This window comes from Thalassophryne amazonica, chromosome 13 (assembly GCF_902500255.1).
Source record: "Thalassophryne amazonica chromosome 13, fThaAma1.1, whole genome shotgun sequence".
NCBI lineage: Eukaryota > Metazoa > Chordata > Actinopteri > Batrachoidiformes > Batrachoididae > Thalassophryne > Thalassophryne amazonica.
In genome coordinates, this window is record NC_047115.1 from 13,134,902 (window position 1) to 13,206,990 (window position 72,089).

The window sequence follows — 72,089 nt, forward strand, 5'->3', positions numbered from 1 at the left end:
TTTTAATGGCTTTCAACAAGTGAGTAACTGAGAAATTGTTTTACAGCTTGGGCATGTTCCAACTTGCCCGTTAAGATTTCCAACGGAGGTGTTTTTCCTGCCGCGACCCCCCGCGGTTGGGTCCAGCCCGACATGCGACTCTGCCCGCACGTTCTTTCATTACAAAATGACCGTTAACAATGGAATCTCCGAATAAACTCCTCATGCCGACTTCTTCTGAAAGTTCTCTGTTCTCTGACGACTTACTACGTCAACAGAGCCTGAAATGTGGAAGTTTTCAACTTGAAACGGCGAGACGCTGCCGCCTCGAAGCGCAGATCGCCGTCAGGCGCCGTGGACCGTCCTTAAAGCGACACTACCAGACCAAAATCTCTCATCAGCCGTTAAAATTTTTACCGAAAACCAGCTGAATTTATTGAATGGTGTCCACTCAGTTGTGCCTTACAGTTTTGAAAAAAAATTTATCAAACAAAGCAGCAGTCTCTGAGCCATCCTAAACAATGAAAAAAATCGACGAGCGGGTGGACGACTCCTCACTCAAAGACTGCCCACAGGCGAATGACGTAACCGACAGGCGTGAAAAAACTCTCGCATGCCCATGAGGGTTCAAGCATGTCTGATGTAATCACACGTGATTCAAATCCATATGGTTTTTGAAAAAAATAATAAGGTCGGATACTTTTCTAATAGACCTCGTATATTTCCATATTCCATGCAAAATGTATAGATTTCAAAAATGTTTGGAATAACACCCCTCCCTAGTTTTACCATGAAGAGTCAAAATTCAATTCATTCAATGTCACATTTAGAAACTAGATGACTAGTGGATGACTAATGGTACCCGACTAGTCAACAAATGAAAACCATTAGTTGCCCCAACCCTAACAAAAACCTAAAGAGACAAGAGCAATCTGAAATTTCTGAAGTCTGCCAAGCCGAATAAGGATTACCTCCAAAATTCAGTGGTGTCTTCCATGGCCTAATATCTAACTGTGGTGCAAATTTGGTGAGAACAGGTGAAGTACTTTTGATGTAATATTTCAAAGCCTATATAAAGTAAAATTTTGATCCAGAATCCCGATCCGGATCTGGATCACCTCTAAAATTTAATGGAGTCTTCCATGTCCTACATATCTATTTGTGGCAAAAATTTGGTGAGAATCCATGAAGTAGTTTTGATGTAATATTTCAAAGCCTACATGAAGTGAAATCTTCCTCCAAAATTTAGTGGAGTCTTGCATGCCCTAATATCTATCTGTGATGCAAATTGGTTGAGAGTCCATGATGTAGGTTTTTTCTAATGTAATCCTTCAAAGTCTATATAAAGTGAAATCTTGATCTAGATTCCAGATCCAGATCTGGATTCTAGATCAACTCCAAAATTTAATGGAGTCTTCCATGGTCTAATATCTATCTGTGGTGAAAATTTCGTAAAAACCCATGCAGTAGTTTTGACGTAATCCTGCTAACAGACAGACAGACAGACAAATAAATAAACACTGATGACTTTATCACATCCTTGGTGATGTAATAACAGGCTGAAATCTATTCACACTTCAGGCTTCTTGTGTGCTGCACTTTCTGATCCGGTGTGCACCACTACCCCCAGTGGTGATGTGAAACCTGACCGGTTGGTAGACATACCACTGCCTGCACATGTTGGTCAAGATGTTGCTGCAATCCATCGAACCCATTAGAAAACTCAGAACCATGACTGTGTTATTTGCTTTACTACTTCATGACGGCTGAATGGAGACACATGGAGCGTACAGGTATATGAAAGTGATCCGAAGATCAGAAAAAGGTCAATTAACTCTGATGATAGACTATAAGCTGCTTGCTGAGTACATTTTGTCATTTTTAAGAGATATTAGTGGTGTTGCAGTCATTTGGGTCTGGAACACCACATGCATGTGGTCAAAACAAGCACAAGAAAGACCCTGGAGGTCAAGAATGTTCACATACCCAGGAGCAGAAATACCAGTAAAACTGTCGTTTTCAACATTATAGAGCATTAAATGTTTCATGCATTGGTTTTCATGATTCCACACATGTGGATGAGGGAAGCTTTGCACTTCTGGCAAATGATTTTCTCCACTATATCACTATGTAACTACCCGTGTTTATTTTTCAGCGGGGTGTCTCCAAAGTTATGGACAGATGTTATGTATTTTGGTGAGGCCTCTTAAAAGAGTAGAGTATGAGGTCCATTGGTATGTTGGTAGAGGAGACATTTTTGGTGTTACGGTTACAACAAAATGCAATTTCCAAAAGAGTTGGGGCAATTTTATGGTAACAGTATTGCCGTGACAGCAATATCTGGCCATGTTTAAGCCTGCCATTAAAACTTTGCTGTAATTATAATTCTATTACCCTAGAATTGCCCTTGATTCATAACATTTGGCGATACGAATACTTTTGTGTGCATGTCGCACTTTTCGCCCCATGGTTTCAACATGCTGCTTTGTTGGGTTGGCATATCTCAACTTGTTTGTATAGCTGCATCTTTTATTTGTTTTATAGGGTTATTGTGTGGATGTCTGTCTGTGTTTGAACAAAATAACTCATTTTGGTCCAATTTGGTCCAAACTTGGTGGACCAAGTTTGGACCAAATTGGACCAAAGATACAGCAAAGGTTACTATTATGATGTCACCTTTCTCTTTGCCACATGACAATTGACCTTTGATGACCTTGAAAGGTCATATTTAAAACAGCTATGCCAAGGAACTGGTTAAAGACACACATAGTATGCGAACAATTAAACACTATTTTGGAAATCAAAGCACATCACTTTTTAATTGGTCAAATGACCTTTGACTGCAGATGACCTTGAAAAGTCAAACTCAAGGTCATAACTGTTTAAATTAAGTACGCTGAGCCAATGTGGGTTCAGCACAGTGGAGAGGTTTTGTCTTCGTCAAGAATAAAACACCTCAGTTTTGGACAGATTTGACTGAGTCACACACAACAAAATAAATTTCACCACTTTGTTGTCTCACGCTTTATTTTGTCCACCCGTCACAAAAAGTGCCCCATTTTTGTGACGCCTTTTTTACTTTAATATTTATAATCTTCTATTTACATCCTCTATTTATAAACACACACACCCCGCCATCCCACATTTCTTGGCCCCATCACGAAAAGCACCCCATTTTTCATGATGGTATCACAAACCATAGACTAATTTACTTTTCATAATGCCATCGCAAACCAGCCCAGTGTAACTTTTTTCCGTGTTCCCGACAGGAAAAGTGCCCCATTTTCATGACACGTTTTTAAAATTTATTTTGCTAATTATAATTCTCCCCCTTCACCAAACTCTAACCAGAATGATAACGTAAGTGTCTACTCTCCCCTAACCCTAAACCTAACCCCCCAGACCCCTGTCACCCCACATTTCGTATCCCCGTCATGAAAAGCAGCCCATTTTTTGATGGTATCACAACCTATAGATTAATTTACTTTTCGTAATGCAATCACAAACCAGCCCAGTCTCACTTTTCTTGCCCCAGACACCAAAAGCACCCCACTTTCTTGACATGTTTTTTTAAATTTTGCTATTTATAATTCTCCCCCTTCTCCTAAGGCTAACCTCAACCATAACGTAAGTGTCTACCCTTCCCTAACCTTAATCATAACCTCCCCAGACCCCAGTCACCCTATATTTCATGCTCCCCATCACAAAAAGAATTTGTGTCTGACACAAAAAGCCCCCCATTTTTGTGACACTTTTTTATTTTGTGATTTAGAATTCTCCCCCTTCTCTGAACTCTATCCATAACCATAACGTAAGTGTCTACCTTCCCCTAACCCTAACCGTAATCCTCCCAGACACCCCCCATCACCCCACAATGAATTCATGCCCCTGTCATGAAAAGCCCCCATTTTCATGTCCCTGTCATGACCCAATACATTAATGTACTTTTCGTAATGTCATCACAAACTGCCGTGAGATTGAGTTGAATATTTTGGTAATATTTCTGTGATCAGATTGGTAGAACCTGAAAAGAAAAGGTGTTCAATGAGGCAAAAATCAATTGTCTTTCTATCCCAGAGACAGTCAATATCAAAGAGACGGGACACCGTGTCCTCTCAAAATGTATCATAATTAATGCAGTATCCCCTCAGGAGCAACTGATGTCAAAACTGTACCTGCAACTGTAACATTAATGGTTTCAATAAATCCAACGGTGACACTGATTCACTGTGGGCCGTACAACGAGAACATGCACGTGGTGACACCCTCTCTACTTTTAAGATTAGGCTTAAAACTCTCCTTTTTGCTAAAGCTTATAGTTAGGGCTGGATCAGGTGACCCTGAACCATCCCTTAGTTATGCTGCTATAGACTTAGACTGCTGGGGGGTTCCCATGATGCACTGAGTGTTTCTTTCTCTTTTTGCTCTGTATGCACCACTCTGCATTTAATCATTAGTGATTGATCTCTGCTCCCCTCCACAGCATGTCTTTTTCCTGGTTCTCTCCCTCAGCCCCAACCAGTCCCAGCAGAAGAATGTCCCTCCCTGGGCCTGGTTCTGCTGGAGGTTTCTTCCTGTTAAAAGGGAGTTTTTCCTTCCCACTGTCACCAAGTGCTTGCTCACAGGGGGTCGTTTTGACCTTTGGGGTTTTACGTAATTATTGTATGGCCTTGCCTTACAATATAAAGCGCCTTGGGGCAACTGTTTGTTGTGATTTGGCACTATATAAATAAAATTGATTGATTGATTGATTGGTGGTCTGAACGCTGTTGTTAATTTTTTTTTCTTTTTTTAGAAAAAAAGTCCTGATGAATTATGGCTGCAAAGGACCAAAAGAAGTCATCAGCATCCAGCCGTGATACCTTCATCCACAGATACCCTGTAGAACCGAATGTGTGTGGAGCTACCTCAGTCACAGATTGGGTTCTAGGGGAGTCTGTGGGCGAAGACAAAGCATCCATCAAATCCACACTCCATCAGTTCCCTGTGAGGGGATGACTCTGTCTTCTGTATATTTTGTGAGGTAAAAGCCTCTCTTGTTCCATCCCCCCTCCCCTTACTTTCTGCAATTACAAATGTTCCTAGAAGGTCTAAGAGACATTTCTGTAACAGCTGGCGGTTGTTGCACTGAAGGCAACTGAATGGTTTGCACATGTTGAAGTGCTTAAACAGGTTAAAGAGCAGATTGCGTCACTTCATTCTGTAAAACTGATACTCTGGTGACAGGGACAAACTTTAGGAGGTCAGTCAGAGAAGAACTGCTGGAAGAGATGCCTCCTGCATGGTTAGAATCCCCCCCACCAACATGCCTGCTTTTGGAGGCTTTCCAGGGAAGTCCAATTGGGAGGAGCATCCAGGATAAACCCAGAACATGCTGTAGGGATTACACTGTGTATTCCATCTGGACTCCCTCAGGAGGAGCTGGAGGAGGAGGAGGAGAGCCTGGGACACACAGCAGCTCATTACCATGAACTACTGTATCAGGGTTAAGTGGTGGAAAATGAATGTTTTCCCATTGGAGTCCAGGTCTGTTTGGTCTGCTGTGGTTTAAAAATTCCAATGAAAAACAGAAACGCAGTAAGATTCATGAGACAGTGCAGGAGTTGGAGGTCTGCGTGTCCACGGATTATGATAATGTCCACCTCTGCCATCCATAACAATTCAATCCAGTTAAATCCAATTTGATTAGATTAAATTCAATTCAGTCCAGTCTGACTTATTGTACAGTGAATGGAACATGTGCAGCAAAACATAAAACAAGTGCAACTCAAAAGAATGAATAAATAAGTAAATACAGCAGTAAATTGGCTTCAATAATTAAATAAATGAGGTGCCAATATGATCATGATTTAAGTAATTATGAATGTGTACACAGTTGAAAAACTTTTTTTTTTATTCACTTCAGTGTTTTATTGGTAAATGTTATGGGTATTTTAACATCTTGCTGTTTCCTTGGTGATTACTGACCTTCTGTAATGATCATGTTATGCACTGCTGCTTTCTTTCAATGATCTGCACTCCACTTGGACAAGGATAAGAACTTTTATAATAAGACTTATGATTATGTTTGGTTGGTTGCATAAGACTAACTAGAAGGCACTCAGACAGTGCATAAAACTTCTCCTGGATACCGGATCCAAAATATATTCTGGATCAAATTCATAAAAAAAAAATAAAAAATAAAAAAAAACGTGCAACACAGAAGTCAGTGCAAAAAAGTTTATTAAAGGTGCATAAAACAATGAAGAGACTAATTTTTAAATGTAAAGGTTGATGAAGATGTAACCTTTACATCGAAACATTAGTTACATCTTCATCAACCTTTACATTTAAAAATTAGTCTCTTCATTGTTTTATGCACCTTTAATAAACTTTTTGCACTGACTTCGTGGTCCTCCTTTTCTATACAAGTCTGTCTTGACCTGGTTGTATCGGATTTTTGTGCCTGGCACAACTTGCTCACCAACTTTCATCACCATCCTCTCAGGTTTTTGAGTTATATGCTGCTGTGTGCTCAGTATTCTTCTATAAGTCTTCTATAACCCATATTTTGTCTTTTTAATCGTATTTATTTCTACAGACACTAAAAGGTTATTGGCTGAGCGGTGAAGATTCCGAGAGCAGCTGCAAGCCTCGGAATTCTCATCATTCCCTCAATAAGATACATTTATCATCTCGCCTTTAAAATCCTGCAAAAGAAACAAACTAATTTGGGGGAAAGACGGAATCATTCAAATGCAATGTGCACGGAATACAATTAACCTCCTTCTTCTTGTGAGGCCTTAAATTTTGTATAAAACCCACTTATCACTTATTTGGACACTCACCTTCATTTTTTTTTAACCCTGTCACATTTCAGCTTGCTTTAGTATCATTTTTTACGTCGACCATTTGGGTTTTTTCTTCTTTAAAAGCAGAGTTGTTGGTGGTGAACGGGGCACCCCGGGCTGACCTCACGGCCTAACAAAGCCCACTACTAGTCACTGTCTGGGAACCTTTTATCCCATTCTTTATAGCGGGGCCCTTTGCCTTTGTTGTCTGTCCTTTGACTCCACACAAGGCCAAATATGGCCCCCGTGGCCCTCAATATGGACCAGATTAATTTTTTAGCTCCGACCATCTGTGTGGGTGTCAGCGAAAAGTCATAAATCTATAGTTTTCAGAAGGCGAGAGGGGGCGGGGCTATAGACAGATAGATAGATAGATAGATAGATAGATAGATAGATAGATAGATAGATAGATAGATAGATAGATAGATAGATAGATAGATAGATAGATAGATAGATAGATAGATAGATAGATAGATAGATAGATAGATAGATAGATAGATAGATAGATAGATAGATAGATAGATAGATAGATAGATAGATAGATAGATAGATAGATAGATAGATAGATAGATAGATAGATAGATAGAATCCTTGAACAGAGTCCTATTCAAAATCCATGTTTTATATCAACACAAATGAACAGGGTGTTAAAACAACTCTACTGGAGTGTTAAATCAACTTTATAGTGTAAATTGACTTGGTTGATGTTGATCATCAGTTGATTTAACACTCCAGTAGAGTTGATTCAATACTACAAAAGGGTTTATTTAAATTGTGGGGACCATACCCGCTCAGTGCAGTGTGAATTTAACACTTAAATATGCTGACTCGATAGATAGATAGATAGATAGATAGATAGATAGATAGATAGATAGATAGATAGATAGATAGATAGATAGATAGATAGATAGATAGATAGATAGATAGATAGATAGATAGATAGATAGATAGATAGATAGATAGATAGATAGATAGATAGATAGAGTCCTATTCAAAATCGATATGTTAAATCAACACAAACAGGGTGTTAAAACAACTCTACTGGAGTGTTAAATCAACTTTACAGTGTAAATTGACTCTGTTGGTGTTGGTGTAACATTCCAGTAAAGTTGATTCAATACTACAAAGGGGTTCATTTAAATTGTGCATGGGCACCATATGCACACAGTGCAGTGTTAATTTAACACTTAAATATGCTGACTCTATAGATAGATAGTTTTGCACTCTGGGGTTATTTTTTTTTCCACCACAGAAGTCTTCATTAGTCCCATGATAAACGCTTTGTTCCCTTTTTCAAATTATCTCATTACGTCTGACATAAACAACCCAACGTGACGCCTCCCATTGGTTGGCCGCGGGGTCACGTGGCCCACCCGGCCGTCTGTCTATTTGACAGCCGCAGGATGGCTCGATGCCAGAGGGGGAAAAGAGACAGAGAGAGGGGAGAGAAAGAAAAATTAGTATTCTCCTACCAGCCTCGCTATAAATCAATCATGGAGTCCTATGTGCTGAGCTGTAAATATGCTGAGCCGCAGTTCCCGCCTTGTGAGGAAGATTACAGTAATTTTAGTGACCATGGGGGGTACTACAACAGCCCCCAGGACAGTGGCTCTTACGGAGGGGACTACCCGTCCGTGCAGCAGCCCCCTCCGCCTCCGTACGCACCACAACAATGCTATGAACTGCCTCTGCAGGCGCGTCACACGGAGGACGGAGAGGCCCAGGGAGGCGCGCCCTACCCCGGCTACAGGGAGCCGGGCGGCCCCGGGAAGGAGCTGCAGCGCGAGGCCTGGATGACCTGCGCCAAGCGCGCTCAGGTGCAGCGGAGAGCGGCCTGCCAGGCCAGAGACAGGGCGCCGATCGTCGTCTACCCCTGGATGAAGAAAGTGCACGTCGCGCACGGTGAGACCAGCAAAACATTTACTTTGCCAACCTTACTTTTATTTTATTTTACTGGCATCACTCTTTCTTTCTTTCTTTCTTTCTTTCTTTCTTTCTTTCTTTCTTTCTCTCTCTCTCTCTAAGTCCATTTGTGTGCACCACTTTTTGTTGTTGAGTTATTTATGATCTCACAGAGAATTGCACCCCCCCCCCCCCCACCACCATAAAGTTTTATGGCTCTGTCACAATGTGTGTGTCTGTGTGTGTGTGTGTGTGTGTGTGTGTGTGTGTGTGTGTGTGTGTGTGTGTGCGTGCGTGCGCGGGGGCGGGGGCGGGGGGCGTACGCGTGCGTGCGAGTAGAAGAAGTAGGAGCTGCAGGTTAAAAGTAAAAATGGTTTGTCGGGTCTCTTTCCGGTAAACCACAAATTAGGATTTTTAACTTGCAATTAAAATGCGTTATTTAATGAGATTTTAAAACGGACTCCACGTACCATAATTCAACATGCATCTATTTGCTTCAGGAAATAAAGCTGAATTAAAGCTCAATTAAACATGAAGAAAATGTAGAATTTTATTAACGGTTACACATAAAGACACAAAACCCGTATTTGATATATTAGGAATTCGGATAAGAGCTGCCTGTAATTAAACTGGATGATATCTATGTGTTATATATATATATATATATATATATATATATATATATATATATATATATATATATATATATATATATATATATATATATATATATATATATATAATATCAGAATATACGATGATTATTTCCCAGAAAAGAAGGACATACCTTCACGTTACTTGTTCAAACTCCAAAGATAATTATTTGAACAAATCAAAAGGATTTTCTCAAATTGAACTATTTACAGTTTAAAACCGATTTCCCATCGGAAACGTTGTAACCGAGCCAGTATCTGTTTTACATTTTGTCATCTAAATATTTTATTGTTCTCAAATTCAGACAGATAAAAGGCAGTTTAACAATTTCGTTTTGAGAAAAGCCTAATGTTAATTATTTGATCAGTTTTGTTCATTTTATCCCTGTAGGGTCGCCACAGCGGATCCGGAATGGATCTGCGTATTGATTTGGCACAACTTTTACGCCAGATGCTCATCTTGACGCAACACCACATTGGTGCGTGAAGAATGGACACGGTTGGTCTTGAATCGATGCAAGTGCACGAACCACTGGTCTCCCACGCTGCCATCCGTTTATATACGGCTCAAAACCATTTGACCAAAACATAAATAAACCAAACAAACAAACAAAAAACTGTGATTTGGGGACACATTTTATTTATTTATTTATTTTTCTTTGTATTTTTGTGAACTTGTTTAAACTGATTGAATTGAATCGAAACGTAACTTAAAGTATTTTAGCATTTGTTTAGAACCACAAAATAGCTTTTAAAACAGCCAATATTAAATTCAAGCGCTTAAAATCCCTTTTAAATGGAACGAAAAGATTTTGAAAACCAAAAGAACTCCAATCATAATAATCCTATTTATCAGCAGTTTAGAGATATGATTGTTTAGAATCTTTTAGTGGACAAACAGATCATGGTCTTGTTTCAAGTTTGAAAACATTCAGACTTTTCTCCGGATAATTGAATATTCCTGGCTCTAAATACTTTTCTCGTTCTGTATGCTTTTTTTTTTTTTTTTTTTGGTAGTTAATCCGAACCACGTGGGTCCGGAGCCGAAGCGGCTGCGCACGGCCTACACGCGCCAGCAGGTTCTGGAGCTCGAGAAGGAGTTCCACTTCAACCGGTACCTCACGCGCCGCCGCCGCGTGGAGGTGGCGCACGCGCTGTGCCTGTCGGAGCGGCAGGTGAAGGTTTGGTTCCAGAACCGGCGCATGCGCTGGAAGAAGGACAACAAGCTGCCCAACACCAAAGGACGGAACAAGAACAAGAAAGCCGCCGACAGCGCCGACGACGACGGTCACGTGATCGCAGCCGTGTGAGCGCGCGATCCGGAGCCAGAGACAGCGGCCACGCGCACATCCACCTTCCTCCAAAAAAGTTGCGATTCCCCAAACGTGTGCAAAGCAAAATAATACTTTTATTTTCCAGATGCAGCACAACCACGTGAAACATCGCCAGTTAAAGCAACAAATAAACATTATTTAATATATTTTAATCCTAAAAGTTATTTATCACTAAAATGATTTTTTTTTTTTTTTTTTTTTTTTTTTTTACGGATTTATCAACACGTACAAGATCTGAGCAAATGTTTTATCCGACATCTATTGACATATCTCGCCTCCAGAAGCTCAGACAAACAGATCTCTTCCTCTGTTGGTCGGTGTATGTAAAAACTGCCACAAAATTCATCAAAAAGGAAAACGTGTCTTTAAATAAAAACAAAAAAAGTAACTCCATAAGAGAAATATTTCCCATGTTATTAATAAGTATTATAGAATGAACAATGTTTGCAAACTGATGAGGAAACTTAAAAAAAAAAAATCACATTTACCTACAAATATGAGTGAGTTCAAAGTGTAACTTTGATTTTTCTTTCCCAAATGTTGCGTAGATTATGACGTAAGCATTAATAGTTCCATGCACCATCCTTCCTATGTAACATTTAGGAGATGTTTAACCAAAAACCGTAAAAACGTGCATTTGTTTTTTTGTGTTTATTTGTGATTAACTGGCAATGTTACATGTTTCTAAAATGTTAAAGCTTTAATTTACTGAGAACTATGTTTTTATCCCTCTACAACTGCTGCATCTGGGTACTTTTATTTGATTGAAATGTGTAGATAGCCACATTACACCACATTTATCATTTATTGTATTCGTGAATTCTTATTTTATTTGTATTCCACAATGAGAGAATTGAATATTCAAATATTCAGTCTTTCAGTGAGCAGAAGATCTTGAGGAGAAAACAGGGTTTTGATTTCTTTGTTTTTACAGGGTAAACGTAATTCAGGGTTTTTATACCATAGCTACCTAATGCCATAATGTAGGCAGTGTATAATGTGCACACTACAAATCCTCTTCTCTCCTACAAACGGACATGTAAAGGTGAGAAAAGGGAATTAATACCATAAAGATCAGAAACACCAAAAACATATGTTTGTGTCTGAACAAAGAATGTTTTTGCTTTTATTTTGTACGGGCATCTTAAATAAATTAATAAAATAAAATTATAAATAAAATCAATAAAAGCAAAAATAAATAAATAAAAATACAGTGACTATAGCCATTTCAGAATTTGTCCAACAGGTCACTGATTCTTGTGAAATAATGACTACACGTTTGTACACATGAAGAATTTATTGTCCGACTTTGGGGTGCATGCGCACAATGACGGTAAAATCTTATTTTCTCAGGATTACAGGGTTGTATTTAACAGATTTTTCTGAACTGTTTTATTCCTAACCGAAATGTGTCAAATTGTCTTTTTAAAAAAAACACCATGTTGTATTTTTTAAATGCTGTTTCTATGATTCCAGTTCAATATGCTATTATTTTCTATTATTCACGAGTACTTATTTGTGTTATTTGAATATTTTATACTTTGTAGCGAGTATTTCCTGACTTTTATAAGTGTTGTTATGACAAACCTTGTGTAAGAATTTTATATGTGGACACGTTTCGTAAAAACACAGATCTTTTAAAGTTAACAATAAAAAAAAAATAAAGTGAAAGATGAGAATTTGCATTTTATCTTTATGTGGTGCAGTTTTGGCTGAGTTGTTCTTATTTTGATGCTGTTGTTTGTAGCAGTGGTATTAAGGCAAATAGTATCTTGGTCAGTAGCACTTCACTGAAAAATCAAATCAATAAAAATCTTTTCACATTTTGCATAGTTATTTTCTGCGCCAAAACGACATTTGTTTTACAGGCGTAATTTACTGACTGATGACGCCACATGAAAGCAGCAAAGATAAATATCTTGTTCGTGACGTCTCAACTGAAACGCTTCTTAAATGAAAGGATTTTAAATGCGCGCAGATAAATGATGACGCTGAACGCATTTAATCACGACGCAGCGACAGTTTGTTAAACACCGAAACCAGCCGTTTTGCAGGCTGCTGCTGCTGCTGCGCCAATTGTCTACGGTGGTTCCAAAATGATCCGGTAGCTTCAGAATGACATGACAGACTACTACGTATTATGGTCACACATTTCGAAGGCACAGATACCTAAATCCTGTCTCAAGTCCGTCAAAAGTTGAAATAAAACCTATCAGGTGTTGGACGTTGTCCTCTGAGATTCGAGGTATTAATTTTAGGGAGTTTAATTGGACTTTAAAGTAATTTTGAAGCCTTTCCGCAACCGAGAGCGCGTGAAATACTGTGCGCTTTTTATACAACATTACGCAGAGCGCACAAGAAGGCAGGGTCATTTTGACTGAATAAATCCACCCATCTGCCCATACTTGTGCCTGTTAATGTCCGTCCATCCATCCATCCATCCATCCATCCATCCATCCATCCATCCATCCATCCATCCATCCAGCCAGCCAGCCAGCCAGCCAGCCAGCCAGCCAGCCAACCAACCAACCAACCAACCAACCAACCAACCAACCAACCAACCAATTATCTGTCCAACTCTCCCTGTGCCTGTTCATCTGTTTCACCATCCATCCATCCATCCATCCATCCATCCATCCATCCATCCATCCATCCATCCATCCATCCATCCATCCATCCATCCAGCCATCCAACCAACCAACCAATTATCTTTCCAACTCTCCCTGTGCCTGTTCATCTGTTTCACCATCCATCCATCCATCCATCCATCCATCCATCCATCCATCCATCCATCCATCCATCCATCCATCCATCCATCCATCCATCCATCCATCCATCCAACCAACCAATTATCTGTCCAACTCTCCCTGTGCCTGTTCATGTTTCACCATCCATCCATCCATCCATCCATCCATCCATCCATCCATCCATCCATCCATCCATCCATCCAACCAACCAACCAACCAACCAATTATCTGTCCAACTCTCCCTGTGCCTGTTCATCTGTTTCACCATCCATCCATCCATCCATCCATCCATCCATCCATCCATCCATCCATCCATCCATCCATCCATCCATCCATCCATCCATCCATCCAACCAACCAACCAATTATCTGTCCAACTCTCCCTGTGCCTGTTCATCTGTTTCACCATCCATCCATCCATCCATCCATCCATCCATCCATCCATCCATCCATCCATCCATCCATCCATCCATCCATCCATCCATCCATCCATCCAACCAACCAACCAATTATCTGTCCAACTCTCCCTGTGCCTGTTCATCTGTTCCACCATCCATCCATCCATCCATCCATCCATCCATCCATCCATCCATCCATCCATCCATCCATCCATCCATCCATCCATCCATCCATCCATCCATCCATCCATCCATCCATCCAACCAACCAATTATCTGTCCAACTCTCCCTGTGCCTGTTCATCTGTTTCACCATCCATCCATCCATCCATCCATCCATCCATCCATCCATCCATCCATCCATCCATCCATCCATCCATCCATCCATCCATCCATCCATCCAATCTAAATTCACACACCAAGTCCCCATTTGACGCGGCAGACACGTCGCCTTCTCAAGGATAAAATGAATGTTTGTACGTGCATGCGCGCGAGCGCGTGTGCGTGGCTCGTAAAGGGAAATGAGCTCGGAGAAGCAGTAATTGGTGTCTTCCTGTGCAGACGCAGTTAAATGTGCAGAGAAATCAGAACAGAGCTAAAAGAGAAGAGAACCCCTGAAAACAGACCAATCAACGCGTCATGTCGGAAAACTGCACAATCAGCAACAACAAACTTCGATTTGAATGCACAACAGCATTACCAAATACAAGTTACTGGTAGACACATACATTCCACACACGTTTCTTCTCCTTCTGCATGATTAAAGACATGCATTCTGCAGAAATGTTATTTACACTGTGCATTAATGTGCGTTACAAACACGCGTCTGAACTACAGCTTATTTATTTAATTATCTCTTTATTTGATTGTTTTATTACACATCATGTATGAAACAGTGACAAGAATAATAGAAATAAAGTCTTAAAATCATGGTCTATCCAGGTATGGAACATACCGTGTGACGGTCAGGAGCGCCCCCACCTGGTACCACATATTACTGCACTCTAACAGAAAAATATCATTCAGACGTTAATCTGATCAATAATTTAGAAATAATAATAATAATAATAATAATAATTCAATATGGCATTAGTCATGAAACTTGACAGATTAAAATATATAATTACTGATTGTCACAGGAACAGACAGTAACTGAAGCACTTATGGAAATAAAACTGTTCTGACGTAAAAAGGTAAACAGAGTGTGTATAATAAAGCGAACACACATAAACACCACAAATTATTTGTGAGTTTGCATGTGGACAGACAGCATACAGAGACCAGCTCCGTGACCTTTGACCTTAAAGAAAGCAGGTTATTCTAGAAATTGTGGGGGTCATATTACTGACTGTTTAGCTTTTCATCTGGACGTTCAAGGTCAAACTGGGTGGGAGCCCCCCCGCCACCCCCCCAAAAAATAACGATCTAATTTAGCAATTTTTGAAAGTGGATATAAAGGTCAAAGGTTAAATATGTTTTCCTTTTTTTCAGTTTGATGCATCTTACTGTGGCATACAAACTTGTTAAGGGCTCGGCCAATAATAGTGTACTTGTGTCCAGTGAAAGTTGCTTATCTTTGCAAGGATGTTCATGTCTCAGGGAGTGAGAAATTCTTTGGGACCAGTGAACACAGCTGAAGACTCGATGCCTTTGGTACCAGGTCTCTTCAGGCACTCCTCGGGTATCACTGGAATGATTTTGTGTCAAACACGTAGTTATGTTGGGAGACTCCTGCGTTGTGAGTGGACATCAGCTATGTTTTGGCCATGTGCACACTCCTCTGTGCACGATCCAACACACGGACACCTCAACGTGGAGGACACCAGCAACTGGAGAAGGCCAAGGACATGTCCACCTTTCACACCAGGTCAGTTCTTATGGACTACAGTGGAAATAAATACACTTTATTGTGTTATCCATGCATTTTTATGTGCACTATATATCTATTTGTATTTTGTACATTATTCATTAAATAAATTCACTCGTGGTGGATGTGGCAACATGCTGTATTGGTGCATCTTCCTGACCCGTCAATCAAGCACTTATCAAATGTTAAATAATTCCAAACGTTCTATATATTCGCACAGAACCCGAATGTCTTCATTGACATGTTTCGTCCGATTAACGGTCCAGAATATTTTCAGATAACATGATGAAGGTGAACTTTTGCAGGGCGGAACAAAGAACTCAGAGCTTCTCGTTTTCACACGGACGTTATTGGCGGTTGGACCGGTCGGTGAAGCGGTCTTCACCCTCGTTTGTCTTTCATTATTAAACTGTAAAATATTACTTTATCGTGATGTCTCTTGCGGCAGAGGCTTTTGTGTCACAGATGGCAGGTAAGCAAATGTTAAAAGTGTTTGTTTTTTGAGCTCTGTAGCCTCAGCTAGAGTCTGTGCTAACGTTAGTGCAGTTTAGGCTTACTGGAGGTACGCCAGATAGTAAAGATTTTCAGTGAAATAGAAACTAAAACATGTCCCTTATGACACTAAATGAAAAGCTTAAATATTTTACAGAATGCCAATGACAATAAAAAAAGGTTTATTTACGATATGTAGGTTAAGCTGTGTTGCCAGATCTCACGAGAAAAAACAAGCGCCCCCCCAGTAAAGACAGAATCAGCTGCCATTTTTCAACTGATCCGTTGAACTACTTTTGTTATTGTGATAAAACTGCTTTGCAGAAATCCTGGGCATGGTTTTTAAAAGCCATATAACAAATATAATTAAGACTCTTGATATATTTTGAAATTCAGCATGTATTTACAAACAAATATGGAAATCAGTCATGTTATTTTGTCACTGTTTATAGGCCTTCCGGCCCATATTCTGAATTCTTAGATGAATTTGGTGCATTCATCTGTAGCCTGTCAGCTAGTGTGGACAACATTTTGTTTATTGGTGACTTTAACAGTAAAATACACTCAACAAAAAGTATCTGGTGTGACCACCATTTGCCTCATGCAGTGCAACACATCTCCTTCGCATAGAGTTGATCAGGTTGTCAATTGTGGCCTGTGGAATGTTGGTCCACTCCTCTTCAATGGCTGTGCGAAGTTGCTGGATATTGGCAGGAACTGGTACACGCTGTCATACGCTGGTCCAGAGCATCCCAAACATGCTCAATGGGTGACATGTCCGGTGAGTATGCCGACCATGCAAGAACTGGGACATTTTCAGCTTCCAAGAATTGTGTACAGATCCTTGCAACATGGGGCCGTGCATTATCCTGCTGCAACATGAGGTGATGTTCTTGGATGTATGGCACAACAATGGGCCTCAGGATCTCGTCACAGTATCTCTGTGCATTCAAAATGCCATCAATAAAATGCACCTGTGTTCTTCGTCCATAACAGACGCCTGCCCATACCATAACCCCACCGCCACCATGGGCCACTCGATCCACAACATTGACATCAGAAAACCGCTCACCCACACGACACCACACACACTGTCTGCCATCTGCCCTGGACAGTGTGAACCGGGATTCATCCGTGAAGAGAACACCTCTCCAACGTGCCAAACGCCAGCGAATGTGAGCATTTGCCCACTCAAGTCGGTTACGACGACGAACTGGAGTCAGGTCGAGACCCCGATGAGGACGACGAGCATGCAGATGAGCTTCCCTGAGATGGTTTCTGACAGTTTGTGCAGAAATTCTTTGGTTATGCAAACCGATTGTTTCAGCAGCTGTCCCAGTGGCTGGTCTCAGACGATCTTGGAGGTGAACATGCTGGATGTGGAGGTCCTGGGCTGGTGTGGTTACACGTGGTCTGCGGTTGTGAGGCTGGTTGGATGTACTGCCAAATTCTCTGAAATGCCTTTGGAGACGGCTTATGGTAGAGAAATGAACATTCAATACACGAGCAACAGCTCTGGTTGACATTCCTGCTGTCAGCATGCCAATTGCACGCTCCCTCAAATCTTGCGACATCTGTGGCATTGTGCTGTGTGATAAAACTGCACCTTTCAGAGTGGCCTTTTATTGTGGGCAGTCTAAGGCACACCTGTGCACTAATCATGGTATCTAATCAGCATCTTGACATGGCACACCTGTGAGGTGGGATGGATTATCTCAGCAAAGGAGAAGTGCTCACTATCACAGATTTAGACTGGTTTGTGAACAATATTTGAGGGAAATGGTGATATTGTGTATGTGGAAAAAGTTTTAGATCTTTGAGTTCATCTCGTACAAAATGGGAGCAAAACCAAAAGTGTTGCATTTATATTTTTGTTAAGTGTAAATAAGCCCTCTGGTCCCCTCTGCAAATAATTTATGGAACTTGTGGATAGGGATGGGTATTGATAAGATTTTATAGATATCGATACATTATTGATTCCGCTTAAAGATCCGATTCCTTATCGATTCCCTTATCGACACCTCTTATGAATTTTCTGTGTACTAAAAGTAGGCTTTATAGATTTTCTATGTCAGAAACATTTTATTGAGTCTTAAAGTAAGTAAATATGAAATTGGTCACTGGATCCTTAAACTCTGGACATAATAAACTCTACATGGTGGATCCTTGATCTCTGGACATAAATAGAAATAAACAAAATCTGTAGTTTTTGTGAAAAGCATTTCCATTCAGACATTAATGGCATGAATGTCTTTCCATACATCTGAGCTGAGCTCTTGCAGCTGACTGTGCTGCATGTCAGCATGTAATTCATAAAGAAGGCAGGACGTCTCATTTTTGGAGGAAAAATTTTTAGTCAATTGTGGTTTGTTGTTTGTGTTACAGCATTTGGAAAGAGGTGTCATTTTATTTAAAGCGGCAATTCGTTTTGAAGTTATTAATTCTGAGTGGACTCTGTCTCGGCAGAGAAATGAACAGCGCTTGGAGCTGGTGCAGTGGAACAGAATATGAACAGAATATGATTCTCATTTCTTACCTGCAACAAAACAAAAGTCCTAGTTAGTGACTTTAATCCACACAAAAGTGACTCATGATTAACATATTTTAATGGCTTTGAGAGGGGTTAAGAAGCAACTTGCTGCTTCTGAAGAGCAGCGAATGAAAGAATCAACGAGCCAGTGGATCGAAGCATTGCTTCATTTGTTCACGCTTCAAAGTGGAGTCACACTGCAGAAACAGTTGATTACAGAGCCGCTGCAGGGTCTGTAATCGACGTAGAGGAATGATCATTTTCCCGACAAACACCCTCAAAACAACGGCTGCTCTGGAGGACTGATAAGGGAATTGTTAAGCAAAAAGATTATTGATATCGGTGGATCGAATACTTTCTTAACGATACCCAAAAAGAACCGGTTCTCAATACCCAACTGTACTTGTGTATGCGTTAGGATACCAGCAATGCATTCAGGATTCGATGCACATTAGTGGAGATACCCTGGATTTGGTTTCGCACGTGGCCTTGCTGTCACGAATATCGACATTTTGCCTCTTGGCTCAGTGGTCTCTGACCACTCATTTATTAGGTTTACATTTGCGTTGCCGCGTTTAGTGGAGCGAAAGCCTTGTCTACTACTGCGGCGACGCATAAAACCCTCAACTATACTGAACTCAAAACTAGACTGCCTGAAATTTTGGCTTCAGGTTTGGAGAATGTTCAATCAGTGGATAGTCTTGCGGATGGCTTGAATTCAATGCTCAAAGTTACACTTGATAAAGCTGCACCTCCTCTTCTAAGGCCACGCTTTCCCAAGCCAAGTTCCAAATTAGAGGTGTTCCACCTTGATACCGTGGATCATCATATTTTGCTTGATAGGTTGGAGAATCTTTTTGGGATTACTGGAAGTGCCCTTGCGTGGTTGATGTCATACCTGTCCAGTCATTCTCAGTGTGTGTTTTTTTTTTTTTTTATAATAACACTACCTCTAACCTTAGTGGCATGAGATTCGGGGTTCCACAGGGTTCCGTTTTAGGCCCCCTGCTTTTCTCCCTGTATGTAGCACCCCTTGGGTGTATACTGCAGCTTTTTGGTATTGCTTTTCATTGTTATGCTGATGATACTCAGTTGTACATGCCGATAACTGAGGGAAATCTCATTCCCATACATTCTCTGGAAGACTGTCTTGTATCAGTGAGAAGCTGGATGTCTAGTAACGTCCTACTTTTAAACTCTGATAAGACTGAAATGATGGTTCTTGGTCCAGCAAGATATCAGCATCAATTTGACCAGCTGGTGCTCAGCCTGGGTTTGTGTGTCATACGTCATACAGGCAAAGTGAGGAAAAAGGAGAGGAGATAACTGGACTTATGATGCTTTTTTCTTCCTATATATCATGTTTGTAAATTACATGTATAAACAGACCGGTTGGGAGTCGTCAGTACGCAGGTTGACCAGTTTGTTAATTCAAGTGTGGGGGGGTATAATTTTGTGAGCTTTGTCACAGATCTCTCCTTTCCTTTGTGGGCCCCAAGATGCTGGAAAAAAGCTTTGAAATGACAGATAATTTGGTTGTTGACATTCATCTGCATGTGTACATATCACATACCAGCGATTGCGTCAGTACTGCCGGTTGTGCGTGTGCAGTGGGTCACACACTCTGGGACGGGAGCCTTTATGGATTTGGAGCTAGACACTTTCAGGAATTTATAATGAATAAAAAGTTTTAACTGCTAAAAACACAACAAAAATAAATATCTTGTGTGACTCTTGAGTGAACTGATCAATTCACTGTTCATTGAATATTGTTCACATTTGTTGTCTTGTGCGAATCAAGCGTTGGGTTCTAAACCTATTAAGTATTTATTTTTTTTTTTTATTTAATCTGAAAAGAGGTTTTCCTTTGTTTACTAATTCATGGGGCTACAAATTCGCTGAAAGACTGTCACAATGTAATTTGTCTCAATTTGTCAATTTCAAAAGGTCCTCATGCCTAAATATTTTCAGAAGATCAAATAAATGTCACCTTTAGATTCCTTATGTAAAATCCTTTACAATGATACCTTACTTTTGAAAATGAGACCATTGGTTGTTGAGCTATTTGAATTTCAGAGGCCACGTTATTTTCACAAAAAAGTGGGGAAAAAAAGAAATGGCAATATCTATGGAACCGTTGGTCCGACTGAGCTGAAATTCGAAAATCAGCCTTTTCCCACCAAAGACTGCATATGTACCAAATTTCGCCAAAATCTGAGGGGTGAGGTCTAACCCATTGGGTGAACTGAGATGGCATGACCCGTTGAATGATATTTTAAAAAACATCTGAACAACTGAATCCCCCCCCAAAAATGACAAAATCAAAATTGCATACAATTAATACACATCAGTTTTACATGGGTTATAGAGATAAAGGAATTTGCGTGAACTTTATCAGATCATTTTTCTTCAAATAAGTAAGTTTGTTAGCATTAGATTCCTGAAATCAGCGTTCTTTAAGACTGTTTGTGTGGGGGTGGGGTGATAATCACGTGTTGCATATTAATTTACATTTGCCTTGTATGTATTAACAAATTTAAATTGGCGTAACTGCTGATATGATGTACCCCTATAAGCTAATTTATTATTGTTTGGACCTTCCGGTTTGTTTGTGTTTACCAGCTGCAGAACCCTGGCCTGAAAATGCTACATTGTACCAGCCGCTGAAAGGTGAGTGAAACTCAGAGAGACAGAGAGAAACACAGAAAATTATTCAATCAATCTGTTATGTGATCAGCAGATTAAAAAAAAAAAACAAAACAGAAAAATTTTGTTATTTCTGAAGATGAATTGCCAAACATTTTTTTTGTGTTTCTGCTTCTTCAGTGTGATTTTTCTGTTGTATTCTGTTTTATATTTTTATAAGTTGAATATGTTTAGGTTTTGCACATCAAATGATGAAGATGGTGCATTGGACAGCTGAGATGTTTGTCCATTCGTTTGTCATTTTTATAACCAGACATATCTAATTACATTTTAAAATGGTTCTGATTGTGGATTATCATTATTATTATTTTTTTTTTTGTTGTCGTTGTTTACAGAGGATCAGATCTTGCTGTCAGACTGTGCCTCATCGCTGGCTGTTCAGGTGAAACTGAACCCTGTGTATATTCGTTCATTCAATGCCTGTTTAAATCTGTTCACCTCATTGGGCTTTTATATGTTGACAAATATATCAGGTACTTCATGTTAAAAATATGCTCTTTAATCTCTCTGTAAAGAAGGCTATATGTCTACATGTTAAATAACGGTGATATAACACTACTGCATCATCACTTTTACAGTCATATGGCTCCACATAAGCCAGAGATGTCAGCATCATTTCAAAATATGTGAATTTCTCTTGTAATAATGTTGAAAGATTTTTTTTTTTAGACATACGAGGTCTGTTAGAAAAGTATCCGACCTTATTATTTTTTTCAAAAACCATATGGATTTGAATCACGTGTGATATCAGACATGCTTGAACCCTCGTGGGCATGCAAGAGTTTTTTCACGCCTGTCGGTTACGTCATTCGCCTGTGGGCAGTCTTTGAGTGGGGAGTGACCCACCCTCTCGTCGATTTTTTTCATTGTTTAGGAATGGCTCAGAGACTGCTGCTTTGTTTGATCAAAATTTTTTCAAAACTGTAAGGCACAACTGAGTGGACACCATTCGATAAATTCAGCTGGTTTTTGGTAAAAAGTTTAACGGCTAATGAGAGATTTTGGTCTGGTAGTGTTGCTTTAAGGACGGCCCACGGCGCCTGACGGCGTTCTGCGCTTCGAGGCGGCAGCGTCTCGCCGTTTCAAGTTGAAAACTTCCACATTTCAGGCTCTGTTGACCCAGTAAGTCGTCAGAGAACAGAGAACTTTCAGAAGAAGTCGGCATGAGGAGTTTATTCGGACATTCCATTGTTAACGGACATTTTGTAATGAAAGAACTTGCGGGCAGAGTCGCATGTCGGGCCGGTCCCGACCGCGGGGGGGTCACGACAGGAAAAACACCTCCGTTGGAAACCTTAACGGGCAAGTTGGAACATGCCCAAGCTGTTAAACAATTTCTCAGTTACTCACTTGTTGAAAGCCATCAAAAGCCGCCTGAATTTTACAAATGGTTTTCAACACGGAGGTGTTTTTCCTGTCGTGGCGCACACAGATTCGCCGAGTCGTCACTGAAACAACTCATCACATTTGCGCGCATGTCTTTCATTACAAAATGTCCTTAAACAGTGGAATGTCTGCATAAAGTCCTCATGCCGGCCTCTTCTGAATCTTCCCTGTTCTCTCACGACGTGCTGGGTGAATTAAGCCTTAAATTAGGATGTTTTCAGGTCGAAACAGGCCGACGATGGCGCCTGGAAGCGCTGCGCAACGTCCCGCTCCGTGGGAAGTCCTTACAGCGACAGAAACACCCCATAATCTCTCATCAGCCGTTAAACTTTTCACCGAAAACCAGCTAAATTTCTGGAATAGTGTCCACTCGAATATTCCTCACAGGTCCAGAAAAAATTTTGATAAAGCAACGCGCGGCGTCTCGAGCAGCGTGTGAAACAAAGGAATTCAGCCAAGAGGGCTGAACCACATCTCACTCAAGGCCTGCCCACAGGGAAATGATGTCACCGATACGCGTTTAAAAACTCACGCATGCGCACGAGGGTTCAAGCATGATTGGTGTAATCGCACGTCATTCAAATCCATATAGTTAAAAACAAAATAAAAGTGTCGGTTTCTTATCTAATAGACCTCGTATGTTTTCGTTTTTGTACAATAAGTATGTGTTGAGTATATTTTGTAGGCACTGTGTGTCACTGTCTGTATATGTGTGGGTGGGTGGGTCAGTGTGTTACTGTCCATGAGCTGTTTTGTATGTTGCTAAAATGTACTCGCTGTTTATTCAGCGACAGTCAGAACTGACACTAGGTGGCACTCTCCCGTTTGCCCCTGCAGGTCTACCTGAGGATGTGCGGCCTCCCGGTGCAGGTGGTTTGCAGAGCAAATGCTGAATACATGTCGCCTTCTGGTTAGTGCACTAGCTGCTGCAGACATGTCATGACATTTTATTTAAAAAATTAAATCTGAACACGGTTTCTCAGCATTTGGTGTCAACATCCCTCTGTGTTCATCTCAGTACAAAACGATAAATGCAGCCTGTCATATTTTGCAATGTTGATATTTCAGTGTTTGTCATTGTGTGAGTGTTACTTCATGTAATTTGTATTTTGTAGCCAAATTAAGTCATTTTGTTTTTAAATTATGTTTTACTTGCTGTATTTTTTTTTTTTTTTTTTTTTTGAGGTAGTTTGGAGAAAAACCTGAATGCTGTTCTGAAGCACACTTATTTACACGATCCAAACAGCACAACACAACTTTCTGAGTATTCTCAGGTTGTCAGATTGACGGCGGGTTTAGTTTGTCACTTCATCTTATAAGTAACCGTATAATCAAAAGATTACTGATGATCTTTGTCTGTGTCTTGTTTTCTAGGTCGGATTCCTTTTATCCACGTAGGGAACCAGGTGGTGTCTGAACTGGGGCCAGTAGTCCAGTTTACCAAAGCTAAGGTAATAATACATTCAGATATTTAAGTTATTTTAATCAGTTTGATTAACCTGTTTAATGTTTATGATTCCCATTGGTATAATGCTCCGTGGAGTTGATTTAGGAATTCCAAGTTTTTATAATTGTTACTTGTAAAAGTTAGTTTAATGTAGAATATAAGTCATTTTCATTGTATTTAAGCAAAAACTGATTGATTTATTAGCTGTCAGCCGTTTGTCCGGATCGCGGTGGCAGCAGGGCAAGCAGCTCAACCCTTACTTCCCTATCCTCAGCCAAGTCCTGTAACTCTTCCCAAGGGATCCCAAGGTGTTCCCAAGCCATATGGGAAATATAATCTCTCCAGCGTATCCTGGGCCTTCCCTGGGGCCTCCTCCCGGTTGGACGTGCCTGGAAGCCCTCCTGAGGGAGACGACCAGGGAGCATCCTCACCAGGTGCCAGAACCACCTCAGCTGTCCGAGTCCTTCTCAGATAGTCAAGCTTCTCACCATGTCCAGGAGTGTAAGCCCAGATACCTGACGGAGGAATCTCATTTCTGCCGCTTGTATCCGTGATCTTATTCTTTCATTACCCAAAGTTCATGACCATAGGTGAGGATAACTGTAAATCGACTGGTAAATTGAGACCCTCACCTTCTGGCTCGGCTCCTTCTTTACCATGGCTGTCCGGTACAACATCTGTAAAATTTCAGATGCTGCCCCAATCAGTCTATCAATCTCACACTCCAACTCTCCCCCACTCGTGAACATGACCCAGAGATACTTCAACTCCTCCACTTGGGGCAGTAACTCTCCCCTCACCCAGAGGAGACAATCTACCTTTTTCTGACAGAGGGCCATGGTCTCAGATTTAGAGGTGTGGATTCTCATCCCAGTCGGTCTCAAACCTGCTCAGTGTGTATTTGAGGTCACCAGCTGATGAAGCCAACAGAACCACATCATCTGCAAAAGCAGAGATGCAGCTCGGGAGGTCACCTAACCGGACACACTTTAGTCCCTGACTGAGCCTTGAAATCCTGTCCATGAACATCACAAACAGGATTGGTGACTAGGGGCAGCCCTGGTGGAGTCCATCTCCCATCTGAAACAGGTCTTATGTAATGCTGAGAATGCGGACACAGCTCCTGCTTTGATCATATAGAGAACATAGCGCATGTTGCAGCGAATCCAGTACTCCATAGTCACACAGCACCCCCACAGGATACCGTACGCCTTTCCCAAAGTCCACAAAACGTGTCTGGCTGTTTGGTCACACTCTCAAGACCTCCTCCAAAATCCTTGTGAGGTTAAAGAGCTGGTCCATCGCTCCATGACAAGGATGCAACTCGCATTGTTCCTCCTGAATCTGAGGTTCAGGAGGAACAAGTGATTGTCACATTAATTTTTAAAAAAATAATCAGCTTTATTTGTGTAGCACTTTCTAGTGCAGGTTGCACATTTCAGTACTTTTACAATTAAAATAACACATCTGTGAATAATGGTACACTAAAAACCGAACACAATAAACGAAACTAAAAATATCCATAATTAACATAAAAATCAACCATTTTTTTCTTAGGTCAGTAAAATTTGAGAAAAGAGTAAAAACTAACACCCATCAGTTTGTCTAACACCTGAAACATCTTCAGATTATTTTTGTCAAACCAATGTTCTATAATACAGAAATATTTTGTTGGATTTTGTCAACTTTAGTCACTAAGAATACAAAGACTAACATATTTGTCTTATTAATTTATAATTTTGTTTAATAATAATTTCATATATTTGATACTGATAAGTGTGTATATATATATATATATATATATATATATATATATATATATATATATATATATATTATTGCAAAAAGATAAAAGTAATAACTTGTATTTAAATTAATTATGGGAAATTAGATGATATAAGATGGCTATTAATGAAAGTCGTATGGAGTAGAGGTGGGAATAAATAAGTTCTGTGCTTCTTCTCACTCCTTTCTGTGGGTTTATGCTTTTCATTGTACGTATGTGCACTCATTTGTAAGAGTTCATTTTTATTGTTTCCATGTTCAAGATAATCTTCAGTCAGTCGAGCTGTTCTGTTCTCTGTGTGAAACGGCTCAAACTCTTCTAAACAGAGAAGGAGAAACAAGACGCTGGAATAAGTTAAAATTTTGTTGTTGAATAAACAATTTAAAACCATGATTTGATAATTAAATATTGCAGTTTATTTAAAAAAACTGATTTAAGCTGTATTTTTGGGTTTTAGGGTCATTCGCTGAGCGACGGATTAGATGACGTTCAGAGAGCTGAAATGAAGGCGTACATGGAGTTGGTTAATAATATGCTGTTTACCGCTGAGGTAACAAACCTGTTGTGCACATTCTCAAACATTTTTCTGCAGTTCGCCACGTTTGTTTTTTTTCTTCCGTCCGTTTGCAGTTATACATCCAGTGGTGTGATGACGGAACAGCTGCCGAGGTGTGTGTCTGAGTTTCTTATATGTCGTTCAGTGATTGTTGCCTCTCGGTTACATGTGCACTTTGTTTTCTGTAGATCTCTCGGCCGAGGTACAGCAGTCCGTACTCGTGGCCTCTCAACAGAATCTTGGCCTATCAGAAGCAGTGGGAGGTTCAGAGGAAGATGAATGCCATCGGCTGGGGAGGAAAAACACTTGAGCAGGTTAGCAACTGCTTCGCAACAGGGATCCCACCAACATTAGTTTAACTGGTTTCAGTTCATGTGCTGTGAATAGTCACGACTGATTAGGTCTGGACAGTAGTGGGGACAGCTAACCAAAAAGTTAGCTTTGATAACCGTTAATCCGCTAACTGAAAAGTTAACTTTTAGAAAGCTAAACCGATAAACCCCTAAACAATTTAGTGGACGTTACAGCTAAAAGCTAAACCGATAACTTTTAGTATTGACTTCAGTACACTGGCAGCTACTGTCACAACAACGAACCAGCGCTTCTGTCTAAGATCAGCCTTCTCTGAGAGAGAGAGAGAGAATGAGAGAGAGAGAGAGAGAGAGAGAGAATGAGAGAGAGAGAGAATGAGAGAGAGAGAGAGAGAGAATGAGAGAGAGAATGAGAGAGAGAATGAGAGAGAGAATATGAGAGAGAGAGAATATGAGAGAGAGAGAATATGAGAGAGAGAGAATATGAGAGAGAGAGAATATGAGAGAGAGAGAATATGAGAGAGAGAGAATGAGAGAGAGAGAATATGAGAGAGAGAGAATGAGAGAGAGAGAATGAGAGAGAGAGAATATGAGAGAGAGAATATGAGAGAGAGAATATGAGAGAGAGAGAATATGAGAGAGAGAGAATATGAGAGAGAGAATATGAGAGAGAATATGAGAGAGAGAGAATGAGAGAGAGAGAGAATGAGAGAGAATATAAGAGAGAGAGAGAGAGAATGAGAGAGAGAGAATGAGAGAGAATGAGAGAATATGAGAGAGAGAGAATGAGAGAGAGAGAATGAGAGAGAATGAGAGAATATGAGAGAGAGAGAATGAGAGAGAATGAGAGAATATGAGAGAGAGAGAGAATGAGAGAGAGAGAGAGAGAATGAGAGAGAATATAAGAGAGAGAGAGAGAATGAGAGAGAATATAAGAGAGAGAGAGAGAGAATGAGAGAGAATATAAGAGAGAGAGAGAGAGAATGAGAGAGAGAATGAGAGAGAGAGAGAGAATATGAGAGAGAGAATATGAGAGAGAGAATATGAGAGAGAGAGAGAGAGAGAGAGAGAGAGAGAATGAGAGAGAGAGACGTGTGTCGGAGGAGTCATGTACAGCAAGGCAGTTTTGACTTGTGGTTAATTCACACTGCCATGAACACTGCCATCTAATGGATGGGAGTGTGGCTACCAATTGCAGCACATTTGCTATACATGCTGAATCACTTAAACATAATTTTAAGAAACAAATATGACATATTTACAAATACAGATTTATTCGTAAAAATCATCACACGCGTTACAGTAACGTGTGTTGGTTTTTTGTTGGTTTTGCAGTTTTAACCATAAGTCAAAACTGCCTTGCTATGCATGACTCGTCCCACACGTCTGCATGACCGTATGGCTATGAAAATAAATTATCTTTTTTCCTTCTCTTCCTTTCTCTGTGGTAGCCAGCTCTTCTCTGCTGGCAGAGGATTGAGCTCTACCTTTCATAGCTGTCTGTCTGCTACAAAACACATAACAGGCAGAAACTAAAATGTATGAGTTCAGGCTTTACAAATGTTTTATTCACTATGCTTGCAAAAAGATATTAGCGACCTAAAAAGTTATTGGAATTAAGTTTAGCAGAAGTTAATTGGTCCGCTGATGGTTTTCAAAGTTAGCTGAAAAACTAATCAGCTTATAAAAAAGTTAGCTTTGCTAGTTGGTGGTTAGTGGATTAGCAGAACTGTACCCACCACTGGGTCTGGAACTGCAATTTGATAGATGAAAACTGAAGATATCTACAAATTGTTAAATCAGAGATCCTGTTTTCAATAATAATATCACAGTTGTTGCTTTATTTCGTAGTATGGGCTCCCATTTCTAATTTTTGGTGCTGATTTCAGAATTGAGGAAATTTGTTTTTATTTAAAAAATGTTTATGGTAGGCAAAATTTGTATTGCGTATTTTCCTAAATATAAGTAGCGCCTCTTTCACAAAAAAGCCTCTTAAAGACTCAAAACTCATATATAAGTTGCACTGAAGTATAAGTTGCGCTTTTTTTGGCCTGTATATTAAGTTCCTTAATTTGAGATTTTTGTGCATTGTTGCAGTGTATTTTCTTAATAATTGTAATTTATTCTTTTATTCCAATCTATTTTGTTTAATGATTTGATTCCTTCAGAAGTTCTATATAAATTGTCATTATAATTTTTATTATTGTTAATAATGAAAGTGTGATTTCCCCCCAGTATATAAGTCGTGCTGGAGTATAAGTTGCAGGACCTCCAAAACTAGTAAAAAAAAAAAAAAGCAACTTATGCGCTCGGAAATATAGTTACATATGAGTATGACCAAATATTGCCAAATGCATGGGACTACATATGATTCCCATGACAGAATTGTAATGTAACTTCCACTAAAATGTTATTGTCAACATCTCACAGCGGTCTTCTGTTGAACATGCTTGAACATTGGCATGTGTAAAACTTTCCCGACTCCTCGCGGTCTGATTACGCCGACTGGATATCTGATTTTTCAAGTGCCCGATTATAGCCGGTTTGTTTGTCTTGTGTTTTTAGGTCTATGAGGACGTCAGTCAGTGCTGTCAGGCTCTTTCTCAGAGGCTCGGAACTCAGCCGTACTTCTTCAATAAGCAGTACGTACACTACACTCTGTCCGTGACCTTCCCCAGGTTTTTTGTCTGCCTGTCTGTGGTGATATCTTCAAAATAATATCAGTTGTCCATCTTTTTGCAACACAGAGATCATAGCAGAAGTCCTCATCTGAAATCCATTAATGACCATATCTCAGGAACTAAATAAAAATAACGGTTGTCTGCATAGAGGACGTCTGCTGTCACGATGTTCCACAAGTTTTGAAACATTCCGTAGTGGTGGCGAGGTGCTTCAGTCATTCTTAAAGTGCATGTCAAAGGTTCATGTCAGTGGTAGAAATGTTGACTGTTGTGTGCTGCAGGCCCACAGAGTTGGATGCTTTGGTTTTCGGGCACCTCTTCACCATCCTGACCACCACGCTGACCAATGCGGAGCTGGCAGAGCGCGTCAGGAGCTTCAGTAACCTGCTGTCCTTCTGCCGGCGCATCGAGCAGTCCTACTTTGAAGGCAAGAGCTCCTGAAGGACTAGAAATGAGCCCTCTTTCTTTCTCTCTCTGTACATTCTGCCCATTCTCTTTCCCGCATCCCGTCGCTGTCATGCAAAGACTGTAAAAACCGTCACATCCACACCTTCTTTTCTTTCCTCAGAGGATTTACACCCTGACGTTACAACAACGCCTCCTGCCTGTGCTATTAATGGTCATAAGGTTGTTGATTTCCATGCTGTGTTGCTGAATCAGGTGTTAACTATTTGATTTTAAACGGTTTCTGCAAAGCAATGACATCACTGATATGCGGTTTGGACAGAACAGTGTGATGCTCTGCTGCCACTGACTGGTCACATTCTGTGACTTCATCTTCAACGTAGCCATCAAACATCTACTCCAACACAAGGGTGCTGAAGAGACATGACTGAAACATTCTGAAAATGAAAAGTGTGGACATTTGATCAGTACTTGGTTATTCCTTCTTGAAGTCTTGTGGTCAAGTAGACTTGTGATTATGGTACAGATCTCATTCTGGATGTACGAAATATCTCCATGAAGAAACACAGATGATGTTCAGGTACTACAACCCCTGGCAATAATTATGGAATCACCGGCCTCGGAGGATGTTCATTCAGTTGTTTAATTTTGTAGAAAAAAAGCAGATCACAGACATGACACAAAACTAAAGTCATTTCAGATGGCAACTTTCTGGCTTTAAGAAACACTATAAGAAATCAGGAAAAAAAAGTTGTGGCAGTCAGTAACGGTTACTTTTTTAGACCAAGCAGAGGGAAAAAATATGGAATCACTCAATTCTGAGGAATAAATTATGGAATCACCCTGAAAATTTTCATCCCCAAAACTAACACCTGCATCAAATCAGATCTGCTCGTTAGTCTGCATCTAAAAAGGACTGATCACACCTTGGAGAGCTGTTGCACCAAGTGGACTGACATGAATCATGGCTCCAACACGAGAGATGTCAATTGAAACAAAGCAGAGGATTATCAAACTCTTAAAAGAGGGTAAATCATCACGCAATGTTGCAAAAGATGTTGGTTGTTCACAGTCTGTGTCTAAACTCTGGACCAAATACAAACAACATGGGAAGGTTGTTAAAGGCAAACATACTGGTAGACCAAGGAAGACATCAAAGCGTCAAGACAGAAAACTTAAAGCAATATGTCTCAAAAATCAAAAATGCACAACAAAACAAATGAAGAACGAATGGGAGGAAACTGGAGTCAACGTCTGTGACCGAACTGTAAGAAACCGCCTAAAGGAAATGGGATTTACATACAGAAAAGCTAAACAAAAGCCATCATTAACACCTAAACAGAAAAAAACAAGGTTACAATGGGCTAAGGAAAAGCAATCATGGACTGTGGATGACTGGATGAAAGTCATATTCAGTGATGAATCTCGAATCTGCATTGGGCAAGGTGATGATGCTGGAACTTTTGTTTGGTGCCGTTCCAATGAGATTTATAAAGATGACTGCCTGAAGAGAACATGTAAATTTCCACAGTCATTGATGATATGGGGCTGCATGTCAGGTAAAGGCACTGGGGAGATGGCTGTCATTACATCATCAATAAATGCACAAGTTTACATTGATATTTTGGACACTTTTCTTATCCCATCAATTGGAAGGATGTTTGGGGATGATGAAATCATTTTTCAAGATGATAATGCATCTTGCCATAGAGCAAAAACTGTGAAAACATTCCTTGCAAAAAGACACATAGGGTCAATGTCATGGCCTGCAAATAGTCCGGATCTTAATCCAGTTGAAAATCTTTGGTGGAAGTTGAAGAAAATGGTCCATGACAAGGCTCCAACCTGCAAAGCTGATCTGGCAACAGCAATCAGAGAAAGTTGGAGCCAGATTGATGAAGAGTACTGTTTGTCACTCATTAAGTCCATGCCTCAGAGACTGCAAACTGTTATAAAAGTCAGAGGTGGTGCAACAAAATACTAGTGATGTGTTGGAGCGTTCTTTTGTTTTTCATGATTCCATAATTTTTTCCTCAGAATTGAGTGATTCCATTTTTTTTTTCCCTCTGCTTGGTCTAAATAAGTATCCGTTACTGACTGCCACAATTTTTTTTTCCTGATTTCTTATAGTGTTTCTTAAAGCCAGAAAATTGCCATTTGAAATGACTTTAGTTTTGTGCCATGTCTATGATCTGCTTTTTTCTACAAAATTAAACAACTGAATGAACATCCTCCGAGGCCGGTGATTCCATAATTTTTGCCAGGGGTTGTAGCTTTCAGTGGAATTTTGTGGAAATTTTTGGAGCAAGTAATTTTTTTTTTTGATTTGCCAACTAAAATCTACAAGCCACCATGGTTGGCCATCTTGGATTCATAAAAATGGTGGCATAAAATTTGGGTTTTTTCCAATATCATAGCTTTGAGATGGCTAGGAAATTGATTTCATTTTGCAAAGACACATCTTCAGGGCTGCAGTATCCACTGGTGGTAATTGCCCAATATGGACACCCTTAAATATGACTCTGCTCACATTTACGTTTTTGTAATTGGCACCATTGGGTTCCTTGCCCCTGAAAATGTGTGTTTAGTCACTGCAATCAAGACTCTTGTTCATTTAGAAGCTGACATATTGGAAAAATGTTCCATTTTAGGCTGCCATTTTTTTTATATGCCCAAGATGGCCGTCATGGTGGCTTCCGGGAAAAAGAAATTGCGCACTATCCATAAATGTATATTTGTACTAATCTCCACAAAATGAATTTTAGCACATGGATGCCATGCACGCACATTCATTGATTTGTGATACAGCATTGACTCCTGAATCTAGACATCAGGCTGCGATTGGCTGAGAACCCCTGCGTCATCATCACGGCCAAGTTCTTGCCCAAACTGGGTGACTTTGAGGATGACGCAAGACTCAATCACAAAGTAACTTAAGATTTTAAAACAAAATGCTGGAAGATTTTGTCGCTCAAGAAATGCGTCAAAACATCTGTTGCGCCCTCTGGTGGTCACAATAGAAAAGCACGTCACAAATCTGTCCAACTCCCATGGAGGAGATCTCTCACACGCAGCTCTCGCACATCCGTGAAACATCATCTAGTTCAAAAACATGCTTTTTTTTAATGCACCACATTAAAAAGTGCATGTTTTTGAACGGTATGCCATTTCATACGCAATAGTGCAGCAGTAAAAAACACTTTGTTAAACAACCTGCTAATTATATGTATTTTGGTTCTTTTTCCATATAAGGGTGAAATGTGTGTCATGTTACCTAGATCAGGTTTTGCTTTATTTCTGCACAAATATAAAAATAAAAAAGTCACAGGAACATAATGATGAAAAAGTTATATATTTTAGTCTTTTTTTTTTTTCTACTGCTGTTTTATTTGTGTGAATGAGACGTACCTATGTAATAAAAGTTATGCAGTGACTGTTCCACCAGGTTCATTGTTCTTACTGTTTTTTGTGTAAAATTTGTGAATATTTTAAATTTTTAAAGCCGGGTTCAGTGAGAAAATGTTCGTTTCCATGATGATGTGCGGTCACCTCTAAATGCCCTCAGGTTCCGTCGTTCATGTGTGGGACACAGACAGAGCAAATGTCTGTCTTCCAGGTTTCCTGTGAGGTCAGAGTTTGACCTGTGAACTTCCAGGAGTCGTGGCATCATGAGTGATGACGGCCAGTCACGGCAAAACGTGACTCTGTTAGAGGTCGTACCCCGGACAGCAGACGGACAGAAAAACAAACAGACAGAAATCACAGTGTGGAGGAAGCCGACTTTGAGTCCAAATCTGGAGACCATGTGATCTGAAGGCCGAGGCCACCTGGAGGTACACCGATTTTTTTTTTTTTTTTTTTTTTTTTACTTTTCATGATGTTCTCATGAGACGTTTTGTGTCTTTCTTATAAGTCTGGTGTTGTCTTTGCCGGATTTCTACACAACAAAATCAGCTTAGACAGAAATCTCATCTTTGAGCTCTGCAGGACAAAGATCCTTTAAATGCAGGTTCTGGTTTTGACTCTGATACGAGCTCAACCATGAGATGCAGGATCAATATAATCAATATTATATCTGTCCTTAAATAATCATGTCCATTCAGCAGAATGTACCACTAACGGGCTCAAATGAGCTTCAAAAATATCAAAATAACTTTTAAAAAATAAAAAATGCTTTCAATGGACAAAGCACAGTGCAAGATTTCAAAATGTCAGAGATATTTCAATTTAACTTGAAGAAATATTCATAGTATTTTAGCATAAAGGTGCAAAATAAATTGAAGCAAATCAGTAAAAACCTACATGACCTTTGATACTTTTTCTGCTTGATCAAATTAAATTATTTGAACAATAATCTTATAAATTGCTGGTATGCTTTTTAACAATGAAGCAAAAAAAAAAAAGATGCAAATTAAACACAAAATGATCGATAACTTTAAGTGATTACACCCATTAATATATAGTAACACAACTATAGTATTTGTTAAATTCATTGCATGTTGAAATGACCTTATTTCATGGTGTAAAACAATATTACATTAACACTGAGCAAATATTGCAAGTTATTTTTTTAGAGATAACTTCTGGTGCACTTGTCAACCATGTGGGGTTTTTTCTTTGTCTTATTTGCTGTATTTTAAAATTGCTGTAATACTTTTCAACAGTTTCAACAACTTTTAAACAATTTCCTTCTGGATTAATCTCTTTGCTACATTGTATCTATTGTGTGTAATGACCAAGGTGACCCACGAGGGGGCGGCATCCGCAGGGAAAAAAGCATACTGAACAGAAACTTTTTTGTAGTTCTACTCCATTATCTGGTTGTTTTTCACACACACACACACACACACACACACCCCATCTATTCTAATGAGCATCATGTGGCTCTGCTTTCTTGATGGACTGTGATGCAACAGGTTGTAAAACACTGACTTTGTATACCTGCAGTCTGAAAATAATCATTTCAGAAACGCTCAGCTGTGCCATGTAAAATATGTATTCATCTTTTGAATTAATGCGTGTTCTGCAGGAAACTTTTGAGATTGATTTGACTTGTATGACACGACAACTCACTTTAGTCTGCAGTTGAGAAAATGTTAAAATTAGCATTACTCAAAGCCTAATGTTTCCACTCACAAAGCTTTAATGATGTGGTAGATTTACTGGCTGTAGTATGTTTTAAACATGCCACAATTTAAATTGCATGTTTAAAATTACAACTTTCCATTTGTCATCTGAGTAACAGATTAACTTGGGATCTAGAGTTTAACCATTGTTTATGACAGAGACACTATTTCTCCACCTGGTTAGAATTTATGATTAAATCTATTCTAGGTCACACAGTTATCATAAATGCTGAAATCGTGTTTGAAAACATGCAATCTCACAGTATAATTTAAAAATTCTTTTGTAAGGCGTTCATTTTCTTATGCACGTTGTCACTGAATTTGACAACCCACTTTTTTTTTAGCAAAACAAAAAATGGGCGATAAAAATTTCCTAAAAAAAAAAAAAAAAAAAAAAAAAACAGCAACAAAAAACCTAAAAACTAAAATTCAGATTAATTTGTTGACTTTTGGGCCATTGGCACTCTGGGGAAAAAAAAAAAAAAAAAAAAAGACAACTCTCACATTTCAAATAACTGGAATTCAGAAACATACAAAATTATGTATATTTTACAGTTTTAGAAAAGGTTAAAGGTCATTGCAGAATTAGTCAAACGCAAAAGTGTTCAGCCATGTGGGATTGTGGATGCAGAAGCTGAAAACCATGTGGAGGCGCTGTTTTGCTTCTGAACAATTTTGAAGGCGTGTCTTCTTAAATTTTAATATTACTTTGCCCCCTCCCTCCCCCATCTGACTTAAATTTGATTTAATATTTCTTACTCCCTATGGCCATGGCCCACCTGCAACTCCTTGAATGCTCTCTAGGGGGAGCTACAGCCCCATTGACAACCTGCAAAACCAACAGTTACATTATTTTTATATATGTATTATTTGAGCTGGAGGTCAAGGAACTGTTTTTAGGTTTGATAAATGTAGTCATGTATTTTTTCAGCCAGCATGTGGGGTAGAAATAACGGGTCAACAGCAACCAAAAACGGAGGTCTTGGGGGGGATTCAGTGGAAGCATTCAGTCAGTTAACTGTGTGCGTATGTATCTGTGCATGTTTGATGTGAAGTGGCAGATTAGACAATACGACTGGAGGCTGATAATTATGCACCATGATTACCAGACTGAGTCATAATTCATAATCTGGACTCTCAAAGCCATGGAGGGGTAGGGGAGGGAGGTTTAAATTAAACTACTAGGTGTGGGTGAGCTTCATAAATCCAAAGTAATCCATGTCCTCTGGTCTGGTGATCGTGCATCACTGATCTGGTCCACATAGAGTACAGTAAGGGTCTGAAACTGACGGCTAGAGGGTCGATCCATGCCACAAAACAAATGGATAACTATAACAGTTACATTGTTGCTGGCAAAATCTGAATTAAGATGAAGGGTAGCTGTAGGATTATGGCAGATTAGCTGTGCTATAATGGCGGAAAATAGTTTTAAAGAAGTCATCTTATACAAAATAATTTTCTTTGACAGTTTACAGTTAAATAGAGTTTAAATTTCAGTCCTCAAAGTATAATTCTGTCTGTGCTTGTACTATCCCTGGCAAAAATTATGGAATCACCGGCCTCAGAGGATGTTCATTCAGTTGTTTAATTTTGTAGAAAAAAAGCAGATCACAGACATGACACAAAACTAAAGTCATTTCAAATGGCAACTTTCTGGCTTTAAGAAACACTATAAGAAATCAAGAAAAAAAGATTGTGGCAGTCAGTAACGGTTACTTTTTTAGACCAAGCAGAGGAAAAAAATATGGAATCACTCAATTCTGAGGAAAAAATTATGGAATCACCCTGTAAATTTTCATCCCCCAAATTAACACCTGCATCAAATCAGATCTGCTCATTGACATTGACCCTATGCCATGACATTGACCCTATGTGTCTTTTTGCAAGGAATGTTTTTGCAGTTTTTGCTCTATGGCAAGATGCATTATCATCTTGAAAAATGATTTCATCATCCCCAAACATCCTTTCAATTGTCCAAAATATCAACATAAACTTTCTGGCTTTAAGAAACACTATAAGAAATCAGGAAAAAAAAATTGTGGCAGTCAGTAACGGATACTTATTTAGACCAAGCAGAGGGGAAAAAAAAATGGAATCACTCAATTCTGAGGAAAAAATTATGGAATCATGAAAAACAAAAGAACGCTCCAACACATCACTAGTATTTTGTTGCACCACCTCTGACTTTTATAACAGTTTGCAGTCTCTGAGGCATGGACTTAATGAGTGACAAACAGTACTCTTCATCAATCTGGCTCCAACTTTCTCTGATTGCTGTTGCCAGATCAGCTTTGCAGGTTGGAGCCTTGTCATGGACCATTTTCTTCAACTTCCACCAAAGATTTTCAACTGGATTAAGATCCGGACTATTTGCAGGCCATGACATTGACCCTATGTGTCTTTTTGCAAGGAATGTTTTCACAGTTTTTGCTCTATGGCAAGATGCATTATCATCTTGAAAAATGATTTCATCATCCCCAAACATCCTTCCAATTGATGGGATAAGAAAAGTGTCCAAAATATCAATGTAAACTTGTGCATTTATTGATGATGTAATGACAGCCATCTCCCCAGTGCCTTTACCTGACATGCAGCCCCATATCATCGACTGGAAATTTACATGTTCTCTTCAGGCAGTCATCTTTATAAATCTCATTGGAACGGCACCAAACAAAAGTTCCAGCATCATCACCTTGCCCAATGCAGATTCGAGATTCATCACTGAATATGACTTTCATCCAGTCATCCACAGTCCACAATTGCTTTTCCTTAGCCCACTGTAACCTTGTTTTTTTCTGTTTAGGTGTTAATGATGCCTTTCATTTAGCTTTTCTGTATGTAAATCCCATTTCCTTTAGGCGGTTTCTTACAGTTCGGTCACAGACGTTGACTCCAGTTTCCTCCCATTCGTTCCTCATTTGTTTTGTTGTACATTTTTCGATTTTTGAGACATATTGCTTTAAGTTTTCTGTCTTGACGCTTTGATGTCTTCCTTGGTCTACCAGTATGTTTGCCTTTAACAACCTTCCCATGTTGTTTGTATTTGGTCCAGAGTTTAGACACAGCTGACTGTGAACAACCAACATCTTTTGCAACACTGCGTGATGATTTACCCTCTTTTAAGAGTTTGATAATCCTCTCCTTTGTTTCAATTGACATCTCTCGGGTTGGAGCCATGATTCATGTCAGTCCACTTGGTGCAACAGCTCTCCAAGGTGTGTTCACTCCTTTTTAGATGCAGACTAACGAGCAGATCTGATATGATGCAGGTGTTAGTTTTGGGGATGAAAATTTACAGGGTGATTCCATAATTTTTTCCTCAGAATTGAGTGATTCCATATTTTTTTCCTCTGCTTGGTCTAAAAAAGTAACCGTTACTGACTGCCACAATCTTTTTTTCTTGATTTCTTATAGTGTTTCTTAAAGCCAGAAAGTTGCCATTTGAAATGACTTTAGTTTTGTGTCATGTCTGTGATCTGCTTTTTTTCTACAAAATTAAACAACTGAATGAACATCCTCTGAGGCCAGTGATTCCATAATTTTTGCCAGGGGTTGTAGGATCTCCCCCTGTGATATGCTACTTTAGGCCTGGGTGGGCTTCATTTAAACGTCTGTGACGTATGTTAAGGAAGTAATGTACAGAACGTTTGATATTAGGTTATAAAGGACTAAAAAACCCGACACTGCCACTGTCTGTTTTTCCTCTATGCTTGACCCCTTAGCGGAACCAAAGTTCACTTGATTTGTTTCAGTCCAGCGTCATTCACAGGGATGCGTCTGTATTGCTAGCACTGACCTGTAAATACCACTGGATTGCTCACTGACCAATATTTGTGAAGGAAACCGACCGCCATATTACCACTCGCATGTTCCTCTCCTGAACGCTCTTTAACCAGGCACAAGTGGCTTGTGTGGAGCCACATGTTGAGTTTTGTGTTGGACAAACTATTAAGACATTTATTAGGTCTACTTGTGCATAGTTTTGGAGCTTTAGGCGTTTGTTATTACTAATGTTAGACTGAAGCTCATAGAGCTGTGTGTAATAAACATTAACATTGCAAGAGAAAACCAACTCTCCTGTAGCTAGTTAAGTGGTGTTTTATTCTTTCAGTGCAACTGTTTAAAAAAAAAAAAAAATATCCACTGTTGCTATATTATCCATCATGACTTTTGTTGTCCAAACCTGCAGCTTCAGAGTTCAATAGCGACGCAAAGACTGCAGCGAAACGAGACGAGTCATTGGATAAATGCTGGGCTTTGTCCCGCCCATCTGACGCTCAGCGTCTCTGGGGGTCTATGGGGCAGTGGGCTTTTTGATTGACAGCGAAATGAGCGAATCAGCGATCTTGTATGATGAGTGTTGAATCATCCACCAAGGGGAATTACAGGGAGTTTAATGAAACATTAGCTAAATATGACTCTGTCCTGGCCACACAATTCCAGTCATCAGCTGTGTTTTCTGGTATGTCCCATGCAATCCAAAATGACTTGATCTCTGCTCTTTCAGCCACTGTTTCTGATGAGATCAAGGATGAAATCCAGGCTGCTCTGTTTTTTGCATGGCAGGTGGATGAAACAAGTGATATAGCTTGCCATGCTCAACTCTCATCTGTCATTGTTCGCTATGTGGATAGGGCAGGTAAAATTCAGGAGCGCTTTATTGGATTTTTTGATGTTTCTGGGGGAAAAGATGCTCAGTCTGTTTTTGAAGTCTTGAATGAGAACATGCAGGGCTACAATTTCAGGGAGAAACTTGTGGCGCAAACCTATGATGGGGCTGCTGTCATGGCTTCAGCTCTCAATGGTTTGCAGACCAAAGTTAAAGCAATAGCCCCCAGTGCAATGTTTGTGCATTGCTATGCACACAGACTGAATCTGGTTCTGTCTCAGGGGGCTAAATGCTTATCTGAGTGCAGAATATTTTTTGCATCACTCTCTGGGTTTGCCACATTTTTCTCAAAATCCACAAAGAGGATGTCTTTTCTTGAGTCTGCAGGCTGCTCAAGGTTGCCCAGAAATGCTCCTACTCGATGGAATTTCACATCACAGATAGTGAGCACTGTGGCAAACAATTATGATGCCCTCCTGCAAACTTTTGAGATGATCATTGCAGATAAGTCCATGGATGATGACACATTAGACTGTGCCAAAGGCCTTCTGATGAAAGTGGAGGATTTTGAGTTTGTGTTCATGTTGTACACATATGAACAAATCTTCTCTGAGACTGATGTGGTGTTTGACATTGTCCAGCAGAGAGCTATGGATGTTCTGTACTGCAAGAAAAGTGTTGAGTCTCTTCTTGCTTTTGTCAAAGAGAAGAGGTCAGAGGGGGCTTTCCAAGCTGTTTATGCCAAAGCAGCAGATCTCACATCAGACCCACAAACTGAGCCCATGAGAAAATGCTGTCTGTCACAACTACAGGATCCCAAGGAGCGCTACAGAAATCTGTATATGGCCATCCTAGACAATCTCAGAGCAGCTACCTCGGCGTTTTGCAAATTTGGAAAGTCTGCGCTTCTTGGAATTGGTCAATCCAGGGAAATTTGATGAGATGAGACAAGTGTTTCCAGAGGAGGCATTTCAGAGTGTCCTGAAAAGTTTTGGCCAGTTCTTTGATTCAGGGAGACTGAGGTCTGAACTTCAAGTCCTATATTCAAACCAGGACTTGCAGGGCAACAGGGGAAAACTATGTGATTTCTTGCTGTTTCTGAAAGACATGGAGTTGGACAGTGCAATGCCTCAGGTGTACAAACTATTGTCATTAGTGGCAACGATTGGAGCTACCTCTGCAGGTGTAGAGAGGAGCTTCTCCTGTTTAAAGCGGCTCAAGTCTTACACCCGCAACACCATGGGCCAAGGCCGTTTAAGCAGCCTAGCTCTGCTGGCCATTGAGAGGACACTAGTCAAGTCCCTGGAAAAGACGCCTTGTTGGAACGATCCCCAAACTCTGAATTCAAGCCACAGTTCACAGTGAAGACAGTGAAGCATGGTGGTGCAAGCATCATGATATGGGCATGTTTCTCCTACTATGGTGTTGGACCTATATATCGCATACCAGGTATCATGGATCAGTTTGGATATGTCAGAATACTTGAAGAGGTCATGTTGCCTTATGCTGAAGAGGACATGCCCTTGAAATGGGTGTTTCAACAAGACAATGACCCCAAGCACACTAGTAAACGAGCAAAATCATGGTTCCAAATCAACAAAATTAATGCCTCGCAGAAGTGAAGAAATCATGAAAAACTGTGGTTATACAACTAAATACTAGTTTAGTGATTCACAGGATTGCTAAAAAAGCAGTTTGAACATAATGGTTTTGAGTTTGTATCGTCAACAGCAGATGCTACTATTATTGTGAACACCCCCTTTTCTACTTTTTTTTACTAATAGCCCAATTTCATAGCCTTAAGAGTGTGCATATCATGAATGCTTGGTCTTGTTGGATTTGTGAGAATCTTCTGAATCTACTGGTACCTTGTTTCCCATGTAACAATAAGAAATATACTCAAAACCTGGATTCATCTTTTTAGTCACATAGCACTACTATTATTCTGAACACTACTGTCTGTATGTATGTACGAGGGCTGTCCGTAAAGTATAGGTCCTTTTTATTTTTTTCAAAAACTATATGGATTTCATTCATATGTTTTTACGTCAGACATGCTTGAACCCTCGTGCGCATGCGTGAGTTTTTCCACGCCTGTCGGTGACGTCATTCGCCTGTGAGCACTCCTTGTGGGAGGAGTCGTCCAGCCTCTCGTCGGAATTCCTTTGTCTGAGAAGTTGCTGAGAGACTGGCGCTTTGTTTGATCAGAATTTTTTCTAAACCTGTGACACACATCGAAGTGGACACGGTTCGAAAAATTAAGCTGGTTTTCAGTGAAAATTTTAACAGCTGATGAGAGATTTTGAGGTGATTCTGTCGCTTTAAGGACTTTTCACGGTGCGAGACGTCACGCAGCGCTCTCAGGCAGCGTCATCAGCCTGTTTCAAGCTGAAAACCTCCACATTTCAGGCTCTATTGATCCAGGACGTCGTGAGAGAACAGAGACGTTTCAGAAGAAGTCGGTTTCAGCATTTTATCCGGATATTCCACTGTTAAAGGAGATTTTTATAATGAAAGACGTGCGGACGGGTCCGCGCGTCGGGACGCAGCCGACGTGGCGCGGCGGCACAGGAAAAACACCTCCGTGTTGATAACCATTTGTTAAAATCCAGTTGGCTTTTGATGGCTTCCAACGGAGGTGTTTTTCCTGTGGCGGAGCGTCGCGGCGGCTGCGTCCCGACGCTGCAATCCGCCCGCACGTCTTTCATTAAAAAAATCTCCTTTAACAGTGGAATATCCGGATAAAATGCTGAAACCGACTTCTTCTGAAACTTCTCTGTTCTCTCACGACGTCCTGGATCAATAGAGCCTGAAATGTGGAGGTTTTCAGCTTGAACAGGCTGATGACGCTGTCTGAGAGCGCTGCGCGACGTCTCGCACCGTGGGAAGTCCTTAAAGCGACAGTATCACCTCAAAATCTCTCATCAGCTGTTAAAATTTTCACTGAAGACCAGCTTAATTTTTCGAACCATGTCCACTTCGATGTGTCTCACAGGTTTAGAAAAAATTTTGATCAAACAAAGCGCCAGTCTCTCAGCAACTTCTCAGACAAAGGAATTCCGACGAGGGGCTGGACGACTCCTCCCACAAGGAGTGCTCACAGGCGAATGACGTCACCGACAGGCGTGGAAAAACTCACGCATGCGCACGAGGGTTCAAGCATGTCTGACGTAAAAACATATGAATGAAATCCATATAGTTTTTGAAAAAAATAAAAAGGACCTATACTTTACGGACAGACCTCGTATATATGTATGTATGTATACAGGGTGAACACAAAAACACGCCTTGGTTTCAAATATGTATAATATCTAAAGTTACATGAATAATTGTTGGCATTGTTGACAAAGTATACAAGTGTTAAAAAAAAACAGCCCCCAAGTAATTAAATTACTATTAGTAATAATAAGAATAATATTAAACTTCAAATAATCCCAATTTTAAAAAATAAAAGGGGGGGGGGTGCATAAAAGGAAAAAGAATTAAGATAAGATAGAATACAGAGGAAAAAGTTAGAAATGTTAGTCCTAAAAAAGATAAATAAAATAGAATAATAAACTATATGGATATATTTAGCAGCTAGATACAAAATACAAACGCACAAGTCACTTGTGCATTTAAATCAACAAGATGCTTGTTGATTTCTTTATTATTCATCACGTTTAAATGAGTTATGATGGAATGAAATGTGCATGTAGACATATTTTGTGTGTGTTGACTTGGTTTGCCTGGAAAAAGGAGATTAGCTGCGTGTCACACTCACGCCTCTGTGTCTTGGTTAATCGATTGCATTTTCAGCCTCATCTGTTCCACTTTACGCCGATGAACTTTCTTTTTAACCACAGAGCTGAAGTCTTCATTAAAGATTCCTCTGATTCTACAAACATCAGGGCTTCACACTCATGTTTTATACAGCGTAAAGCACAGTTTAACCAATAGATTACTGATTACTTAACGTAATCTACCCTTATCTGCTGTCGCCAGGTGAACTGGAGGCATGGCTTTGGCCTTCACCTGCTGCTGGTTTTCCTCAACACTCAGCCACGTATATGCTGGATCACGCTCAGGAAAATGCCCCACATGGCCGAAATGTCATAGCTGGTGTTCCCTCAAAATACTCCTCATCAGAGTCTCCCAACCTAACCGTTTGACACAAAGTCTTTCCAACAGCCGATGACCCTCCAAAGAGACCTCCTTCCAAAGACACCTGTTTGTCGCCTTTGGTCACTGGTTAGACTTCAAGTCTCACAAACAGACAGGAAGCACCAGGTGTCTCGTATAGAGCTGCTGCGTGTGCACAAAACGGGACCCGAAAGAGGCATGCGCCACTTCCCATGAAAATATCGCAATCAGCAGAAACAAACCTGATTGGCAAAATGTTGTGTCTGTCTGAAAACTTTCATCCATGTGGACGAACATTTTGGAAAAAACTAGTGAATCAGATGGTGAATTAAATCCAGATTGTCAGAAAAAAGCGGCAGCGTGACACATATGGGTAATTCTTTAACTACGGGCACTATTGGCCTTGTAAGGGTGATTCTTTAACTACAGGCACTATTGGCCTTGTAAATGTAATTTCCACCACACCATTGCCTTACAATATAAAGCGCCTTGGGGCAACTGTTTGTTGTGATTTGGCGCTATATACATGTGCTCTGATGTCACTGTTTATCTCCATAGAAACTACCCAAACAATCTTTCATACAAACTACAAACTGGGACATTACAGTGTTGTGGTGGAAATTACGGCAATAGTGTGGGACAAGTACATTTTGTTTAAAAAAAAAAAAATCACAACAGTTGTATGACATTGAATACCCCCATTATGTTTTGATTATTTTACTGATATTTTATTCAGAGATATTTTAAAACATTAGAAAAAACGTTTCTTTACCATTCATTTTTATCATTGAAGATCAAAAGTCTGGGTGTGGGACAAATACAAAACGGCAATATTGGCATATAATGATGCTGAAAAAAGGTGAAAAAGTCATCATAGACTACTAGAACAAATTTTTTAACACACTTTCATTGTAAAGATAACTATAAAAGTGTGAAATTTCCCCTTTTTTTCTGTTTTTCATACAATATGATCAAAGGACATAATAAGTGCCCGTAGTCTAAGAATCACCCATATATAATGATGTCTTGTGCTAGTGAGTCATAACTCGTCACTTTTATTTGTGACACTGAGCCATAATTATTCAATAACTTTCCAATTGTAAAATATATAAACTGACTCAGATCTTAAACTAAACTACACTTTTAATATTTCGCCTTCGCTGTCTCGCACTGCAGTTGTTAAAGTGTAAATATATTAGTGGTGGACGTGACTGGACTCGTTTGGACAAAACGTGGAGCAATCAGTCTGATTGCATCTGCAACGTGTTGCTGCTCACTGTTATTTATTTATTTATTTTTTGTCATCCTGCTGCTGGGATCATCAAACAAAAATGTTTTTTTTTCTCATCATCTCCTCACCCACATGCACCTCAATTTCTCTTTCAGAAAAGTTTATTTTCTTGCACTTCCTCTTGTTTATATTGATCGTTTATGGTTGAATGTGGACGTGCAGACGGCAGATTATGAGGCTGATCCTCATGCACACAAGTCCAGGTAGAGTGTGATTCAAGAGAATCTTGCTTGCAGGTGTGCACAGTTTTGTAAATCTGATTCCCCTCCATCATTTTTGTCTTTTGTGCATATGCATACTTTTATTTTTGAGTCCTACATACAGTTTTATAAATGACACCCCTCGATCCTAAAGACTTGGACCTTCATTCTCCTGCAAAGATATCGGCATTGCAAACACCAAAAATGTGGTTGTCACAAAAATAAACTATTAGACACAGCTACCGGTGTCAAGTTGTGTGCAGTTTTATAGTGAGCTACAATCTGAAATGCAACACACACACTACCTACACAGCACTTTGTAAAAAAAAGAAAAAACAACTTATATATATTCCCCTCTAAATGTTTTGCAAAGATGTTTTGAAATACTGTGCCTGATATGCATTATATGTGATAAAGCAGGGCAAATGAAAGTGATGAGGACTGACAGCCACCTGGTAGTTTACAGGCCCTTTACTACTGATGTCTGGCAGCTGTCTGTTAAAGAGATGGTGCAGAGCTGTGGGATTGATGAGGCCTCTTGATATTAGGGAGATAAAATATGAAAAAGATACACATGTATATACACACAAACGGTCACGTACAATATTAAATTTGACAAAACTGAGAGACCACAACACCAGTACTGTTAACACACATCGGTGTAGTAAAACCTTTACTCCAATCCACTATAATAGACGTTATAGAATCAAAATCAAATTTATTGCCAAGTAAGTTCTCACATACATGGAATTTGATCTGGTGTCATTTGAGCATAAACAACAATAAAAAGAAAATACTTCTGTAAGAAGTAATAGGTGTATAAACAACAATTAAAAAAAAAAAAGGAAAAAAATGCTTCTGTAAGAAGTAAAGGAGTCAAATAGATAAATGGGCAAAGCTAAGTTTACTGTCAAATAGATATGGTGGAATGGGGCTGTGCAGGCATGCAGATGAACAGTGTAGGGGTGATCAGTCTGTACTTTGTGGGAGTGGGGGGGCAGGGTAAATGGGTGTCTCTGGCATTATTTATGAATCTAGCTGTGGACGGAAAGAAGCTGTTTTTTTTGTCTTCAGGTTTTAGTCCTGATGGACCTCACCCATCTGCCAGAGGAAAAGGTGACAGAAAGTTTGTGTCCTGGGTGAGAAGGATCGGCCACTATCTTCTTTGCTCGCGTCAGGACCCTGGAGGTGTACAGGTCCTGTAGGGATGGCAGATTGCAGTCGATCACCTTCTCTGCTGCGTGGATGATATGCTGCAGTCTGCTCCTGTCCTTAGCAGTGGCAGCAGTGTACCAGATGGTGATAGAGGAGGAGATGATGGACTCGATGGCAGTGTAGAAGTTCATCATCATTGTTTTTTGCAGGTTGAACTTCCTGGGATTAAGATTTTAGGATTAAGGATTTTGATTTTGTAAAATAGAGAGTTAAGAATGAGGGACCCTAGAATTTTGATCACTGTACAAGTAGATGTTGTGTAAGATGAAAAGAGAGCTGGCAATGGCTAAGTAAAAAGTATATATGTGCAGTGACATTAAAGACCCTTCTTCTTCTACATGTGTGTGAACAAAAGGGATCCTGGTGGAATTGTGCGGTTACAAGTAGAGGTGGTTAAGGTAGATGAGTTTAAATACTTGGGTCAGCTGTCCAAAGTAATGGACAGTGTGGTAGAGAGGTAAAGAAGAGAGTGCAGGCAGGGTGGAGTGGGTGGAGAAAGGTGGCAGGAGTGATTTGTGACCGAAGAATATCAGCAAGAGTGAAGGAGAAAGTCTACAAGGCAGTAGTGAGACCATTGCTATTGTACGGCTTAGAGACTATGATGCTAAAAAAAAGACAGGAGGCAGAGCTGAAAGTGCTGTGATTCTCTTTGGGAATAATGAGGATGGACGGGATTAAGAATGAACATATCAGAATGACAGCTCAGGTGGAACAGTTTGGAGACAAAGTCAGAAAGGTGAGATTGAGATGATTTGGTCATATGCTGAGGAGGGACCGAGGGTAGGGAGAAGGATGCTGAGGATGGAGCCACCAGGCAGGAGGAGAAGAGGGAGGCCAAAGAGGAGATTTATGGATGTGCTGAGGGAGGACATGCAGGTGGTTGGTGAGACAGAAGAAGATTCAGAGGACAGACAGGGTGAGATGGAAACGATTGATCTGCTGTGATGCCCTCTAACGGGAGCAGCCGAAAGAAGAAGATGATTTTTTTTTTTTTTAATTAAAGACTTTTTTTTCAATTATCAGGTTACAAACTCAACTTTCAAATAAAAAACGTTTAAATCTTTACCATTACTTTATACGCATAGATAAAATGTAATAATCATAACTTATTTATATCACACAATCAAGTAAAAACATTAGCAAAGTGTTCTTCATAACAAAACACCAAGACACAACAATAAAACACAATTTTCATTCCGAACATCAAGTGCAAATAAAACAAACTAACCAGCCGACATAATAGAATAAGATAAAACCATAAAATAACTATAAGCAGCAGGTAATAAATCGTCAGATTTACATGATAAAAGAGTCAGTGGACGTGGACGCTCTCATGTCAACGGGAAAAACACTTCCACAGAGGAGGAGGGAAATGTAGAATATCTATTCATTACAATCGATGGGAACAGACGTCTTCATTATCTTTTCCACTATGACATTGTGTAATTGATCATATGTCCCCCCCATTAAAATAACAAGGTAGGGAGCTAATCCCAGCTGCTCTTTGTCATCAGAATATAAATTAGAGGGAGAAAAGTCTAGAAAAATATTGGATTACAGCCCAGTGTCTCTGTGGGAACTGGTCCAACAGTGCTAAAAGGTTTAATTCTAAATTACTTTAAGTCAGTTCTGTACGTGTGCTGGTATCTGATGTTTTTCTCTCCATCTTTCCAGAAAGTGTTTAGTAAGTCGGTGAGTTTTGCCTGTGGGGACAGCGTTTGGCTTCGTCTCTCAAGAGAATCCTGGACTCATTTAGAGTCCCAGTATGGACCATTTACTCCAGTTCTGTGTCGGGTTTACAGTGCAATCAGCGACTGAGCTCAGCCGCATTCACTGAGAAGCTGACAGCTTTGGCACAAAAAACCCCAAATGTGTTTGGACCACAGACTGTAGTGCAGGATTGGTTGGAGACGTCTGGAGGTTTTGATTCTATAAGCTCGTGTGAATTCAAGCGGATCCTCTTTTTTTGTGAGTGTGTGAAAGAGCAAGCAAAACTTTTGCAGCCCCTGAGTTTATTTGGGACATATGTGTCATACTTGAATGAAAACTAATTCTTTTGAGGCTCAAAACCATGATTCATGGCTGCATCCCCAAATGTAACTGCATGTTCCTGCCAGTGGTGGAGAATCAGGTGTGTTACTACAGTAAAATGACACGTAAAAGCTTTGCACTGAAAATGTTAAGAAATGCAAATGTATTTGCATCACTATGTTTTAAGTAACAACAGTGAAAGTAGTGGCCCATTTCAGAATAATATTACTAGATGATCATTTTTGATGCATTAATTTGTTCATCACTTGAGTGTTCCAGCTGGTGTGTGTGTAATGTAATATATATATATATATATATATATATATATATATATATATATATATATATATATATATATATATATATATATATATAAACTCACTTAAATCGTCATTGTATAAACGGGATATTTGCACTCACCATACAAAAGCACTTTTGTTTTTGTACGGTTTTCCATGTAATAAACACTGTATATACCAGATTGTGTATAACAGATTTTTGCTCACATCAGACAAAACGTCCCGTCCAATCGTAATGTTTTAACATTAAAAACCCCTTACATTTACCAGACAGAGCAGTCTGGACGTGCCCAGTCGCAACAGAGGTACGAAATGAAGTTCAGCACTGACACTCGCAGATCTGAGGAAAGTGAGTACTGTATTTCTGTGATTAAATGTCTGAGCATTTGTTTTTTTTCAAACCGTGCTCAGACCCGGTTTCGCCGACCGAATGGTTCCCTCCTAAAAATCGGTCCACTCTGCCTTCACTGCGCATGCGTCATTTCGGAGTGTCAGCAGCGATCCACCGGTTATCACCTCGTTTCTGCTTCAAACTGCCTCCAGTCATAATCTGTCTCAGCGACAGATAGCTGAAGCTTTTGTACAACAATCATTTCCACATAAATTCAGCATTATTTCATCATAAAAGACAGAAGGAGCAATCAGAGCGCCTACGTCACTTCGGTGCGTCAGTAGCGAAATAAGGGGTTTACGCCTTGACATTAGAATGATTTAAGAGGTTTTACTTTGTCATCTGATGGTTAATAATCACATTATTCCCTTTGATCGCTTTGGGTGTAGAGACTCAGACTCAGAGAGTCAGACTCAGACATGCTGCTGTGGTCCGAAATGATGCATGCGCAGTGAAGGTGGGGTGAACCAGTTTTTAGGGGGGACCATTCGGTCTGCGACACCGGCACCTAAATGAAGCAGGCCTTTATTCAAGTCTGGCAATTATTAACAATAGTGTTTGCTGCCTCCACTGTAATATAGTGTTAAGCTTCACACATATCCTTGGGTGTGACGAAGCAAAGAGAACCGCTTTAGATCAGAGCCCTCTGCATGGCTGCGAACTCTCTCCATAGCCCAGTTGATACGAGAGAGACCGCAAGGCCTGTGATTGGTCACTTTTCTAGTTTCGCTCCTTCCTCTTCCATCATAGTTTAAAAGTTTTTGCAGTGTGCACACCGATTACATTTCGATCATTGATCAAATAGAGGAATGTTTGGCAGAAAAGTCCGCAAATATGACCAACTTTACAACATGGAGTCTAAAAACTACAAGCACGCTCCAATGACCTGCAATTGTCAACTCAAAACAGTGCTCATGTTTTGGCACCTGAAAATCTGATCATTACTTTGAAAAAGCTGAAACCTCTTAACAAGTGAGATGAGACTTTGGGACTTTTGATGACACTGGGATTTTGCCCGTTTTAGTAATAAGGGGTTGGGATTCTGTCCACTGGGATACAGTCACAGTCATGCTGGAAACCTTTAGATTTTCCACTTCAAACTCTGCGTGATGCGATGATAAAACTTGCAGCTGACCAGCACCAAGGTACATCAGACTCCACAGAAGCTACGTGGCTGTCAGCCGGGCAACGCTGATGTTGGTTGTGGTCCCGGATAAATTTTCAACATGTTTAAAATTTTTAACATACATGCTAAAGCGGTGGGAAAAGTTGAGCTACGCTATCGCTACATCACCTCTGCTAGTACGCCGTTGTTGTTCTGCTGGCCAACATCAGAGGCTTGACGAGATGCATCACCTCCTCTGGATCCCTTCGGCATGAAAAAACGCACCAAGTAGCACGTGACGCAATCGCAAAGTTACACCAGATTTATATAGGCTACGTCACATGACGTCTCATACGGTGAGTTGACAATCCACTGCTCTACTGCTCTGAGGAGTGAGCTACTTGTCCATGATTGCTGGCATTTGGTTGTACCACAGCCGCTAGATGATGATGATGATGAGTGCGCTACAAATGCACCTACCCTCCCTTGGTCAAAGTCCTGTATGTGTCAGTGAACCATCCCAAAACGTCAGACTCCACCAGTACAGCGGCGCCCTCTGCTGGGCTACGTCGAACTGTGTTGGAGACAGGAAATTGGGACCCTTGGAGAGAGCCTTCGCTCGAGATGTTTCTGAATATGCTACGTTGGCCAGCGTGAATGTGACTGGGCCCTCGTCCACACGTTGAACGCTCAAACTCCCCGTGATGGATTTTCACGTTCATTTTAAAAGTGAGCAGCAGCAGGAAGAACACGAAGGAGCCACAGACAAAATCCGGAACAACAACAAAAAAACCCTTCCAATCTTTGCAGTATTATTGTTTAATCTTTGGTGACATTTTCACACTGTGGACTCGACTGTTTTTAAAGCAATCAATGTAGAAGAAGGAAGGTTTTCTGTCAGAACTCTGCTGCACTGAGACAGAATCCTGTGAAGCCACATGTTTCTAATGTTACTTCGTGTTGTTTAGCTGTAATCTGAGGTGTGTTTAATTTCCTGAAGCTTTTGCTGTGTCTCTGATGACATCATCCTTTGGAGGCCTTGTTTGACTTCGGGACCTAAGTGCCTCAGAGACCCTGGTACCAATTGAATCGCACACACACACACAGGCACAAGCTTGAACTTTAATGGTCTTGTTAAACCTGTAGAGAGTGTGTGTGTGTGTGTGTGTGTGTGTGTGTGTGTGTGTGTGTGTGTGTGTGTGCGCGTGCACGCGCAGACTAAACACTGAGCTCTGTTGCTATTTTTGTTGATTAGAGGTCGTTTATGATGACGCCCGTTAACACCAGACCTCAAACGTCGTCAGAAAGCTCAACTAAAACACACTCCGTCTGTTCTTAATCGTTTTCATTTTCTTTGCAGTTCCCTTTAGTCACCTCCACTTTTTCAACTGAGGCAGTATTCAAAAACAGGTCAATGTCTTTAGCGGATGGACATGTGAACATTTCCAAGTCACTGAATATGTCTAGGACTTCTCCATCAACCCTTAAAAAAATACAAGTTTGTTAGTGGACCCTAGGACTAGGGTCCACTAGTACTAAGGTACACTACTCCTAGTCCTAGGGTCCAATAGTCCTAGATTCCACTAGTCCTAAGGTCCAATATTCCTAGGGTCCACTACTCCTGGTCAGGGTTAGGGTTAGAGACTAGGGTGAACTTTAAAATCAATTTAGGGTTGTAATATACACCATCAAATAATATAAAGCGGTTAGGACCAGTGGACCCTCCCCAAACAACACCACCCAACATGTTTTTATCCAAGCCGTGTTAAAGTGCTCTGTACAATGTTGAATAATAAAAAAAAAAAAAACAGTTTCACGTCATAAAATAACACTGTGTCAGAACGGTAACACTATTTTATTGTTATTATGGAACAGGGTTAATTTGAACCCTATGTGAGCTGATTTACCATCAGATTTGAAGTGGTGTTTGCATGTTGTTCATCGGTGTCTGTGAGGTTGTTGGAAGGAGAGTACGGACGGCGTTTATTGGAAACATGGCAGCAGAAGACAAAGCGTGTGCATGAATGTGCTCTCCGTGTTCTTGTCACGTCTATCCGATGACGTATGTGTTTTGACATTAAGCGCTCCTCTGTTTCTGATGTGCACTCTCGCTGCTTTAACCACTTAAACCCCATAAAACCAAAAGATGAGGGCACGCTCAGTCCTCTTTCATGTTGTTCCCTCTCCAGCTGAAATCTTCAAACACAAATCATTCTTGTTTCTTTACAGTTCAATGCAACTGAATTATGTTACATTATATGTAACATCAGCCTGACATGAGTTAGTATCTGTCAAAACTTTGGGATCTCGACGACGATTTAAAACACATTTCTGTTAGTTTGGAGAAAGATCACAAACTGCAGCTGCTTCTTGTCACTTTCTTCTTGTCTTTCCCTCCAATAGACAGGCACCCCCCCACCCCACCCCGCAAAAAAGGGCCAAAAAGGGCTTGAAGCTCTGCAATGCTGTATTTATAGCTTTCCACCAACAATAGCGCCACAGTCACACGAGGCATTTACAGGCACACCCAAGACAACAATGACAAGTATGACAAATGACAAAACCAGGATCTTCATGTCAGGTTACACATTTTCACAACATGTTTCATATAGCTGACTAAAATGTACCATGTTTTCCAGAGTATAGGTTGCACCTTTTTTCTGTATGTGGAAGTCACTTTTTAACACAGCATTTCCGTATATAACAGAGAGGAACTCGGTGCAACACGTGCACACACCACAGCATGTGCTGTTACTTAACATCAGGACTTTTGCCATACTGGATGTTATTTGACTCAGTTTGGATAAAAGTAATCATCAGATGCACACAGAGTGGTGTCCAACAGTAACATGGAGAAGTGAACAGTGGATTAATGCAGACAGTCCTCAGCCTGTGGTGCGTACCATAAGGGTTGTTAAACTCAAAATAGAAGCAAGTTAGAAAACATACTGGATGTTATTTGGCACAGTTTGGACAAAAGAAATCATCAGATATACAGATCACTGGTCCACAGCGTTGGAAACACTACAATAAAATCATAAGTCCATCAGTTTTGTTTTGTTTTTTTTTTATCAGCTCTTAAAATATGGATTATTGTGCTTTGTTATTGCTGTTTATTCTTTTATTACTGGAGTTTATTTACTTTAGTGCTTTGATTCTGGGAAAACACTTACTCTCATTATTATTATTATTTACAAATGTGATGTTTGGATATATAAGTTCTACTGGAGTAGAAGATGCAGACCCCCACCCCCTCCAAACTATGTAAAAAAAACAAACAAAAACTTCGGCTAAACATGATACTTTGTGCACGTTCCTATAAATTTACACATGTATGCAAAACGTACATTTTGCATTTAGCATTCAGAAACATGCAGTAGGGTTATAATAATAATAATAATAATAATAATAATAATAATGAAAATCTGCCATCTTATCTTTGATGATGTCATCACATCTACTTTTTACTCATAACCATCCCAAAGACGTATCGTTATCTTTGGCTGCTTTCAGTGATGCCGGTATTTGGTTAGACTCTTTCTCTCCGATTGTTCTGTCTGAGTTATTCTCATTAGTTACTTCATCCAAACCATCAACATGTTTATTAGACCCCATTCCTACCAGGCTGCTCAAGGAAGCCCTACCATTATTTAATGCTTCGATCTTAAATATGATCAATCTATCTTTGTTAGTTGGCTATGTACCACAGGCTTTTAAGGTGGCAGTAATTAAACCATTACTTAAAAAGCCATCACTTGACCCAGCTATCTTAGCTAATTATAGGCCAATCTCCAACCTTCCTTTTCTCTCAAAAATTCTTGAAAGGGTAGTTGTAAAACAGCTAACTGATCATCTGCAGAGGAATGGTCTATTTGAAGAGTTTCAGTCAGGTTTTAGAATTCATCATAGTACAGAAACAGCATTAGTGAAGGTTACAAATGATCTTCTTATGGCCTCGGACAGTGGACTCATCTCTGTGCTTGTTCTGTTAGATCTCAGTGCTGCTTTTGATACTGTTGACCATAAAATTTTATTACAGAGATTAGAGCATGCCATAGGTATTAAAGGCACTGCGCTGCGGTGGTTTGAATCATATTTGTCTAATAGATTACAATTTGTTCATGTAAATGGGGAATCTTCTCCACAGACTAAAGTTAATTATGGAGTTCCACAAGGTTCTGTGCTAGGACCAATTTTATTCACTTTATACATGCTTCCCTTAGGCAGTATTATTAGACGGTATTGCTTAAATTTTCATTGTTACGCAGATGATACCCAGCTTTATCTATCCATGAAGCCAGAGGACACACACCAATTAGCTAAACTGCAGGATTGTCTTACAGACATAAAGACATGGATGACCTCTAATTTCCTGCTTTTAAACTCAGATAAAACTGAAGTTATTGTACTTGGCCCCACAAATCTTAGAAACATGGTGTCTAACCAGATCCTTACTCTGGATGGCATTACCCTGACCTCTAGTAATACTGTGAGAAATCTTGGAGTCATTTTTGATCAGGATATGTCATTCAAAGTGCATATTAAACAAATATGTAGGACTGCTTTTTTGCATTTACGCAATATCTCTAAAATCAGAAAGGTCTTGTCTCAGAGTGATGCTGAAAAACTAATTCATGCATTTGTTTCCTCTAGGCTGGACTATTGTAATTCATTGTTATCGGGTTGTCCTAAAAGTTCCCTAAAAAGCCTTCAGTTAATTCAAAATGCTGCAGCTAGAGTACTGACGGGGACTAGAAGGAGAGAGCATATCTCACCCATATTGGCCTCTCTTCATTGGCTTCCTGTTAATTCTAGAATAGAATTTAAAATTCTTCTTCTTACTTATAAGGTTTTGAATAATCAGGTCCCATCTTATCTTAGGGACCTCGTAGTACCATATTACCCCAATAGAGCGCTTCGCTCTCAGACTGCAGGCTTACTTGTAGTTCCTAGGGTTTGTAAGAGTAGAATGGGAGGCAGAGCCTTCAGCTTTCAGGCTCCTCTCCTGTGGAACCAGCTCCCAATTCAGATCAGGGAGACAGACACCCTCTCTACTTTTAAGATTAGGCTTAAAACTTTCCTTTTTGCTAAAGCTTATAGTTAGGGCTGGATCAGGTGACCCTGAACCATCCCTTAGTTATGCTGCTATAGACGTAGACTGCTGGGGGGTTCCCATGATGCACTGTTTCTTTTTCTTTTTGCTCTGTATGCACCACTCTGCATTTAATCATTAGTGATCGATCTCTGCTCCCCTCCACAGCATGTCTTTTTCCTGGTTCTCTCCCTCAGCCCCAACCAGTCCCAGCAGAAGACTGCCCCTCCCTGAGCCTGGTTCTGCTGGAGGTTTCTTCCTGTTAAAAGGGAGTTTTTCCTTCCCACTGTAGCCAAGTGCTTGCTCACAGGGGGTCGTTTTGACCGTTGGGGTTTTACATAATTATTGTATGGCCTTGCCTTACAATATAAAGCGCCTTGGGGCAACTGTTTGTTGTGATTTGGCGCTATATAAAAAAAAAAATTGATTGATTGATTGATTGATCTACCTGCCTGACAAATTTGTGGAATATGTACGAATATTTGTGCATTGCTTTTTGTAAGTTTTACCTTTTGTTGTTGTTTTTTTTTTTTTTCTATTCTTCCTCCGTGCACAGACCGTTTAACCCCGCCGCAGTGCTCTCTCTCTCTCTCTCTGCAATGGGCTTATGTAGTGTCCACTTAGGGAATCAAACCCTCAACCCCGACAATGCTGTTGTTCACCAGAATTCCCCAACCATTTTGTCAACGCGTAATGAGCCAACAGCTGGCTTCTTTTCGCAGGTGGAATGCGTCACTCTGTGTATCTTCCACACTTGTTTTTGATTTTACACTATTGCCTTCATTTCCCACCATGCATTGCACACGTCCAGCCTGACATGATGTAAACCACATGTTGGTTTATGTGTGCTCCTGATTGTTAAAATGTTTTGTGACTAATCAGAGAAACTTTTTTTTTTTAACTCTTCCACTTTTTGGGCTGTAAAGCCCCCAAAAATCACCCTAACTAGTCAGATCCTGTTAATGATGCTAATGTCATTATTTCTACGGCAGATTGAGCGCTATTTATAGCTCATTAATCCTCACTGAGTCGGATTTCAGATGAATTTGCTAATCACACATCAAATATGACGGCTGCACCCCCCAGCAACTCAGCAAAACCTTCTCCTTCTGTCAGCATATGTGTCACCACACACCACAAATCCACACCTCCTGCCTGCTTTCTCTGTTTTATGCCCCCCCCCCCCCCCCCCCACCACCTACTTTCTCATCACGGCGTCTCGTGCACCTGATTAGCCTTTAGCCCCGAGCCACCAGACGTGGTGCTGAAACACAATCCGCCCACTCTTGTTGTTGTTCATTTAGCCAGAGATGGCAGACGGACATTAATCCTGGGAGCTCGAAGTTCTGTGTACCCCCACCCCACCCCACCCCAAAAAGAGGAAAAAAAATCAGTCATTTCTGACATTTCTAAATGCCTTTTCTACAGACTTTTAGGTGTGAAGTAGGAAATGTACCACAAGCCCTGAAATACTCAGATCACCCACTAGATGGTGACAAAAGCTGCTCAGATGCAACTGTTTGTTCTTTTTGAGAAGTTAAAGGACATTTTACAATCTCAGTTAGCAACACAACATCAGAGTACTCATGATTGTAAATCTCCCTGTGCACGTGCTCATAATTAGCGGTTTCTGATGTTTTTTTATACCTCTCCCGAAGGTAGGAAACAGGTGGATTTCCGAAAAACGTCTCACTCTGCAATTCTCTGCATTTCTCTACGTGTGACTTAGTTAAAAGCATAACAGAAACATCCCAGACAGCGCAAAACGAATAAGGTTATGCCCGATAACGAAGCTTTGGAGCTTTACTTTGAAAGCAGTGTCTCGGATTTATAGAGGAGACGACACACTTCACCCCGAAACTCTAAACTTTTTCAGAGTCTGTCAGATTTTTGAATTTAAAGTGTTGTGATGCTGCTGTTTGTGCCACCAGCTGCTGGTTTACTGCTGCTGTGATCATGGACATGCCTGGACATGCAGATGTATGTCTTGTATTGGAAAAACTCAGAAGACGCTATTTTCAGGAGCTAATGGACTCTGATGTGCCACAATCTTGACAGAAGTTGAGTTGAAGGCAGAGCTGCGATCGGACTTTATGCACGTATGATCAGAACCCGACAGCGAGTGGACCTGGACATTATTCTCTGGCTGAGTGGAACTTGAAAATAATCTTTGGCCATGGATCTGTGAGGACGAGTGGACTGTTCTATGGCTGGCGATCGCAATTGTGATTGTGTGCGCGTGACGAGTGCCTAAGGGTTTGTTTTTGTTGTGGACTGATTTGGAAATCTTTACAGTGGGTGAGTGGAATGTAATTTTTTTTCATCTTTTGCTTTGTGTTATTTTCATTGGAGCTATTTACTTTGAGGGAGTCTGTGGATGTGTGTGCGTGTTTTAGACAGACTTCTGGCTGAATTTGAACAATATATAATCAGTATTGTACTTTTTAAAAGAGAATTAATGTTGAATAATCCCTTAAAATAGCTGGAATGTGGGTTAAAACGGCTGTTATGCTGTTTTAAGCTGCATGTCAGCTGTTTTTTGCCACTTAATGGATGTGGAATGTCTCCGTAATGACACACACACACACACACATATATATATATATATATTCCACTTTATCAGGAGTCGGGTCACGGGGGGCAGCAGCTCAAGCAAAGCCGCCCAGACCTCCTGATCCACACACACCTCCCCCAGCTCCTCCGGGGGAACCCCGAGGCATTCCCAAGCCAGCCAAGAGACTAGGTCCCTCCAGCATGTCCTGGGTCTTCCCCGGGGTCTCCTCCTAATGGGACGTGCCGGGAACACCTTTCCAGCGAGGCGTCCAGGGGGCATTCGGAAAAGATGCCCGAGCCAACTCAGCTGGCTCTTTTCGACGTGGAGGAGCAGCGACTCGACTCCGAGCTCCTCCCGAGTGACCGAGCTCCTCACCCTATCTCTAAGGGAGCGCCCAGCCACCTTGCGGAGGAAACTCATCTCGGCCACTTGTACTCGCGATCTCGTTCTTTCGGTCATGAGCCAAATCTCATGACCATAGGTGAGGGTCGGAACGTAGATCGATTGGTAAATCGAGAGCTTTGCCCCCCTGCTCAGCTCTCTCTTCACCACGACGGCCTGATGCAGCGACTGCATCATTGCAGATGCTGCACCGATCCGTCTGTCAATCTCACGCTCCATCCATCCCTCACTTGTGAACAAGACCCCGAGATACTTAAACTCCTCAGCTGGAGTGGAGTAGTGTGTGTGTGTGTGTGTGTATATATATATATATATATTCATTCATTCATTAGATTTTTCACACTTATGTACAACACTTCTTAGCGTTTTTAACAGCTTCTCACAGCTCCTGCTTTTACTGTGACTGCATCAAAATGAACAGTTATCACTACAGTTATAAACGAGTTGTCATAACACAACATCACACTTGTGTAAACTTTGGAATTAATCTGTGCCTCAGCTCATTGAAGCGCATGCTAGGACATTTCTAGTAACTACGTCACCTGTTGGAAACACCTGAGTTACTCACGGTTACTTTGTTTTCGTACGTCTCCATAGCTGTCGCTGCGAATGCCGTATACTTTGAAACCAGTCACAGAAGTGCACAAAGTAATCCCGGTGGATCATCGGATGGTCACTAACAGCCTAAATCTAAATTGTTATGATTTCAGTGCGACATGTCCTTTAACAAAATAAAATAATGCAAATAATGGAATAATGCAAAAATAAGTTGGGCTGACACCCAAAAATCAATTTATAGTTGTGTGCATTGCTCTTCTGGGCAACTTTTTTGTTTGTTTGTTTGTTTGTTTTTTACAGCACTGATAATTTGTATCACTTTTTGCAAAAATTGGAGCAACTTTAGTTTTTGACACCTGTACAAACCAAAACTGGACTTTATCACTATTTTGGTTACTTACCCCTAACCCCCCTCCTCCCAAATAAATCAGAAACATTTGTCCCCATATTCTTCAAAGATTCATTTTTGGAATCATTATGATCATACAAATAATTTGGTTATATACTTTTTAACATGATTGGAGCCCTTTTAAAAATTTTGACCCTTGTGTAAAACTTCGGGAAGATCACTATGCTTATATTGCACTAAAAACATACAATACATACAGTAAGCTTAAACATTAATGCAGAACAAAGGGAATATTGATTTTTTTTTTCTTTTTTATCCTTAAAATCTAGTCTTCTAATTCCTCACGTATAGATGATGCAAACAGTCAGCGCGTCTTAAAGCTCGTGCAGCACTTTATAATAATCCCGCTCCTTTTGATAAAGAGTTTTTAGTGTGTGTCTTAGCGCCGGCTCATCCTTACCACAATAAGACATGTTTTTTTTTCTCTCTCTCTCTCTTTCTGGGAAATGCTGCTTATTCTACAATAACCTAGAAGAGGGAGGGAAGTGAAGAGAAGAAAGCTGCTGTGTGTGGGGGGAGTTATAGGGCTGTAAATCTTGAGAGAGGGAATCAGAGAATTTGGCTGATGTTCCTATTAACAAGCTTAGACTCCCCTTGCTGAATCAATCAATCAATCAATTTTTTTTTATATAGCGCCAAATCACAACAAACAGTTGCCCCAAGGCGCCTTATATTGTAAGGCAAGGCCATACAATAATTATGTAAAACCCCAACGGTCAAAACGACCCCCTGTGAGCAAGCACTTGGCTACAGTGGGAAGGAAAAACTCCCTTTTAACAGGAAGAAACCTCCAGCAGAACCAGGCTCAGGGAGGGGCAGTCTTCTGCTGGGACTGGTTGGGGCTGAGGGAGAGAACCAGGAAAAAGACATGCTGTGGAGGGGAGCAGAGATCGATCACTAATGATTAAATGCAGAGTGGTGCATACAGAGCAAAAAGAGAAAGAAACAGTGCATCATGGGAACCCCCCAGCAGTCTACGTCTATAGCAGCATAACTAAGGGATGGTTCAGGGTCACCTGATCCAGCCCTAACTATAAGCTTTAGCAAAAAGGAAAGTTTTAAGCCTAATCTTAAAAGTAGAGAGGGTGTCTTTCTCCCTGATCTGAATTGGGAGCTGGTTCCACAGGAGAGGAGCCTGAAAGCTGAAGGCTCTGCCTCCCATTCTACTCTTACAAACCCTAGGAACTACAAGTAAGCCTGCAGTCTGAGAGCGAAGCACTCTATTGGGGTGATATGGTACTACGAGGTCCCTAACATAAGATGGGACCTGATTATTCAAAACCTTATAAGTAAGAAGAAGAATTTTAAATTCTATTCTAGAATTAACAGGAAGCCAATGAAGAGAGGCCAATATGGGTGAGATATGCTCTCTCCTTCTAGTCCCTGTCAGTACTCTAGCTGCAGCATTTTGAATTAACTGAAGGCTTTTTAGGGAACTTTTAGAACAACCTGATAATAATGAATTACAATAGTCCAGCCTAGAGGAAATAAATGCATGAATTAGTTTTTCAGCATCACTCTGAGACAAAACCTTTCTAATTTTAGAGATATTGCGTAAATGCAAAAAAGCAGTCCTACATATTTGTTTAATATGTGCTTTGAATGACATATCCTGATCAAAAATGACTCCAAGATTTCTCACAGTATTACTAGAGGTCAGGGTAATGCCATCCAGAGTAAGGATCTGGTTAGACACCATGTTTCTAAGATTTGTGGGGCCAAGTACAATAACTTCAGTTTTATCTGAGTTTAAAAGCAGGAAATTAGAGGTCATCCATGTCTTTATGTCTGTAAGACAATCCTGCAGTTTAGCTAATTGGTGTGTGTCCTCTGGCTTCATGGATAGATAAAGCTGGGTATCATCTGCGTAACAATGAAAATTTAAGCAATACTGTCTAATAATACTGCCTAAGGGAAGCATGTATAAAGTGAATAAAATTGGTCCTAGCACAGAACCTTGTGGAACTCCATAATTAACTTTAGTCTGTGAAGAAGATTCACAGACTAAAGTTGTGAATCTTTAGTCTGTGAATCTAAAGTGCCACCTCCCTGGCACTGCCACCAGTGCCAGTGGTGGTGCAAACCACCACTGGTTTGCACCAGTGGTGGTTTGCAGCTGCGGTGGTTTGCACCAGTGGTACCTTTTGCACCAGTGGTCCCCAACTGTTTTAGGTTGGGATTCCCTAAAACAAAGCGATGCTTCTTCAGGAGGTCTTGGTGCTGTGGTGGAACCACAAAGCTGTTGAGCAAGGTGCTGAAGCCAGTTTACCCCCAGTGTGCAGTTCTACACCTAGTATGGAATGTTCTAGCTGTGGTGTATAATCATAATTGAAATGTGTCAAGTTGGACAAAAATGTGCACAGTTGCAGATTGAATTTGCCGACTTCCAAACCAATGTTCTTTCATCATAAATTGAGCAACATCTGTCTCTGTTTGTCATTTTGAGGTGAACACTTTTTTTTAACCCAGATAGCCTCTTCGATCTGCTAGAATCAACCAGTCACAACTGAAAAAAATCAGTTAAAGAAGATACCAGAAAACTTTAGGAGGAAAAAATACAAAATGGTCCAATCACCATGGTTGCAGTCACACGTAGCTATATTTTTGACATAGCCAAAAGGTGACGCTCTCGATCCATTGCTCAGTCTTCGTTCCTACTCTCACCTGTCGTCATGAGGGTTGGGTCATGACCGAAAGAACTAGATTGCAGGCACAAGCGGCCAAAATGGGCTTCCTTAGGAGGGTGGCTGGTGTCTCCCTTAGAGATAGAGTGAGAAGCTTGGTCATCCGTGGGGAGGTCGGAGTACGACTAGAGCCTCTGCTCCTTCCTGTTGAAAGGAGCCAGCTGAGGTGGTTCAGGCATCTGTCAAGGATGCCCCCTGGGTGCCTCCCAAGGGAGGTGTTCCAGGCATGTCCATCTGGGAGGAGACCCCGGGGAAGACCCAGGACTAGGTGGAGAGATTATATCTCCACACTGACCTGGGAATACCTCGGGATCCCACACTCAGAGGTGGTCAATGTGGCACAGGAAAGGGAAGTTTGGCGTCCCCTGCTGGAGCTGTTGCCCCCGCGACCCGATCCCGGATAAGCAGTTAAAGATGAGTGAACCTCTGGCACTGATATGGAGACTATTGTATCCTTGGTCATACTTACATCAGCCAATCTAAGAAGTAAATTGAAGGTGCGCATACAGGAATATTAGCTGGTCAAATTCATGTTTTGGTTTAAAAAAAATAGAAATTTCAGAGTGAATTTAATTTCCTTGAGGATCCACACAGTCGGTATCAGGCAAAACCAACCCAGCCCTACCATCAACATAGGATCCCTTGTTGTGATTGACTGACTGAGGATCTGCCTGGTTGATGATGACTGAAACAATCCTCAGTGGTCCTAAACCTCCGCTACAAAATGGGATCCCTATTTGCAATTGTAACTCCAGCTTTAATCTGGTCACAACCCAACCCTACCTTTACACAGGATCCTACCTTAACTGTAATTCTAGCCAAGGTTTGGGCAACATTCTCAGTCATCCTACTCATGGTATCAAAGTAGATTGAGTCAGGCCAACTGAAATTGTGTAGTTCCTTGAAACTTTCACTCCTCATCCAAAAAAGCTTCAGAAGAACTGGTGAAGATTTTTTGGATGAAGAGTAAAGCATCTTCAAGAAACTAAACAAGTCCAGTTGACTTGAATCAACTGACTTGGATGTTGTGCCACGGAAGACCAAGATGGTACAGGTTTTCCTTGCAACCGATTGCCACAGGTGTTGCTTTTACTGATGACCTCCAACCCCAACTTAAAATCCTGATTATCTGTGAAATCACCCACACAGTTGAGTGGTAGCACAAAAAACCTGCGACATCTTGGCCCTTCATGCCAAACTCTGCTTTACTCCAAACCCTAAGATGAAACTGATTTCAACTGGGAACATTATGGGGAGGGACTATTAGTCCTACGGTCCACTGGTCTTAACATCTTTATATTATTTGATGGTGTATATTACAACCCCAAACTGATTTTAAGGTTCACAAATACTGTAAATGTAATACTTACAAATGGCTAACAAACCAGATCCAGTTTTTGTTCAATTTGCGAAAATAAATCATATGATTCTATTGACAAACACCATTAATTGCCTTTAATTGTACTGTTGTTTATAAATCTGTTGAATTGAAAATCAACAAATAATATTAATTCACCATAATTAAATGGGGTTTTTTAATTGTCACAATTTTGTAACATTACTTAAAATACTTTAGTGCAACATATAGCCTACCATAAATGTAAAAACAACATCAGCATGCTCTCCTTAATACTAGGATTAGGACTGGTGGACCCGAGGATTAGTGAGAAGTTCCCATGGTCATGTACTACATTCCAAAGGTATGGATGGGTAAGTGGCTTGAGGATTGTGTAGGTCTATCAACATCAAGTACCCTCAACTAACAGAATACATCCTCATTAGAGGATCCTAGTTTAGGATAGTCCAGGTCAATATGGATAGACTTATGTAAATAGTCCATTATGACTGAGGAGCTTGATATCAACCACAACTAAGTAGCTGTTGATGGACATATGAGCCGAAAACCTTTTATCTGTTGCAGTCAGGTCACACGTCGGTGTTCACTTGACCTTCTTCCACTTGCTGGCACCCGTGCGCTGGGTCATGCCAAAAAACACAAGACACATAGCCATAATGTTGTAGCTGGTGTTTCTCAATGCAAGTAGCACACCTCATCTTAGTCTCCCTAAGTGTCTGCTCATTTAACATAAAGTCTCTCCAATGATACCCAATGATTCTCCAGACAAACATAGTCCAAAGGATGTTTAGTCTTCACCTTAGGTCAATGGTCCAAGTGTCACAACCCTAAAGAAAGACAGGAAGCACCAGGACCTTTGGACCTTCATTGTCCTGCAAAGATATCAGCATCGCCAAACACCTCTGACCAGCAACTTCATGACTAAGCTCTTCCCAGGCATTTGTCGATCTCAAAGGCCGAAAACAGAGACATAAATGTCCCTGTGGAGATAATCCCATTGAAATAAACATGTCAGAAAAGCATCCAGACAACAAGAATATGTCTTGTTTCTTATTCACTTAAACTTTATATGCCAAAAAAAAAAAAAAAAAACAGAATAGCAAAGTGTTCTATTAATCCAGCTGTAATGTTAGTTTGAGTTCCAGGAACAGATCTTGTTTCTTTAGAAAGAGGACGTGCGAGAACAGTTGTTCTCAATCTTTTTGCCTTGTGACCCCTTAAAGTGAAGAAATCTTGAGTTCTGACACACTGTGAGCAGGAACATATGTTTTGACTTATGGGTTGGTCCAGTAAAGAGGGTGTTTTTTTTTTTTTTAAGACAACACTTTCACTTTGTCTGTAATGTGTGTGGGGTCTAAATCACCAGTTTGGGAACTGTGGCTCTGCAGCTGTACACACAGATGACAAATAGACACAATTTATGGCTCTTTATCGGAAATACTGAGATTATGAAATGAAGAAGTGCAGGAAATATTTTGAATTAGAACAACCAAAAAAACATCTGAACATCTTTGAAGCATAAAAAAGGAACAACAGGAAGCCAACACTGTTAAAAAAAAAAAAAAAAAAAAAAAAGCTGTGAGTGAGTAGAAAGACAGCAAGGAGGTGCTTTATTGTATTCACTGAAAAACAAACTGCTTTCTGCCTCATGGTGTTGTTTTTATTTTGAAATTATGTACAAAATGTAAATAGCATTCATAACAGTCTGTTTATTGGTACTTATTTACTTGCAACAGTGAATACGAAAAGAATTTTTGTATTATAAAGTATTTTTCAAGATTCCATATTTTCAGCTACTCTTTGAGGTTGTTCCTTCTGTTTATTTATAGTCATTTAAATTGTCATGACAAAGATTAATGACCTAAAATTAATTTCCTGTCAAAAAAATAAACTGAAACCCCGGTTCAGAAAACGGCATCATAACTTGTCAGAATGACGTAAATCAACAAATTACCACTTTAGACATTTGCATTTCTGTGGGCACCGTTTTTCTGTTTCCTTTGTAAAAATGAAACAAGAGGAGGGAAAACAGATGTTCATTTTATTCTTAACTTTTTATGATATGCAACATAAACTCATTGAGGTTTTTTGTGTGTGTACTTGTCATCTGATGGTTTTTTTTTGTTTGTTTGTTTTTTTTTTGTTTTTTTTGGAGACAGATGTGAGGAGGAGGACAGAGAGTCCTCACATTCTGAAAGAAACCTGAAGTGTTCATTTCTCTTTCAGAAAGCAGGAACATCTGTTCTACATTAAATAACCTTTTTTGATCCAGCTAATAAAAGTAATCATGAAAAAGGCATAAATGTTTTAAAATTCAAAAATCTGCCACAAAAACAATTGAATACAAAATTTAATGGTTTAACTTTGATATGTATTTAAAAAAAAAAAAAAGAGCAGTGGAGTGAATTTGAATCAAAGGAATTATCAGTGTGAAAGGACAGAAAAAAAGCAAAGGCCTGAGACGGAACGACGTGAGATTGATTGTTGTTATTGTTGTGTGATTTGTGGTTTTTTAATGGTGATACTTGTGGTGTGAGAATGAAGCGAGCTTCACAGTCTGCTGTCTGTCTAATCCTGTTGGTCCAGCTGTCAGTCTTACTTTACACTCTCCAGTCAAAGAAAACAGAGATGGTTCTTATGTTTGTGTTTGTTCTTATTACTGCCGCCAACATGATTACAGCGTATTTTTGCACAGTTCCTTGTCAGCTTTTTTTGTCATTTTCCTTTGAAATAATGAATTATGCTCAATGTTGTGCCTTAAAATGTAGCTGTGATCTGTATTTACTGCCCCTCTACTTTTATCCAGTATGTTTTCATAGTGCTCTCTCTCTCTCTCTCTCTCTCTCTCTCTCTCTCTCTCTCTCTCTCTCTCTCGTTGAAACTGTCAAACTGAAAAACCAATACATCTTGTGTGTGTGTTGACTAAATTATATTTGTCATGTTCAAATGTGATTCCATAAAATGCAAAATTAAAACTTCAGACAAAATGATTAAGATGTGGAAACTGTAGTCCTACTATAAAAACTCAGGATACAAGAAAATACGAGGTCTGTGAGAAAACTATCCGACCTTTTTATTTTATGCAAAAAATATATGGATTTCATTCATATGTTTTTACGTCAGCCAAGCTCCTGTCGATCGCGGCTCGGAGCGTGCGCCATTGTGGGCCGTCCTTAAAGCGGTAGTAACACTCCTTAATCTCTGTGAAGCCCATAAAATTTTCACCGAAAGCCAAATGAATTTTCCGAATGGTTTCCAGCTGCCTGTCTCTAACAGTTTCTGAAAAAATTCTGATGGAACAAAGCCCAAATCATTCCGCCATTTCCTCGCAATGAAAAAACGACGAGAGGGGTGGACCAGTGCTCACTCAAAGCCTGCCCACAGGCGAATGACGCAACCGACAGGCATGAAAAAACTCACGCATGCGCACGAAGGTTCAAGCTTGGCTGACGTAAAAACATATGAATCAAATCCATATATTTTTTTTGCATAAAATAAAAAGGTCGGATACTTTTCTAACAGACCTCGTACATAGTGATAATGCCCAGTATGTTAGAACAGTCTTTGGTGAAGATCCCTGTCACGCAGATCTCAGTTTCTGCCATTAGAAGGCGGCAGGTGCAGAGCCTACTCCTGGAGTGGCACACGGGGACTGACTGGTGGAGGAGGTATTGTCCAGGTCAGCGACTGCAAGCAGCAGAGAAGTGAGTTAGAAGTTGCATTCTTGTTTTAAAAATAGCGTGCAGATTTCCGATTGGTTGTGGGTTGATGACTGAAAGCGGAACCAGCTGCTTCCCATTAGAGATGACCGTTGTTACTGATGAGGTGAATCTGAATGAAAGCTTTGACATCTGAGTCTTCCTGGCAGAATTTACACTACATTACATATCCTCAATCCAGATGTTGGAACATTTCAAGTGATATTATTCCATCTTTTTAATTTGGTGGAGGTGTTTTGTTCTGTACCTGCGTGAGCAACCCTGCTCAGAAAAAAACCTTCTTATGAACAAACAAAAAGAATTCCAGTTCAAAGGCCTGATTGATGGAGCTCTCTTGTTTAGACCATAATTTTCATTGTGATTGGCAAGATGATGTTTTTATGTAATTATTTGCCTCAGTTTTGTCTTTTCGTCTCAACCTAGCTGGTTTCATGGTGCTTAAATTTGCATTGTTGGCTGTTTTTGATTAAATCTTGTTCTCTTTTAGAATACTCTGACAGGAGTCGCCTACACCGGCCCATGGCACGGTAAGTGCCTGTCAGCAAGATATTACAAACGGAGAAAGGGCAGAAAATGTGGCTGTCATTGACCACTAGGGGAACTTTCTGCAGCTGGGGACAGAGGAATTCTTCTATTGTTCGGGGTCAGGCTGACTTCCTGCTATTCAAACAGTAGCAGCACAAACACTTGGTGAGGCATTTGGAAGCCCTGTGACCTTTTTCTGTGTGGATGGAAATTCATGACCGTCCCACAGCTGGACAACAGTTATTTTAACTTGCAAAATCTTTCTAGAGATGCAGCTCCTTGACTCCACTTCTGTCATGACTGCAGGAAAAGCTGTATTGACATACTGTCATTTTTATTTTTGTTAATGACAAAATGAAATTAACAGGTTAATTTATTTATCATAACCCGAACAAATGAAGTAATGTTTGGCGGGTTAGGTTAAAAAAACCTCAGATGTCATAAAAAGATTACTCGGTGTCTCATCACAAAAGATTTACTGACATAAATGGCCCAAATATAAGGCAGCGTTGGTTATAAGAGGCCCTCCATCCTCCTTTTTTAAGACATATGAAAATATTGCTAATAAAAGTTCATTTTTTTCCACAGATGTTTAGTTTTATTGAATTTATTTTCTGTTGTAGGTGTTTGTTTTCACATTGAGTTTGAAGGATGTAATTGTAGAAATTTAAGTGTAGAGAAGCCTGAAATTAACATTTGTTGTCATGCCATAATTAAAATGTGTAAAACCCAAAGGTGACCAAACATTTGAATTCCACTTTATTTCTGCTCATGTAGGAAACCCATCTGTTTTTTGTTGTTGTTTTTTGCCCAGCAGCTGTCAAGTGAGCAGTAATAACAACACTAATCAGATTTCTGATGTAAAAATTTGGATTGAATTTGAATGTTTTGGAAAATCTCTGACATTTCCTCTATTAGTTGTTTTAAAAAATCAGTTATATGTATTAAAAGTAACATTCAAAAAGTTCACATTTGTTCTTTTACCTGCTTACTATGTAAGAATTCAGTGTCAAATCCACATTTACACAGAAGTTCTGGGGTGTTTTTTTTTTTCAGCTCACTTTAAGGTTCATGATCCAATTAGTTTACGCTGACTTAAAAAAAAAAAAAAAATAACACTTGAATTGTACAATCTTGTAGTTGTAGAATTAATCAATTATAAATCTGCTCTTCTGATTACATACATGCACGCATGCACACATGCACGGAGCCGGTCATATGGTTCCTTGGAGGAAGTGATGGGTTGTTGCTACGGGAACCAGAGGAAGGACTGCAGAGCTCTGATTAAGTGGCGACTCAATGAGATTGTCTTTGTCTCCCGGATACTTTCAGGCAACAAATCCTTGTAAGGATGTGAGTTTTTCCCCTCAGCGGAAATCTGGTGTCACGTTAAAATCTTCCAGCCGACCAATGTGTGACAGAAAACACTTGAGCGTGAAGTCACAAAGCGCTCAGGTTTGCATCAGCACCATGACTCCTTTCCTTTTGTCTGCAGCACAAAGATGATGTCACCCAGATGAAGGCAGAATGAACAGATGAACCTTTTAGAACAAATTAATCTTTTCCATTGAGTTTTCTTGTCATTTATTTCCATTTTACACTATCACCAGAGTTAAAAAAACAAAAAAAACAAAGAAAACAAAACTGCTATAAATTACTTTTTGTCTTTTTTTTCGGATTGGATTTAATGGGACTGAAAAAAACATTTAATTAATCAATAAATCGATCACCAGGGAAGATAATCGCTTCAGATGTTTATTATTAAAGTAAATTACGACTGCTTCCTGCCCTTTAATATGCAAATAATGAATGTTAATGAGTTCAATGGTACGAATATTTCATGAGGTGAAAGCTGGAACACACCAGTCAATCATTCATTATTTGTTTTATATAACGGCTAAAATAGATCTTTGTCATTTGATTATATTAATTTATAAACAACAGAAAAGGGACTTACATTTTGGTGCGTTACTGCACTGACTTTGTGTATTTACAACAACAACAAAAAAACCTCACAAAAAACGAAGAGTTTGTGTACTTCCTCACTCCCGCAAAAAAATCACGTCAGAAATTTGTTGAGCTCTGGCGCATCACTGCTGCTCTGACATCAACAATCCAACACAAAATTTAAATACGAGTCCAAAAATAATTCTGACGATGTCGTCCGCGATGCTGTGCACCAACTTCATGTACTTCACAAAAAAAAAGACTGCCCTCAGTGCAGCGAAAGAAACCATGTAGTCAAGCTTTTCATTCTAACTTCATCCTAACAGCTCTTCATGCCTCCAGACGGCTTACAGTGCAGTGGATTTGTTGTGTGTGTGTGTGTTCAGAAAATTAGCACCATCAATTAGCTCCTTCAAATTGTCGCCAGTCAGCAACCCAAACTCAGCATGTTTAGCTAAACGCTGCCCACACTCGTAAACAGGGTTTGCAGAGCGTAATGGTACCAAACGTATGGAGCCAAATTTGCACACTAAATGGAACTCAACACAAATGGGACAAATAATCCATGTCACGTGACATACAAAGCACCAATCAAATGACAAGGATCCACTCAGTCATTAGATAAATATACAATACACTAATCCTCATCATTTGTTTTTCTAAATTTTCGAAGATCAAAGTTATAGTGCAGTAGATAAAACAATATCTACAGAGGATTCCTGCAAATGGTGATAGAAGCACCAAATTAGGCACAAATACTCCTTAAACATTACTCTTTTGAAGAAAAAGAAAAAAAAATAGGATTTGCAACTTGAATTTTCAATAGGCAGCCAGGTACGAGTCAATGAAACAATTACACAGGGGTCAAAATTAAGATGTTTCAATCATATTAAAAACTATGCCACATTTTCTACACATATACCACATATTCTAAACACAAATCCATGGGAAAAAAGTTTATCCATAATTATTTCACTAATTTTAATGTATGATGATACACCAAATAACAAACTACATTATATATATATATATATATACGAGGGCTGTCAATAAAGTTACGGTCCTTTTTATTTTTTTCAAAAACTATATGGATTTCATTCATATGTTTTTACGTCAGACATGCTTGAACCCTCGTGCGCGTGCGTGAGTTTTTCCACGCCTGTCGGTGACGTCATTCGCCTGTGAGCACTCCTTGTGGGAGGAGTCGTCCAGCCCCTCGTCGGAATTCCTTTGTCTGAGAAGTTGCTGAGAGACTGGCGCGTTGTTTGATCAAAATTTTTCTAAACCTGTGAGACACATCGAAGTGGACACGGTTCGAAAAATTAAGCTGGTTTTCAGTGAAAATTTTAACGGCTTTTGAGAGATTTTGAGGTGATTCTGTCGCTTTAAGGACTTTTCACGGTGCGAGACGTCGCGCTGCGCTCTCAGGCGGCGTCATCAGCCTGTTCAAGCTGAAAACATCCACATTTCAGGCTCTATTGATCCAGGACGTCGTGAGAGAACAGAGAAGTTTCAGAAGAAGTCGGTTTCAGCATTTTATCCGGATATTCCACTGTTAAAGGAGATTTTTTTAATGAAAGACGTGCGGACGGGTCCGCGCGTCGGGATGCAGCCGCCGCGACGCTCCGCCACAGGAAAAACACCTCTGTTGAAAGCCTTAAGGACAAGTTGGAACATGTCCTGCCTGTTAAACAATTTCTCATATACTCACTCCACTGAAAGCCATCAAAAGCCGCCTGGATTTTACAAATGGTTATCAACACGGAGGTGTTTTTCCTGTGCCGCCGCACCGCGCCGGCTGCGTCTCGACGCGCGGACCCGTCTGCACGTCTTTCATTAAAAAAATCTCCTTTAACAGTGGAATATCCGGATAAAATGCTGAAACCGACTTCTCTGAAACTTCTCTGTTCTCTCACGACGTCCTGGATCAATAGAGCCTGAAATGTGGAGGTTTTCAGCTTGAACAGGCTGATGACGCCGCCTGAGAGCGCTGCGCGACGTCTCACACCGTGAAAAGTCCTTAAAGCGACAGAATCACCTCAAAATCTCTCATCAGCTGTTAAAATTTTCACTGAAAACCAGCTTAATTTTTCGAACCGTGTCCACTTCGATGTGTCTCACAGGTTTAGAAAAAATTCTGATCAAACAACGCGCCAGTCTCTCAGCAACTTCTCAGACAAAGGAATTCCGACGAGGGGCTGGACGACTCCTCCCACAAGGAGTGCTCACAGGCGAATGACGTCACCGACAGGCGTGGAAAAACTCACGCATGCGCACGAGGGTTCAAGCATGTCTGACGTAAAAACATATGAATGAAATCCATATAGTTTTTGAAAAAAATAAAAAGGACCGTAACTTTATTGACAGCCCTCGTATATATATATATATATATATATATATATATATATAAAGTATTTGAACACCCTGCAGTTTTGCAAGTTCTCC

General features: G+C 40.1%; 2 protein-coding genes across 2 annotated transcripts; both read left to right on the plus strand.

Annotated features, from left to right (window-relative positions):
• Positions 1-8,219: 8,219 nt before the first annotated feature.
• Positions 8,220-10,766, plus strand: LOC117523425 (homeobox protein Hox-D4b-like). The gene is made up of 2 exons (XM_034184956.1): positions 8,220-8,711; positions 10,382-10,766. Exons 1-2 carry the CDS (start codon positions 8,303-8,305, stop codon positions 10,672-10,674), a joined length of 702 nt encoding a protein of 233 aa, XP_034040847.1. The 5' UTR covers positions 8,220-8,302; the 3' UTR covers positions 10,675-10,766.
• Positions 10,767-16,140: 5,374 nt separating this feature from the next.
• mtx2 (metaxin 2) lies at positions 16,141-30,447 on the plus strand. Its single transcript, XM_034185458.1, has 10 exons — positions 16,141-16,180; positions 21,353-21,400; positions 21,772-21,818; positions 23,660-23,732; positions 24,197-24,273; positions 26,513-26,605; positions 26,686-26,724; positions 26,800-26,925; positions 29,488-29,564; positions 29,885-30,447. The coding sequence occupies exons 1-10, from the start codon at positions 16,141-16,143 to the stop codon at positions 30,042-30,044; spliced, it is 780 nt and encodes a 259-aa protein (XP_034041349.1). The 3' UTR covers positions 30,045-30,447.
• The last annotated feature ends 41,642 nt before the right edge of the window (positions 30,448-72,089 follow it).

Bases quoted from the DNA above. Each gene is read 5' to 3' on its own strand.
- LOC117523425 (XM_034184956.1), top strand. From the start codon at position 8,303: ATGGAGTCCTATGTGCTGAGCTGTAAATATGCTGAGCCGCAGTTCCCG. The intron at 8,712-10,381 runs GTGAGACCAGCA...TTTTTTTGGTAG, and splicing joins GAAAGTGCACGTCGCGCACG to TTAATCCGAACCACGTGGGT.
- mtx2 (XM_034185458.1), top strand. From the start codon at position 16,141: ATGTCTCTTGCGGCAGAGGCTTTTGTGTCACAGATGGCAG. The intron at 21,401-21,771 runs GTGAGTGAAACT...CGTTGTTTACAG, and splicing joins ATTGTACCAGCCGCTGAAAG to AGGATCAGATCTTGCTGTCA. The intron at 26,926-29,487 runs GTTAGCAACTGC...TTGTGTTTTTAG, and splicing joins GAGGAAAAACACTTGAGCAG to GTCTATGAGGACGTCAGTCA.